This window comes from Pholcus phalangioides, unplaced genomic scaffold (genome assembly GCF_987345545.1).
Source record: "Pholcus phalangioides strain wild (caught in Gottingen) unplaced genomic scaffold, Ppha-v1.0 ptg000005l_1, whole genome shotgun sequence".
Lineage (NCBI taxonomy): Eukaryota > Metazoa > Arthropoda > Arachnida > Araneae > Pholcidae > Pholcus > Pholcus phalangioides.
In genome coordinates this window covers 6,845,037-6,897,858 of record NW_028301598.1, presented here as the reverse complement: position 1 = coordinate 6,897,858, position 52,822 = coordinate 6,845,037, and the positions used below count along the sequence as shown (strand labels likewise).

The 52,822-nt window shown below is 37.1% G+C and overlaps 3 protein-coding genes across 4 annotated transcripts; 2 read left to right on the top strand and 1 right to left on the bottom strand.

Annotated features, from left to right (window-relative positions):
- Positions 1-4,698: 4,698 nt before the first annotated feature.
- Positions 4,699-18,071, bottom strand: LOC149085808 (calcium release-activated calcium channel protein 1-like). The gene is made up of 2 exons (XM_089232227.1): positions 17,723-18,071; positions 4,699-9,148 (listed from the first exon to the last, which is right to left on the bottom strand). Exons 1-2 carry the CDS (start codon positions 17,828-17,830, stop codon positions 8,654-8,656), a joined length of 603 nt encoding a protein of 200 aa, XP_089088353.1. The 5' UTR covers positions 17,831-18,071; the 3' UTR covers positions 4,699-8,653.
- Positions 18,072-18,874: 803 nt separating this feature from the next.
- On the top strand, positions 18,875-20,959 carry LOC149085807 (uncharacterized). Its single transcript, XM_089232226.1, has 2 exons — positions 18,875-18,999; positions 20,417-20,959. The coding sequence occupies exons 1-2, from the start codon at positions 18,880-18,882 to the stop codon at positions 20,918-20,920; spliced, it is 624 nt and encodes a 207-aa protein (XP_089088352.1). The 5' UTR covers positions 18,875-18,879; the 3' UTR covers positions 20,921-20,959.
- Positions 20,960-23,623: 2,664 nt separating this feature from the next.
- LOC149085806 (uncharacterized) lies at positions 23,624-36,083 on the top strand. Of its 2 annotated transcripts, none has more exons than XM_089232224.1 (8): positions 23,624-23,810; positions 26,651-26,923; positions 27,221-27,320; positions 27,706-27,919; positions 27,996-28,188; positions 32,486-32,586; positions 35,106-35,146; positions 35,409-36,083. In XM_089232224.1, exons 1-8 carry the CDS (start codon positions 23,777-23,779, stop codon positions 35,551-35,553), a joined length of 1,101 nt encoding a protein of 366 aa, XP_089088350.1. In that variant the 5' UTR covers positions 23,624-23,776; the 3' UTR covers positions 35,554-36,083. The 2 variants fall into 2 exon arrangements, with proteins under 2 accessions (XP_089088350.1, XP_089088351.1); XM_089232225.1 differs by having other exon boundaries at positions 23,640-23,810; positions 27,224-27,320; positions 35,409-35,688.
- The last annotated feature ends 16,739 nt before the right edge of the window (positions 36,084-52,822 follow it).

Here is a 52,822-nt window from a genome sequence, read left to right as displayed (position 1 = left end):
TACAATTTGAGTAGAGTATAGCATAAAGGCCTCACAAAAAATTATGGAACTATTTGATATTCTTCAATTCGAGATGATTCTTGACCTTTCAAATTTTTTCAACTTTTTATATATGTGTATGGATATAAACATCTGCCGTATTCTTTTTATCACAGATAGTTGTTTGAAAATGATATATACAGCATTTTCAAATCTCGTCTTTTAATGTTGATTTCTGTTATTAAATTACCTATATAATCACTAATACTTGAAACAATACCCTTATTGTGCATAACATTTGAATATATCTAGCAATCAAAATACTTAATTGTAGGACTAAAATGAACCATAAAATTGTATATTATCTGTTTTAGATCCATTGTGTGTTTATAAATTCAAAATTGCAAATTACAATTGGTATTTTGTTTTAATTTTTTAATATATTGTTTAAAAATAAATCATTGTAATATGCAAAAAAGGTAAGTTCTTCATAATGTTATATACCTATTGTGTTCAAAAGCATTCATTTAGGTTTTTGATTGGTTAAACCAGTTTTTTTTTTTTTTTTAATGTGAAAAACCCAACCCTGCTTATAACGTTGATGAAAATACCACAAACTCTGATATGATGACACATTTTCCCTAAGAAATTCCCAGAATCACAGCTCGTCACATGAAGGTAACGTTTGTTTATTGCTCTGTCAATACCTAGTATTGGAAAGAAAAATTTATTACATTTTGCATTCCAAAGCACTTTTCATTGACGTGACCCATATAATACATTATCTAATTTTCCCGTTATTTTTTCATTTTCTTTCATAAAAATGTACCATTTTTCGGTTTCTTTAACAAAGCTCAGTTTTTGCTGGAATCTAGGAGGAAGGTAATTTGAATAATTTATAAATTGTGTTATAACAAATGATTGTGTAATTCATTGTGCATTTTGCCATGTGAATTTTTTTCCTCTGTGATATATTTTTTAAATCTCTGCAAACTTATTGTAACACATTATTTCTCACCAAGGGTTGTTATGAGCAATATTTGGCAATTTAGCCAATAATTGACAATATTTTTTGGTGAGAATCAACTAAATTTTGTATTTATGACTCCCCTATTTCCCGTATTTTTCTAGATCAAACATGATCTCCCCCCCCCCCCCCACAATCATAATGAAATAACTTCATGCACAGTATTTGCTTGTACATGATTACATTTTTCGAGAAATGTCTTGAAAATATCAACCTCAGTTGTGATGAAAAAAATTTGCGGAATCTTTGATGTGTCTTTACAACCAAGTCTGACTGCATATCTATTGTGTGAGTCAATAGACCTGATTTTTTTTTCGAGCCATTGAATAGAAATTCATCAATATATACATATAACATATAATCAATTGACTGTAGCACTTTTCGCAAAGTTGCATGTTAATTTAGATCGAGGAAATAAACCCATTATTCCTTGAAATCAGCAGTTGGCCACATGCCAACATCCTGTGCTTTGAAGCTCTGGTAGACACTTTGAGAACTATTTGTCATGGGTGAATACAGCTCACCCCTCTCAACATCAAAGATATGTGCAGGTGATCTAATATTATGTGTGTAAAAATTTATTACCATCATTTTTGTGACCCCCCTCCCCCTTGAAGTACCATAGTTTGTCTGTCTGTGTTCTCTATACAAATCTACAATTTTAGACTGATTGACGCCAAATTTTGCACATACAAACAAGGCCCGGATTGAACAATAGGCTACTTTAAAAGTTTGCCCAAAATAGGCAAAAAATTGTCGGGCAACAATGGTTTCTTAGCCTCAACAATGATTTTCAGAATGCTTACTTTGGTTACCATGGTTCCCAAACAATGGATTTCAGGCATGCTTTCACAATAATTCAGGCCCGTAGCCAGAAATTTCGTTCAGGGGCAAAGTGATAGAATAATAGATTTGGACATCTTTTTCCCTTTTTTCGGTCATTTTCTCACATTTTCGAGGGGGCCGCTATGGCCTCAATAGTTTGTCACTTCTTCAATGCTGCCAGTACATGGGGAAATCCCAGGCAGTGCCAGGTATTATAGCTAGTGCCCGAGTGGCATGGTGGTAAGATGCTCGTCTACCATCGTGAAGGTTGTTGTCAGGGTCCCGGGTTCAAACCCAAGGGAGGATATAAATAAGATATTTTCCCTAACAAACTCAAGGTGACCACCGGATAGACAGCGCCTTCACTTCCCACCCATCTCACTAATGGCAGTAAATTGCAACATAGCTATATGGCCAGAGTTGGTGTTTGGTGAAGTAGGTATTATAGCTAGTAGTGTATAAACTCTATCAGCGTCTCGCTGTAGCAGGGGATATCATGCATACTTGGTGAGAAAAAATCTTACATGTCATTCCCACATAATTCGACAAAAAAAAAAAATCCCAAGAAATTCTTTTAGGGACACTTCTTTATTTGCTGATGAATGAAATATAGTCAGAAGCAAAGTTTGTTCAAAATTCATGGTGAAAACTCTAGTGAAAGTTTAGCCATGTTACGAGAGAGGCAATTTGCCTATTTCAGACTAATATTTATACTTGACATTAGCCACATTCCATTTATTTACACATCTTAATTTTGGGCAGGCACTGGTATTCTGAACAGAATTTTTTCTTGTCAATTGAAATTTTATTTCTTTTTTTGTCAATTTCATGGGGACAACAGATTTCTAATTTGCCTTTGTTTTGCTAGAGCATGCAAGGTAATCTCAAAACAAAATTTTTAAATGAAATATTACTGCAGCTTGATGCTGCAACCAAGAAATCTGATTTTTTTTAATTTTTACCCTCCCCAACCTATGGTCGAACCTTCCTTCAGGTTACCTAATACCAGGGGAAAGACATTTTTACATGTTTTGCAACACTGATAAAAAACTATGCATGTTGAAAATATACTCTTCAGAAATGATCAGTCTCTACACTGAAACACATGGTAAAGTGAAAATAATTTCCAATTATATATTTCTCACAAAACATAGCCAGGACATTTGATATAAAAACACTCGCCTCTTTTTTTCCCTGAATAAATAAAATTCTCTAATTGACTTAAAAGCCAGCAAGTGAGATGGCTACATTCTTAATTTTTTCAACACAAAATTTTATAGGTGGCAACTGGTGTATGTAGGACTTGAACCAGTGTTTTCCAAATTTCACAAATGAAAAAAAAAAAGCTGGGGAAAATTTTCATTTGACTATAAGCTATAGATGAAAAAATATTCAAAATTTTATAAAAAAGAAATATGAAAAATATTCCAATCCTAAAAATATATATTATTAAAAAAAATACATTTTTGTTTTGAAATAGAAAGTTATTTTAAAATTTGAAAAATGGGCTGGAGAAAGACATTTTTCTAAGAAATAAATTTTTTTCAAACATATTTTAAAAATTCTAAATAGAGTGACGACTTGTCAAAGACAAGAATATAAATAAAAAGTGACAAAAAAAATTCTGCCAAAAATTGAGAAATATATTTAAACTGCTGGAGACGCAATTCAGGAGAAAGGCGCAAATATGTTTGTCTGGATGGGGGTACTATCACCCCTGCAAATTTTTCTACAGTTTATGTGTGAACACTTTGCATATTTAAATCACCTGTGCACATCTTTGGTGTTTGTGCCCTCTCCAAAGTATCTCCGCCCCAGCAGATGTAGACAAAACGGTTAATTGCGGTGTGCATATTGGACTATTGCTTAAACAGCCCTACAGGGATTTTTTTCACAATAACAAACAACTTTTAATATCTTATTGCTAGAAGGAAATCGATGATACACACAACATTGAATATACACCAGTAAACTGGAAAGCACATTAGACAGACATGAACACAACATTTAGAAAATATAAGGCACTTAAGAATTTGTGAGTCACACAAGTGACAAATACAATTGAACCAATAGTTATATGAATTCAAAAGAGTGATGCTTATTCGTTTTACATTATGTATAAACATTCAATAACTGGCCATTTGCATTCATCTAAAATCATCTGAAAGACTGATATTTTTAGTGGCGCTATTTTATGAATACAAGCTCTTCCTATTGACAAACAGTATGAAATAACACCTTAACATTTGCAATCAAACATGTACCATTCTTGAACTCTCTATTAGACTCTCCATAATCCAGCCATTCACTAGTCAGGCCTATCCAGTAATCAGGCATTTTTTTTACAGGTCTTCTTTGAACACAGAAGAGGAAAAAATGTTACTGGATATGTCTTTGCGCAGAAGTTTATAGCATTTAATTGGGCTTTTTCAATTGACTTCTACTCCAGCACACCCTGGTCTGATATGTGCCGGATTACTGAAATATATTTCAGTAATCCGGTCTACTGTAATATATTTTCTAGGGCGAAACCCAAAAACTTTGAGTTGCATTGATCAAAATCTCTCGAAAATGTTTATTTCCAAGACTGTCAGTCTAGTGAGTTGTGATATTATCTGATAGAAGGAGAGAGCTGATTATTCAAATACATTGAACGGAAAAGTGGTGACTGTACTACAGAAATATTTCATTTCACCAGAGAGATCATTATCTAACTGATACATATTATACATATTATTTTAATACTTATTATACATATTATTTTAATACTTATTATACATATTATTTTAATACTTATTATACATATTATTTTAATACATATTATACATATTATTTTAATACATATTATTTTAATACATATTATTTTAATACATATTATACTGATAAAATGTATTTAAAAAAAATTCAATGTGTAGAAAATTTACTTTGGTCTTGTTTCAGAACAGACCAAGTTGGTGGATGAAGGAAGATCTCAAGAATTTGTGTGCATTGTATCATTGAAATGCAAAATTTGTTTATACTCTGCTCACTGGAAAAATGATACTCTTCCATTATCACCATACTAAGCATTTTCAACACCAAGTTGGCTCATTTTAACTTGCTTCTTTCCGCATGCCTTGTTTAAAAATGACAAATTTATGGGCATTATTCTTTAGTGTATTTAAATACACTAAAGAAAATATTTAATACTAAACAGAAAAGCATAAAGTCAAAGAAAATTTGTCAAGACAAAAAAGTGCCAAGTTATAACGGACGAGAGCACTGGAAAATTAGACGTTTTTGGTCCTGTCTTTATGGTATGCTGAAGCATACTCGTACTGCAGCAGTGCTTTGGAATTCTAATTCAGAAATTCCTGGGGCACGTACATGTATAAAAATTCTTATTAATCTATTCCTATTGGGTTGTTTTTGGGTTCTTGTTGCTCATTCTAATTTCAATCCTCCATTTTTAAGAAATTTAAAATAAAAATATTATTCCCGGAAAATTGTGTGTGTATGTGTGTGATTGCTTGTATTTTCCCCAAAAAAATTACATCGCAAGCATTGTCATCATTGTGCTAAAGCACAAAGAACTGTTTGGCGAGGAAAAGTCGAAATTTTTCAAACAGCCAGAGTCAGATAGACCTCTTCTCAGACAAATCAGTGAGATGTCCTATATGATACAACCTCTGATCCACCAGATAGATACGGCCTGCCAATGGCTGTATATCAAGCATTCAACATGTGTTCAGGTAGAAAACATCAATAAACACAAGATATTGGGCTAAATTATTAGGCATAATTTGCCTGAAATATTAGGCTGATTATATTCCCATGATAAAAATGTAAATCTGGATTCCTATTGGAAAATTTTCAATTATCAAAAAAGTCGTCTAAGGTAAACAAAGTTCTGTCAAAGAAAAACAATCAATGGTCAAAAATGAAGTAAATACACGCAGGTCACCGTGGATTAAGATGAATAAAAATACAACTTTTATCATCTTTCATAATAATAGCCATGAGTATCACATATATTAAAGTATTGATTATCCAATTACTGATTAAGAGAAAGCATTCCAGTCGGCAAATTCATTGCCTTGAGACAGCTATGAAGTGGTTAGAACAAGAAGAATGATGCTATCTTTAAAACATTTGCGCAATTTAGTGGGAAAAAAAAGTGTCAGCTCTTGAAACAAAAGAAAATTTTGGACTTCTTTTCCTAAACTACAGGCCTACTTTAATGGCCATTTTAAATTCATCAAACTAGGTTAGTCAGTTCTGTTATTTGTAAGACGTGCAATATAAAATATATACAGTTTTGTGTTTAATATGGCAGTTTCTTTGTTTCATATTACTCCTATGACACTGGTACAATTTTTTTTCCATGAATGATTGGTTATTCGAAGAATCAGTTATCCAAACGCACTCTATTCCCAATTGTTTTGGATAATCGATTCTTTACTGTAATTAATATGGTTAGAAATAAAATCATTGATTTCTCAGTAAAGAATAAAATTTTGGTATTTCCCATAAAATATGGGTCACAGTCACCCTATATATAACACCCATTGGCTTGTGAGGGATAGCAATATTGCATACCTGACCAACAGTTTGAAAAATTGTGCACCCTTGTGTATGTCTTCCTGTCCCAATGACAATTTTTTGTTGGCATGATTTTAAATTGAGAGTAGTAATGACAGGTAAGTTGGATGATAATTGGTTTGCGTTGATAGGGATGGCCAGCATGATTTCATGTTTTGCAAAAAAGGAGGAAAATCTTTCATATCTGTTTTTGTACAGAGTTCGGATCCTGACGGAAATCTCCCTAATTCTCCAAAATTGGCAGCTACGATACTGACAATCGTCAAAACTACTAGATCAGATAACAACAGATGGTTGAAAACTTTGTTTTCCATTAAAAGTAACTAGATGGATTTGTGTGACAACTAATTCATCCACTTCCCATAGACTGATATGGAAAATACTGTCCTGAAGTTTGACATTGGTTCGTGAATAGGGGTGATTCTACCTCGCCTACCACCTAGGAACAAAACTTCATGTGCTGCCTCTAAAGAAACACAACCTCATATGCTGCCCTCTCCCTGGTAGGCTTTGGCCATGGACATCTGGGATAAACACGATTTTCTAAAATTCAAAACCACAAACCATTTTTTTAGCCTACAAAATGTACTTAACCATGTCCTGCTTTAAAAGGAATTGTCCCATTTTTTCAGTCCAGAATTATTTCAGCATTTTTAATTATGCCAGTAACTTTTTCCACATTATAGCTCTTATAATGATGAGCCATCATCATTTTCCTTCTATTTAGGATTGAATTTTTTAATTAATCTAATTTTTTTGATAGAGTTGAACCTTGTTAATGCCAAAACACCTATTTGAAGGTTCCTGGGGTGAAACGGGAAGAAAGAAGGGTTTCCTGGTGCTCCAAGCTCGGGACAAGTGCGAAAGAATTCTAATTCTTTCTTTGTATTTATTCGACCGTTCCTGCAAAATTATTTGAGTGGGGCAAGCAGGGGCGTAGCCAGAAATTTTGTTCGGGGGGGGGGACCACTTTCATTTTGGGGGGGGGGACCAAAGTGACAGAACAATGGATTTGGCCATCTTTTTCCCTTTTTTCGGTCATTTTCTCACATTTCGGGGGGGGGGACCAGACCCCCAAGTCTCCCCCCCCTCGCTACGCCCTTGGGGGCAAGTGGCATATTTTCATTCAGGTGAGGGTGCTTAGTGGCCTATAGCCCAGGGTGGCAAATTTGAGGAATGAGTAGTCAAGAAAATTACTAGAATGGGAGAAGGGCAGCTAAGTTTGTGATGCCACAGTTGTAAAACTACAAATCCACCTCTGCAGAGAGTGAGGGGACTAGGTCAGTGAGCAATGAAAAGAAAGACCTAGAGAGCATGGGAGTGATTGAAACAATATGTAAGCATGTGAGTGACCAGAAAAGTAACTTTTTGGGTGGGGGGGGGTTAATCGGGTTATAGAGCAGGGCAGGTAATTGGAGGAATGAGTGGGCAAAAAAAATTAGAATTTTTTTTTTGTTAGACTAGAAGGGTGGCATAACCATAAATCCACCTCTGGATGGGGGAACCAAAATACACACTAACCTTCGTGTGATGGAATCCATTCCTGTGTTTCTGGTATTACGATTCCAGGCCCTGCCTGTTCCCTGTAGTTATCTCAACATTTTCATCGTCAAGGTATAGCTCAAAAGAGTGGACAACTTGTGGTGTCATGACTTTTTATTGTTCAAAAATTTGTTTCTGAACAAAAGCTTAGGTTTCCACTCTGGTGCACCGCACCCCTTGCACAAGCCGCTCCTGTTCATGACATTTTAATGTTGAACTGCAAAGCACCACTGTTCAATAAAATGACTGTTTAATGATTTAAAAAAAGTAACATTTTGATTACTCTACCCTCAATCTTTTTTTGCTCAAGTCTTCAAGCTAATTTGATAAGATTTAAAACAAGAAAGGACTTTTGTGAAGAAAAAAATTTGATGCACGAAACACTGAATAACGTATAAAACAAATAACATTGGCATTAGGTGTGTGGATACATTTGTATATCTAAATACTGTTGAAACTCTTAAACAAAATATTTACAAGTGCCGAATAAAGTAAGATTTTTACCAAAGAGTAGAAATGAATAAAGGATCAAACGTGGGGGGAAAAATTTCGGTGACATAGGTCGAAAAAAATATTCCTGATAAAAAAATGCCAGCAAAGATGCTATGATAATACTTCAAAAGAGGTTAAAATGTAAAATTTAAAAAAAAACAACATTTTTTAATAGTAAAAAAATGATTGGGGTAAGGTATAGGACTTTCACACAATTTGAACAGATCCAGATTCGGGACCATTGTGTTGAAGTTGTGAAACCATCGATTCAAGCTCTTGCAGGCCACGGGTATATCTTTCATACTTGTGAGCAACAAGCTGTCTGTAGAAATGAATCGCAAAGGCTAAGAAGAGAATAACAACGGGTAAAAGTACAATCGTCGCATAAAGAGCTGCGTTGAAACTGTAGTCGTAGAATTTTATCCAGCACAGAATGGCTATTTCAAACAAGAAAAGTAGGATACCGAAAACGGTGGAGAATGCCCAAGCTGTCTCGATGTAGTAATGGAGTTTCTCATGCGGAGATTCACTTACTGCAGTCATGCCCGGGCCACTTGTTACTGCTTCTATGTTCGGTAGAATGCAAGTGGATATGAGAAGAGCCAACATATGGACGGCAACCAGTAATGTTGTACATATACTGAACGCTATGAGCAGGAATTTTGGTACATTGTGACTCAGCTGAACCTCAACCATCGCAACCTAAAAGTAACAAGGTAATGATTTAAAACAGGACGAAAATATATATATTTTAATGAGTTTTGAATCAACATTTGTCCATTTCTGTACATTTTAAATTACATCTTCAAAACAAATACAGTAGACTTTTGCTAATCTGTATACATATCAGACCAGGGTGTGCCAGATTATCAAAATCGCCAGATTACCGGAAGTCAATTGAAAGACCACATTTAAATAACATATACTTCTGTACACAGACATAGAGCGACATAATTTCCTCTTCTATGTTCGATGAAAATCCACCTAAAAACTGTGGATTACTGGATGCGAGCTGGTTTATCGAGAGTTTACTGTATATACACATGTATCAATAAAAACTTAAGAGTAGACTTAACCTATTCAGTAAGTGAAACGGTATAAAAAATGAAGTTTGGAAAGAAAAATCACATACCTCTGCAGAGAATCAAACTACCAATCTTTTGCTGTAACTCACAAGATTTCTCTGGAAAAAATATTCTGTGTCCCCCACCAAAAATTTATCCTGCATATGCCCCGATCACAATCTATACATACAGCACACTCGAGAGTAATCCAACTAGAGACAGTTGGCAATATGCAAAAGAGATGCATAAGCAGTTCCACAGCAATACAAGGAGTGCTGGTCACAGGAGCAGTTATAGTTGAACATATGCAAAAACAAAGGGTCTAAATGCATTAGATTGTAGACAAATTGCTGGGTCTGATGTATAAGTGACTATCTCTAGAGTCAAGCAGGCACTGAGGTTTTCAGGTACCATATTGTCATGGGCGTATTGTGAGTGCATCAACTTCAGAAAAAAAAATTGGTGCCAGGACCAATAGCATTTGGGTCAACATCGGCTAGCTTGAGAGCGAGAGAGATGAGCCACAATAAAACGAAACACTCAGACATTTAACACTGGTGCACTGAAATGTGTAAGCAGCCACAGCATCCAGAACCGTGTACTCTCTATGGTAGGCATCTTCAACCCGTGCCTCACGAGCACCACAGTGTTTTCTAAAGTGCTCGCGTGAGCACTTGACCAAAGTTCCAATTAAAACGCTTTGTAAATATTGCATTCGAGGATTGAAATCATCCTGATTTCACGCATTTGTATGTTAATTTGTATGTATTCAGTCATCAGCTTAATGTATTATGTGAGCGTCTTAGTGCAGTTGAGGAGTAACTTTTTCCCATAGAGGAACTCCAAAATCAAGTATATGATCTCTCCTCAAATCTGTCCGAACTACAATCCTCCCTCACCAACAAAATTACTGATTTGGAGGACCGTTCTGCCGGGACAACCTGATATTTCATAACATCCCGAAGAAGTTGATTTTGAGTCCCCCTGCACAATGGAATCCAAAATCATTAAATGCTGCTCCGACCTCCATGAATTAAACATTTTACCCAGCGATATAGATCGTTGTCACAGAATAGACCCTAAAAGGCCCTCACCAAAAGTTGAATAATCCCCACTTCTTTGCAGTTACAGGATCGGGTACAGACTCTCCATCATCAAATTTAACAAATTCAAAATTAAAAGTGACATTCTAAAAAATGCCTTTAAGTTTGAAAATAGTAACATATCAATCTCGGAAGACTTCACATTCAAAACACGCAAGCTTCGTGGGAAAATGTAGAATGCTTCTCAAAAATTTCGTGATAGGGGCCTGAAGGTTAAACTTTATCATAATTTTGCTCTTATCAATAACTGTAAATATGTTTGGGATCCCACTACTAACGATATTGTCCCTATCTTCCACACCCAATCTAGTAGTAACCCTCCTTCGCCTTCTCACTCCTCTCAAACCACAACCCCCCCCCCCCCCACTTTAGGCCACTCCTCTCCCAGAACACTCGAATCATTCACCCAACCCCTAAATTGAAAAATAAAGTCTTTAAGTTGGGAACCATCCCACTCCACCACAATAATCATTCGTCGATTCTGTCCATAACTCAAATCTGGTCCTTTTTACTAAAGAAGGTATTTTGAAGTTACTAAAATACTGAAACCCCATTCTGTAGGCCCGATGACATTCCAAACTCCATTCTCAAATATTGCGTGGAAGAATATAGACTATCTTCTAATCTTATTTAACATCTCACTAAATACCACTATACTCCCCACCGATTGGAAAATCAATAAAATTATTCCCATTCACAAAACCGGTCCCCTCTCTGACCCCCTTAACTTCAGATCACAATATCTATTACTTCATCTTGTAGTAAAATTTTCAAACATCTTATAGCAAAGGAAATCCAGGCACATTTAGACTCCATTACCTTTTTCTTTCCCAACCAACACGGCTTCAGACGATCCCTTCCTACTACATCCCAACTGTCCCTTTTCATCCATGACCTTACCCATGGCCCCCACATAGGGTGGGCTGACAGGGCTCTAGCCTTGGGGCCCGGGACGATTTTATCATTATTTTTTTACTTTTTCACGCAATAAATTAACTACAGAAGGGGCCCGTTAAAAGTCTGACCGAGAGGCCCGCAAAAGATCCCAGCCTAGGGACCCCCGCTACAGGATGTGGGGGCCATGACCTTACCACTTACCGAAGCCATTGACGGGAAGGTACAAACAGATATCTGTGGCGATGCTGTCGGCAAGAGTGTGTAGGTGTTGGTTTCGAATAGCATAAATCTGCCAACACCTCGTTATGTGCGCGCGCCTTTTCTTAGCCTCTCTTCCGCTTTTCGCATAGAAGGCTTTGGTTTCTTGCAGAGTAGAGATGTCTTTTGACTGTGTGTCCGTGTATTATTATTTCGTATATATGTGTTAACGTGCCGTGTGTTTCTTCTAATTAATAAACCGTATATTTAACCGTATCTAGAATTGAACAGTCTTAGTGGAGTCAAATAAAATTTAACTATGGATAAATAGCTACTTCAATTTAAATGTCATTATCACCTCCGGCAACTACATATGGTGTCCACAAACTGGTGACTCAGGACTATCGGATTCGTTACAACGAATCATGAATACCTCTCTGCAATGTGGATTTTAATTTCAGTTTCGTGGTGAGTGAATATTTCTCTCTTTCGTAGGACTATTGCCGTCTTCATTCTTTCGCTATGGCAAATCCGCAAGCAACTGCTAGTCAGACTGAACTTTCCCTTTCGGGAACCGAAGTCTCACGTGTTTCATTCCGTGCGCCTCCATTTTGGGAAGCCGACGTTGATTTATGGTTCCTTCAAGTGGAATCCCAGTTTATCACGGCAGGCATTACCGCGGATAAGACGAAGTTTCATTCGGTGATTTCCGTTCTCGACACAAAAATCTTGTCTTACGTGAGTGATTTAGTACGTAATCCTCCCTCACACGATTTATATGAGACTCTAAAGAAACGTATTCTTTCCCGATTTGCTCAATCTGAAACTGCTCGCTTGAAATCTCTTTTTCATGAGTGCGAGCTAGGCGACAAAAAACCGTCCCAGCTACTTTGTGAGATGCGAAACTTGTCGAATAACACAATCAGTGATGATGTTTTGAGCACATTATGGCAGCAAAGATTACCCGTCAGTGTTCAACAAATTTTGTCGATTTGTCGGGATCCTCTTGACTCTTTAGCTCAGATAGCTGATCGCATATTAGAAGCTTCGAGTTTCAACGCTGTCGTTTCTCAGGTGTCTCAACCTCCTCTGCCTTCTTCAGAGTTGCATGAGCTTAAAAAAGAAATTGCATCGCTCGCTACACGAGTCGAAGAGCTCTCTCGTTCTCGAAACCAATACAGAGGTCGGTCGCGAAACAATTCGAAAACTCGTGAGCGGAAAAAATCTTCAGATCGCTCCGATCGACGCAAATTGTGCTGGTATCATGCTCGATATGGTGAAAAAGCACATCGTTGCATTTCACCTTGCCAACACTCGGAAAACTAGTGGGCAATCCTGTTACAGCGGCGGCCGGAGATTGCCACTTTCAAAGTCGCTTATTCATTTGTGATAGAAAATCAAAAATTCGTTTTCTTGTTGACAGTGGTGCAGCTGTGAGCTGTTTTCCTAAATCACTTGCCAAAGTTTCCAAGCCTGACGACCTTTCGTTATATGCGGCTAATGGCACTAAAATTCACACATATGGAACTAAGCATTTTGAACTTGATCTCGGACTGAGGAGAATATTCTCATTCAATTTCTTAGTGGCCGACGTCACAAGTCCTATTTTGGGTGCCGATTTCTTGGAGAGATTCGGTTTACTTGTTGATGTCAAGAATCGCCGGTTGGTTGATAATTTGACAACTCTATACTCTCTTGGTGTCGTTACCACTGGTCCTTCTCTCGGTCTAACTACAGTTTCTGGTGCCACTACATACCATAAAATTTTGACCAAGTTCCCAAATCTCACTGGCTCGGTCTTAAATTCTCAACCCAAACCACATGCCATTATCCACTTCATCGAAACATCAGGGCCTCCCGTCTTCGCAAAGGCTAGACGTCTTTCTCCTGAAAAACTTTTTGCCGTCAAGAAAGAATTTAACTTGCTTTTGAAGCAAGGCATCATTCGTCCTAGCAAAAGCCCTTGGGCTAGTCCTATCCACCTAGTCCCAAAAAAGACAGGTGGTTGGCGCATATGTGGTGATTTTCGTCGGTTGAATGCCGTAACTACTCCTGATCGTTATCCTATTCCCAATATTCAAGACTTTTCTTTCGGTCTGGTTGGAAAAAGAATATTTTCTAAACTCGATCTTGTAAAGGCATACCACCAGATTCCTGTGGTATCCCAAACGCAATAATTAACTACAGAAGGGGCCCGTTAAAAGTCTGACCGAGAGGCCCGCAAAAGATCCCAGCCTAGGGACACCCGCTACAGGATGTGGGGGCCATGACCTTACCACTTACCGAAGCCATTGACGGGAAGGTACAAACAGATATCATCTTCTTGGATTTCTCTAAAGCCTACGATAAAGTTCTGCACAATAGACTCCTCCTTAAACTTTCAAATCTTGGTCTTAATGTACAATTGCTCAAATGGTTAGAAGCTTTCCTAAAAATCGTAAACAATTCATTCATTTTAAAGATCACGATTCACCTTTTTCCACTGTAAATTCAGGTACTCCTCAAGGAGCGGTTCTCTTGCCTTAACTGTTTTTAATTTATATAAACGACCTCCCTGAAACCCATCTCAGAATGGTGCTCGTGTTGGCACATGCCTATTAACCTATCTAAAACAGTTTTCATGAGAGCTACACGTAAAATTCTTCCCCTTGAATTCTCATACTCGATCAATAACGTAACCATATCCCAAGTTTCTCAATTTAAATATCTGGGAGTCATTATCTTGGCTGATCTCCGTTGGAATAATCATATCAATTATGTCTACCAGAAATGCCTCAACAAACTTTTTTTCCTTCGCCACAACCTCAAACATTTTACTTGTGATGTCCGACTTCTCTGCTACCAAACTTATATTTCTCCCGTTCTTTCTTATGCAGCTGAGGTCTGGGACCCCCATACCTCTAGTAACATAGACAAACTTGAATCTATCCAAAATAAATTTGCCCACTTTATTCACAACTGCTGGTCATCTTTTAGTTCAGTTTCCGATCTCGAACTTAATCTCCACCCACTCGCTACTCACCAACTTATCTCCTGCTTAGCCATGCTTTACGAAATTATTCATGGTAATTTAAATTTTGATACGTCCAGTATTTTGTCTAGACCTTCCTGCATTTCCAATAGACTTGACCACCCCAAAAAATTAAAACGTATTTTTGCCTCTACAGATTGTTTTAAATAGTTTCTTTCCCAATACCATAGTTGAATGGAACAAGCTTCCCTCTACTATTGTTAACTTCCTCACAATCTCCGATTTCTTGTCTAATGTTTCAAAGCATATGTTAAATCTACCACATCCTCTTGTATAGATCTTGGGCCAACAATATTGTATAAATAAACTTTACGTAAGGATGCTCTTCTTTTGATGATGGGTACAGGTAGAGTTTGTGACTGGAAAAAGGTAGAAGACCTCTGCTCTATGACATACAGAAGTCATCGTCTCACGAGAGTACCTCTGCTGAATACAAATAAATCCAGATAGCAACCACCCTCACCAATGGACTAAAAAACTCTTACATCCAATTGACATTCCTATGGTGGCACCTCTGGAGTAACACCAACGGTGGCGTAGTATCTGTGAGATCCACAACCAAAAATTTATCATATAATCACAAATACATATATTTTGGGAAAAAGCGATAAAATTAAATCAGATGCATTAATGTAAAACTGGTGGTAGCTTCCCCCACTCTTAATTTTTCAGTGCAGTCATAACAAAGTGAGAGCGTGGATCTCTTACAGCCAGAGCCATCATTGAAGTGTTAAGGGATTTATGCAGTGTCGTAACTAGGCAGGTGTAACAGATGCACCTGCACTCAGGCCACTTAGAAAAGGCCCATTCTGGGCCCAAGAATGAACCAAAAGGGACCTAAATACAAATTCTTGCACGCAGCATAGGAATGGCTAGTTACAGCACTGGATTTGTCTTTAATTAATAATGGAATAAATAAATTAAATTAAATACAAGGCTGTGTTAAGCTGTGAACAGCATCGTGGGTACTAGGGGCATCTTAACAGCACCATAAGCTCTCAGATAAAAGTGATAGGTAAATTCACAATATATGGTATGCTGCTGTTTAGCGACTGTTTTTTAATTGCCAGACCTGATTTGGTGCTATTTACTCAGATTACAGGTTTCCGCTTGTAGGAACAACCAAAACATCTATGTTTCAGAGCATCCTGAAGGATGACATTGGCAACATATCGCTATTATGACATGATTAAAAACTTGGCAAAAAAGGTATTGGGAATTAATCAAGGTTGATATCCAGGGGCCCCTACCAATTCACATACTTACCCTAGAAAACATAGATCAAATCTCCTTAACACGAAGGCACCTATGCAATTGAGGTCTCTCAACTTTGCCCAGACTGATCTTGATGGCACCCAGGTCAGAGATACTCTAGGCTCCCCTATTAGACTGATTGTTCTAGAGCTACTTCAATTTATAATCAGCAATATATTTTTTTAAATTTTCCTCTCATCAATTTCCTTTCACAGTAAAATTCAAGAAATTTATCGCCAAGGCAAGTTATTTTCTAAATGTTGTTTTTATATATTTATTTTTTACCATGTCTTTCTTCAAATTAATAAACGTTATATTTCGTCAATTTATTGAGTTCGCTGGAGTCAGATCCGGATTCTTCATCCACTCCGTCTCACTCTTTGCGACTTTTCGTAGAGAAAATTTTCATTCAGAAATCTTTCTTGGCAAAGAAAAAATTGCCAACAGGGAGGATATAGCTGTCCTGAATTTGACATGCTGTGAGATGGCACAGCCCAAGAACCGCCTCAAACACCTTGCAAAGGGCCCCTAAGTTAGGATCTTGGCAATGCTCCTCAACAGTGAATTTATAGTGTGAAAAAAAGATAAAAAAGTCATCTTTGGGACCCCAGGCTCGAAGCCTGGTACCCATGCAAACGTGTACTTTAAGGGGGCCCCAGGTTGAAAGTCATATATTATATGGATGGGGGACAAAATTCCTGTAACTTACCTTTCACCAATTTCCAATATACGGTATACCATTTTGTCAGCAAATTTTTGTATGAGCCAAAACAGTGACATTATGTCACCAACAGGTTCTTCTTCCAGGTTCTAAAACATAGATGTTGCCACTGCACCCGATTTTCTTTTCCACCTTATCGCCCTTTCGTTTTGCTTTTTACGTGCTGTTTTTTCAAGCTATTTCCTGTTTTTTAAGGATTAATGTATCTCCACCAGCTGCAATTTCAAGGGCCGAGAAGTGTTAGACTTCTGTATGAAGATGGGCCTGATAGCCAACAAATACGAATGCCCAACCTGCTATTTACTAATGAAGTTGATGGTGTAAAAAGATGTGAGCGACAGTTTCTGTTGGTCCACCCAAGTTAAATCTCCAAGTTGATCTCCCCGTTAAAAAGTCTCGCCACAGAGAGCAACAGTCCTACAAACAGTACAAATATTCAGTCACTACACATCACTCACTTCACTTCTGAGATATAGATGGCAGCACTAAAAAATCATACACAACACTAGATACAAAAAAAAAGGTCCACCCAAGTCAAAGGCTATCTAGAATTTGTGGTGCTTTTCCAACAGATACCCTTTACGTTAGAGGTCCCGTAAGGAATATTAACATGGGTATCTGTCTGGTAGTTCAAGTTCAAGCATTTGTGGTGGTCAGAGGCCAATATTTTCAGGGGCGGGGGACCTCTTATTGGCGCGAGGAACGAAGCCGTTTGCATGCCGCAGGTGTTTATTGATTAAATAACAATAATTATATTAATATATTGAACTTTTTTTTTTATTTCCGATGTTTTTGGGGTATTTGGGCAGTAATCGTAGCACCAAAGAGGGTTTGGTGCAGGAACGTCATTTCAACTTTTTTCAGGGGGGGAGCAAAGAACATGTGCTCAATGCATATATATATATATATACCAGATCCTGCACAGGGGACTGGGACTTTGCACTTTATGGGAGGTCCATGTTGGAGGAGATATATATAATATGCACGAGTGCAAGTCCTGCAACTTACCATCGCGAATCCAGCCAATAAGGCAGATGTCCTGCCGGAAGCTTTGAGCTTTGCTCGACTCAAATGAAGGCGGCGCCACGATAGGGCATCCGCATCGTACTCTTCCATCTTTAAGCATTCAGTTTTACTTTACCCACCATAAAACCAAACTTTGTGTGTCTTGTTATTTAAATATAAGCACAACGCATTTCGACTCCATGTAAACAAAAGTGCATTTAAACTTTTGCCTTTATAACGTTTAGCCAACAAATTACAATCCCTCCATAAATTACATTAAGGCGCGTATACACTAGCGCGCGGATCGTGTAATGCAAGCGTTCGCAATCGGTTGTTCAGTAATTTGTACGGTGTTGCGAACGATTAACGAATCATTCTTGATCTGTTTGAACCGGTCCACTGGGAGTCGGTTTTTTCGACGAACACAAAGGGATTCTTCCTTCTAGATTGGACGGTGTCATTATCGGTGTGCGTGTTTGTACGTGCTTCTGAGCCTATCTAGAGCCTCAATTTTTTTTCCTCGTCTTATTTCGCGAAAGCCATTTATAGTCCTAATAAATTTGTCATTTTTAATAGTCATTTATCGTCATTTTAATAGTCATTTATCGTCATTTTAATAGTCATTTATCGTCATTTTAATAGTCATTAAATTCGTTTATCATATGGCATGGACCGAAGAAGATTGTTTTCAGCTGATTGAAATGTATAAATCCCAAACATTATTATGGGATCCTCGCCATGTACATCATTTCCGCAAGAATTTGAAGGAGGATGCGTGGCGAGAGATTAGCTGCACCATGGGCCGACCAGCAGATGAGTGCAAGTCGAAAATAATTAGCCTGCTGGCATCCTACCGTAGAGAAAAAGCCAGAGAAAAAAATAGTAAAGGAACAGGAAAAGGTAGGTGGTTTTTTTGTATTGAGAATTTCTATATATTTATCTATAGTTCTAACTTGAAGTAAAACATGATCTCTCGATAATATTTCTTAACGTTTACCCCTAATTATTTTGTTATCTCGATTAATGTGTGTTGATTGAACAGAATTGATTGCAAAAAACATTGAAATGATGTAATATTAAACCTGTTGATTGTTAAACCGATCAGCACACATTAATGATTATACACCCAAATATATTTTTTTACATAAACTGGCATTGAAATGTTGCATGAATATATTTTTTTTCTAGGAACCACGGACGTTTTTGTCAGCAGATGGTTTGCTTATGAAGCGTTCCGATTTTTACAGGATAGGGATACTCCGAGGAGTAGAATAGATACAGTGAGTAAAATAAAGCTTTACTTATATGTTCCAAACTTCATTAAAATACAAGTAGGGACAATAACATAGGTTGATTAAATACTCCCCTACTGTACCGAAGAGTGTTCAAAGACATGATTCCCTACCCTGCCTCGGGCCCATTTTATACTGATTTGTGTTTATTTTTAAAAATATTTTTTTCAAACTTACTTGGTTTTTATTTTCCTTGAGTGGCCGAGGGGTCCCTGGGAGTCAACACAGAGCCCCAAGGGATCCACCGAACACCATTTGGGAACCGCTGGTGTAATGACATACAATTGCATCAAAATAATTCCTTCACATTCGTTTAATAATTTTTATTACCATATTCGTCAAGATTTGACCATGTTCATGAATATAAATTCTGCCAGGACAGAGCCCCTTCTTTCATGCAATAGTCAGCTAATTCATATCTTATTTTGTGGAAGTTGGCTGAAGATCTTCTAGGTGTATTTTTCAGCGGTACCATAGAGGTCATGTCTTCGGTGTTCCTCCACGACCCTATAGTTAAAACACCATTCTCTTCATGATCTAGTGAGCCAGGTGGTGTGTATAAATTCTTTGAATTGGCCCTTAAATAATTATGTAACATGATGATGCACATTATTATCAACTCTGCCTTCTCCGGCTCCAGAAGCATTGGTTTTCTCAGTACCCGAAATACTGAGCTTGATATTCCGAAAGCATTTTCCACAACTCGGCGAGCTCTACTCAGTCTGTAGTTGAAAATCCTCTTGACTGAACCTTTTGGATGCTCTCCCGAATAGGGCTTCATGATGTTTTCACTTAGAGGAAATGCACTGTCACCTACAACGAAGTATGGAACTTTCATACTGCGTCCAGGAAGTTCTTCTGCTAATGGCAATCCCATTGTATTTTCTGTGAGCATATTGTACAGTTTACATGTTTTGAAACCCCCCCCCCCCATCCGATATTCTGCCTTGACACCCTGCGTCAGCAAAAATGAAATTGTACTCTGCATCCACCAATGCTAACAGGACCACACTGAAGAAAGATTTGTAATTGAAATAGTCACTGCCAGATTTTATGGGGGCTTGTAGAGTTACATGTTTGCCATCGAGGGCACCTACACAGTGAGGCAGATTTCAAATTTTTTCAAAGGCTGTAGCGATTTCCTTCCAATCAGTGGGTGTGCTGGGACGCTGAAATAAAATAAAACAATATAATTTCCTAAAGCAAAAATCATTGACTAATCATTGAACATATTAAATTTTATTAAATGAAATAAATCATTTTTAATCTTCATAAGTAGAGAAATTTCTTTCTAACACAAAAAAAATACATGCTGTGGTTAAGAATGGTTTTTCTCTGCTTCAAGAACATGAAATAATTTGTTCATTGTATTGAACTCATGGTTTCTCACTATATGTATTTTCAGGAAAATTTGGATGCTGTTGGAGAAGAAGAACTGCAGGTGGAATATATTGTGGCAGGAGATGAAGATGCTCCACCAGAGGAAATCGGCACTCCTCAGAGACCTCTTAAACGGAAAAGTAAAGACAAAGATTCCAACGCAGAAATGTTTTCAAGCGCATTTTCTATTCTGAAGAGTGCTTCTTCGAACCTGAAGAAAATGCCAGCAGAGAATGATGAGATTTCATCTTTCTTCAATTACGCCGCTGCGAAAACAAAAAACTTTTCTCCAGATGCACAGAGAGCGGTTCAATGCGCAGTATTTGAAATTTTGATGAAAGCCGATCAAGGGTTGTACGATTGGCCCCGTGAAAGTGCCTTGACAACATATAGGCCATCTAGGCCACACATCTCTCATCTTTCTGCGGTAAGTTCATCACCGCGCCCTTCAAGGCCTGTCTCGATGGAGTCACCATCGACTTCAACAATGAGCCAACAGTCACATGATGATTTCGATGATTATGTGTAATTTTTTTTTCTTTTGTCAATAAATATATTTAAACTGAAATTTTTGAGAAAACATTTTTGAGTAATTTTTTCAAACTGTCCATACTGCAATTTACTACCATTTCCTATGGAAGAGGCGAGTTATGTGTGTAGTGTAGTCAACCACATCATAATGTGTTCAACTTTGCCACGAAGCTGGGCTGAAAGATATCTCCGCAATGTGATAAATCCAGTGGCGAGATTATCCGTATTTGCGTGTAATGAAGTTATATATATGTTGTGGGTCTGATGCTTACTGTTTTTCAAATGGGAAGTCGGGAGCCACAAGAAACCAATAAAAAATATCGAACAAGCTAAATTTTTTTTAATTACCTTAACGTATCCTTTCAATTCTTGGATAAGTGCTGCACAAACCTCTGGAATTATTCGCCCAATTGATTGCTTTGAAATTCTGAAGAGATACTGCAGACTGGTATACGAATCTCCGGTTGCGAGGTATCGCAGCGTTAAAGCCAACCTGTATAAATTTATACTCGCATTATGCATTGGCTGACTTCGTATTGCTTATTTTCTATTAAGCAACTACAATTACTATCAAATTCACGCCAAAACTTGTCTAAATCGCTCTATAAGAACTACACATTTATCGCAGCACATTTTTTAAAATGTGCTGCTTATAGCTGATAAGATATGCACAATTATAAGCAAATAATTTGACTAATAAATGTAACAAAAGAATTAAACATGACAATTATAAAACTCCAAAAGGAATTTGTGTCTGCAATGATTTGATTTTCTTTTTAAAATTGAAAAAGAAGGGAAGGGGGGAATCCAAGCAAAACGTATGAACAATATGAGCTTACCTGTCTTGAGCGGAGATAGGAGAACGCATACGAGTTTCCGTCTTCGAAATTAAAGGTCCTATTCTCTTGAGAAGATCCTCGAAATCGGAAGGAGACATCCTTGAGAAATTTTTGTATTGCCCACTCATACTCTGAGCCTTTAAGTCCAACATTAATTCCGCGCCAGACCGTTTTTTATACAGCTCCGTCCTCCACCAACGTCGAGGTTTTCTCTCTTTTTTATTTAGCCCAGCCATTAATATGACCGCACTACTCATTACAACCAAAGCCAAGTTTTCCTCACGAGACATTTTTTTTTATGACAAAAACTACTCACTAGTTCCTCAATAGTTGTTACCGCCGCTCACAACCTACAGATGGCGTTAAAACAGCTCTCGGATGGAGCCATCGTTGATGATGATGATTCGTTTCGGAAATCGTACCCACTGAATGCATTGCGAGCGCTTGCGAATGCTTGCATTGCACGATCCGCGCGCTAGTCTATACGCGGCTTTAAAAAAATGAGATGAAAAAATTTGAAGACAAAAAATTTTAGGCAACAAAAGTTAATACAAGATATACGGAAGACTGGATGTTGTGAAGATATTTATTATTTCAGATGTTTATTTTTTAAGGAAGGAAAAAACTCATCTCTGCCTCCACCGGGAGTCGAACCCGGGTCCCTCGATTGCCGGACGAGTGCTCTGACCACTAAGCTACAGAGGAGATAGAGATTTTTTTTCGCTAGAGCGTATATATGCCGAACGGAACCGTGCAATGGACGGTGAAACCGATCAGCTAATAGCTCATTGACGACGAGCCACCAGAGGGCTATATATATGACATGAATGTCGCTCTCCACTTGTTAATACAAGATATACGGAAGACTGGATGTTGTGAAGATATTTATTATTTCAGATGTTTATTTTTTAAGGAAGGAAAAAACTCATCTCAAATTAGCGAAGGAAAATCTCTATCTCCTCTGTAGCTTAGTGGTCAGAGCACTCGTCCGGCAATCGAGGGACCCGGGTTCGACTCCCGGTGGAGGCAGAGATGAGTTTTTTCCTTCCTTAAAAAATAAACATCTGAAATAATAAATATCTTCACAACATCCAGTCTTCCGTATATCTTGTATTAACAAGTGGAGAGCGACATTCATGTCATATATATAGCCCTCTGGTGGCTCGTCGTCAATGAGCTATTAGCTGATCGGTTTCACCGTCCATTGCACGGTTCCGTTCGGCATATATACGCTCTAGCGAAGGAAAATCTCTATCTCCTCTGTAGCTTAGTGGTCAGAGCACTCGTCCGGCAATCGAGGGACCCGGGTTCGACTCCCGGTGGAGGCAGAGATGAGTTTTTTCCTTCCTTAAAAAATAAACATCTGAAATAATAAATATCTTCACAACATCCAGTCTTCCGTATATCTTGTATTAACAAGTGGAGAGCGACATTCATGTCATATATATAGCCCTCTGGTGGCTCGTCGTCAATGAGCTATTAGCTGATCGGTTTCACCGTCCATTGCACGGTTCCGTTCGGCATATATACGCTCTAGCGAAGGAAAATCTCTATCTCCTCTGTAGCTTAGTGATCAGAGCACTCGTCCGGCAATCGAGGGACCCGGGTTCGACTCCCGGTGGAGGCAGAGATGAGTTTTTTCCTTCCTTAAAAAATAAACATCTGAAATAATAAATATCTTCACAACATCCAGTCTTCCGTATATCTTGTATTAACAAGTGGAGAGCGACATTCATGTCATAAACAAAAGTTAAAGTGAAAGAATAGTTTTATGATGTTTTTTCGATTGGAATGAACTCGTTGAACGTAATTTCATACAACCGTTATAATTTCTCGGAATTTCGTTGAATTCAAGTGGCAACACTCTGGTTCTCTCGTCTGCTTTTTCTACAAGTTTCTGTTCGCGTGAAGCGCCAGTTGAAATATTTTAGCGCCATTCATAAAGGAATTCACGCTTCTTCAGGAACGTTGTGATAATTTTTACTCCTCGTGAAATAATTATCAAATAAATTATCATGAATAATTTCAGGATAATTAAGCATTACGAAGGTAAAATAGAATTTTATATTCTTTCCGAAAATAAACAATCGTCACTTGAATTTAAACGATTTTGTGTACGTTTTTTAGCATTTGATAATCGAGAAATTCTTGTTTCCATAAAATCGAAAATTTTCGATTTTAATAATTAATATGTGAATTTATCCATGGCCCCACATTCTAACATTCTGTTTAGCCAAGATCGTTGGGGGGGGGGGGCAGGCAGAGGCCAGTATTTTTCACCTGCCCATGGAAATTGTTAAATTGTTTTAAAATGTGGAAATAGGAAAGTGTGAGGTTCATCTCTTTTGCGTGGGCTTAAGCTCTGCTAAACCTTTCCCCATGTGCGGAGTCATCTCTTAAAAGCATCATAGTCCCCCCCCCCCCCTCCTACCAGGCAAAGCAATTTTTTTGAGACCCCCCTTCCTGGTGCCAACCATATACCTGCCTATCAATTTATGTATTTACTTACCCTTGAAAATTATAACTCAATCTCATCATTACGAGGGCCCCTTCTTGAGGCACTGCCTACATGGGAGCTGCGCTTATCTCTTAAAGCTTGATCGATTGTGCAGGTGAAATACTTAACAAAAATTCATGTTTTCAAAAATTTCCCGGACTTAAAGGAATAAAACATGGAAAATTAATTCAATATTTATTTCAAAACCACTTTTAATTTGCTCTTAAAACTGATGCGTACACCCGCTCAGGTTAACCAATAGAATGCCCTCTAGGGCAGTCTTCAACCTTTTTATACTCACAGACTGGTGAAAATAGTATGAGCGATTTGCAGACTTGCTGATGGCTAAGGTAAATTAAAATCAATATAGAGACAGTATTTAATTTATTAAATTTAAAAGTACAGTATTAAAAAAAGTGTCCTAGGGCAGTCTTCAATCATTTTGCATCCGCAGACCGGTGAAAATAGTTTAACAATGTCAAGAACCGGAAAAAATAAATATAAGTAATTTGCAGACCTGCTGATGGCTAATGTAAATAATAACCAATATAGAAACAGTATTTTATTTATTAAATTAAAAAGTACAGTATTTAAAAAGTTACAGCTAAATGTTTCATGGACTGGCAGGAAATCCCAGCAGTTAAAGACCACTGCCTTAAGGTTCCAAGCTTCAAACAGCCCACAGGCAAGCTAATTAGATTTCAGAAACGATTAATACCTGTGAAGAGGTGCCGATAAGTTGAAAACACTGTAGTGGGAGGCAGGGTTCAGGGGATGCTAGGTTAGTACATGTGAGAGAATTGTGAGCTCTTTCTTGAAATAATGAACAATATTATTGTATAAAAAATCTTGTACTTACGTAAATTATTTTCATATTTATAAATTGGACTTGAGGGTACTTCAAGGATGTTAGCTCGAAACAATTTTTTCATCCACAATGTAGGCTAAATGAAAATCAAGGAGAACAATTTATAAACAAGGTTTAATTTGGAAAATGAAAAAATAGGTCTTAACAGATGGTTTTGAAATAGTAAGGCTGTTATTTCTGAACAGTGTGTCATGGCACAGGGTATGATGTCAAGGTAACTACTAAACCATAAAGAACTACTAAACCGTATCTGCACCTATATGAACATTCTCTATGGAATTTTTCATGAAATGGTATATGCCAGAATATGTGTTCTGAGTGTGTGTAGTCCTAACATATTTATGTTGTCAGATTTATGAGTGCTGAATGTTCTATTGATGCTGTCATCTGCCTTCCACATTTGAAATAAAAATGACAATTGCCTGAATTTTTATGTTATGTAAGTATTGTGTTGAAGGCCTGCATGCTCTTTGTGACAAAAGCCTTTTCTAATGGGAGACCAGCTTCTATTGGTTTCTTAACTGCACCTTATGAACGTTCCTGTGGGGAATTTCTAATGCATCAGTATATGTTGGAACAAATGTTCTCAGTATATGTGTAGCCCTAATGTATGTAATTTGTCAGAGTTATAGATGTTTTGTGTGTTCTAGTGATGCTGCCATCCAGCTTCCATGTTTTTGTGCTTATGTGATTATCGTATTGAAGGTCTGCCTGCTTTCAGTGGAGAGACTTTTTCAAAGGAAAAACTAACTCATGCTTGCGTCTCAAAGTTAGAAAATCGTATAAAACCAACTTCAACTGACCACCACTGTGCCACCAATAGGGTTGAACCTGGATGATGTGGTAATAATAATGACTCTCACTGCGAGGATGCAATGAATCCAGCACTATTCCCATACAGCAGCAAATACACTAGGGTACTGCAAAATATTTTGGAGGTAAAATCATATATTAAAAAAACATAGGGATGCAAGTTTATGTAGATTCTGAAAAATAATTAATTAATGATCAATAAAATTTATTTAGAAACACTCATGCTTACTTTTGAATAGAATGTGTCAAAAATTCAGCATATTTATACAATAATATTTTCTGAGACCTATGCAAAAGAATGTGGGAGAGAGAATCTTGATACAATTTTTGTTCAAATTAATATAATCACTTATTGATTATTTCACCATTTGGAACAATTAAATGCAATGAAGTAATAAAAAAATGACATTCTGTGTTCATGACAAAGAAATTTTAAATGTTAAATATATAAGATCTCTCGCATATGTTTTTACTTAAAATCAGGGGTGCACAACCTCCAGCCCCTGTAGGCCAAATAGGGCCTTCAAAAAGTGTACATAAAAAATATCAATGCATGGAACATAAGCACATCAGTATGCGGCCAGTGAGCAATAGACATCTGACATACTCAGCCAACCGACTGGAAAAATTGTACCCATTGCTTTAGATGGTCTCAACATTATTATTTCATAATGAATTCAGTTTTAATATTTATTGAACCATTTTTCCCAGGCAAATTTTCTCAAGGCAAGATGCAAAGATTCCCAGCATCTAATAAGCGAAACAGTGCTCGGCAGCAGACAATTGAGGAATACTATTCTTCTCCTGGTAGTTCTTCTAGTGCTAGAGGATCTGGTATGCATCACTTAAGCGACAGAAATGCTCATTCTCACATCCAGTCCATCTATAAGCCTCGTTCTCTCAGACCAGGCGGTATAGGAAATATTCAAGAAGAGTTACCCAGAAGTGGGCCAGCCAACATTGCTATAGATGAAGATTTGTGGTGTGAGTATTAGAATAAACACATATATACCATCACTTTATAATGAAAACCTCGTACATCTTTTTTTTTTTTCAAAAATGACTTTTTGACAGTTTTAGATTGAGACCATCTCACCTATTACAGCTTTTGAAAAAAAGATATCTGTAATGATCTGCTCCCTATAGAAAAAATAAATGTACACCATCTAACAAACCAATCAGTGTTCTAAAAGTAAAGTTTTATTTCTTCAATAAACCTTACTTTTTATAAATTTTAATATTTTTTAATGCCTCTTTATAAATGCACATATTTCTTTGTAGCAGCTGCTGTAAATGATTTCAATGAAAACTGGTCAACTCAACCTGTCAGGAACATTGGACCACCTCACAAGAATTTGATGAGTCGTCCTCATTCAAAAACGTATGTTCTATCATATCATTAAAAAGCAAACTTTAATGGATTTACCAAAAACTTATAAACTTTTAGAAAGTTTTCAAATTATTTCTGTGTTGGGAATTATAAACAAATTATCAATAAATAAAATCATAAATATTTATATTTATTTTAAAGAAAAACAAAACGAAGCTTAAAAAAATAAAGCCTAATTATTCACTAACACTGTGAATCTATTTCCTTGGATATTTATGTCTATTGAACTCAATACAGACTTAAATGTGATCAACTGTTCTGTATAAATACTCGAAACATAAGCCAAAAAGTTGCAGTAATATTCCTTGTGAAAATGTTTCCTAGATTAGCTGGCTTATCAAAACATTTTGAGACAGAATTTCATTTTTATTTCTAGGTTTACTCGTGGACGTGAAAATAACTTTGGAGGAAGTGGAATCGCTGGTCCTGTTTACAGCTACCAACAAAATACATCTTACAAAGCCGTCCATCCTTTCAACAATTCAATTGATATGCACCACTATGATGATGAGGGGAAATTTCCTGATTTTGGTGATTTTTTTCAAGATGAGAAAGAAGAGTTTTATCAGCAGCCTCCTTCAAAAAAGAAGGTAAGGTAATTTATTTTTGGTTCACAGAGTTTTGATATATCAAGATTTCATGGTATAATTTTTTCTCTATTTTTAGTCATTGCAGCAGCCTGTTTCATCAAAACCCTTCAAACCTGCTACAGTGCACAGAGAAGTTGAAAATGGTGCTCCTCTACTGAAGTCATTGGATGAGAATTTCCCTCGTATGTTCACAGTTAGTGTTGCCAAGCTTCAAACATGGATGGAAAATGGTTCTTCAGTTAATGGAGAGATACTCTTTGAAATGTTTGGTAACCATTTCAGAATATTTAAAAAAAAAATCACTGAGACTTATACAAGAGAATAGACATATAAAATATAAAGTATTTACACATCTGAAAATAATAAAATGTAAACCTTTTATTTCATGATTAGCTTTTACAAAGATAACAATATAATAAATATAATATTTTTGATGCTTTGTGTTTTGAAAAAATTCATGATTCAATAGATTCTTGATTTAATGAACACACACTTCCTTAGCTCCTATTAGTCTGCTGAATCAAGGGTTTAATGTAGGGATTCTCAAACTTTTGTCGACCACAGCTCACTTGCCCAATTCATGGTTGATCTGTAACTCTCCAGGATAGTTTTGTAGATATTTTCAGTTATAAAAGAACCACTGCAAAGTATAAATAAGCACATAAAACAATATCTCTAGGTTGTCGCAATGCTCCTGACAAAGGTTGGCGATGCCCCTAGGAGTCGCGATGCACATTTTGAGAAACACTGGTAATATATAGGGTGATTACTTATATAATTTCTTGGCGAATTCCGCATTTTACTGGCAAATCGTTGATCCTAGAGAGAGAGGGGCATACTTCCAGTTGGAAAAATTACCCCAATAATGTGTAGAACTCAAATACGTAATTCATGTTTCAAGTGGTTGTATAGTTATTAAAATTAAAAAATTAACTTTTTATACAGGCACCTATCCTCAAAAACTCAATTAGAATGTTGTTGCTGAGATCAACAAGAAAAATGTTCGTGGAGATACAGTAAAACCTGTCTTCAACGAAATTGCAAGGGACCAAGATTTTTTTCTACTGAACACGGGTTTCTGCTTAACAAAGATTCAATTGATATAATATGTAAAATTATGAAATGATCTTGTGTTTGATGAAAATAAAATAAAAATAAATGAGTTTAAAAAAAAGATAAAGTAAATAATTTAAAATGAAGATAAAGTAAGTAAAAAATAATTAGTCTATAATTGATAAATACTGTATTCAGGTTTTGACAGCAGCTATAGAAAATTCCAGCTTACACTGTCTTTATTCTAAAATAGCATCTGTATACCTCCTTTTTAACTACCTCAAAAAATTTTCCAATTAGGATGTCAATATCTGTTGTGTCAGATTCAGTTTGTACATTATTGTCCATGTTTATGTAATCCACAGCATCAGGGCCATAAGTAAGAATTTTGTGAGGGGAAGAAAGAGAGCAACATGATTTCGTCGCCTCTACCACTGTGAAATGATTTTATGAGTGTTTTTGTTCCTATCTAAATTTTGCCGCAGGGCAGTTGCCTCCTTTGCCTCTCTGATTAATTCCAGCCCTGGTCAGCCTTGCGATCAGGGAATCCACGCAGCTTGCATACATTTTTGTGTCTTGCATATCACTTGGAAATTCAACCCTTACACTGATTTCTACCGTGGAGAGGCCTGTTTTTCCGAAACATTTTGTTAGTTTCAGAAAGCAACTGCTTTACTACACATGTCTTATCAAAACCACAGTATCAAATACAGAAACAGATTTTAACTAATTTAAGGGTGGATGATGGAGAACTCATAGATTGCATAAAAAGTTTGAGTGGAGCACACTTTAACATTTTGTATGACCCTTTGGTCTGTTGGTCACCAAATACTCAGTGTTTGTGTGAAATTTTCTGTTAAGACCATACAATTTTACTTTCCATTTCCTTGTTAGACAGGTTTTATTTAATCCAGATTTTTAAAGTGTATCTTGGCATCGAAATCACGGGGTCACAATTTTTTATTGTTGAAGACAGGTTTCTGCTTCATAGGCATATGCAGAATTTTCTCAAGTGGGTTTCACGTTTTTTCCTGCAAAATAACACTATAATCTCGGCTTGAGGGGGTTAGAATCCCAAAACCCCCCTTTGCGTACGCCAATGTTCCTTAATACAGGGTTTGTTAAAGAGAGGTTTTACTGTATCAGAATTCAAAAATTGAAGGAAAGCTTGGAAAGAACAACATAAATAAGAGAAGTATTGTCCATTAATTTTTTTGTTCCTTCCCAACTTTCCTCTGATTTTTGAAATCAAATATCTCAGTGAATATTGCACTTAGAAATGTGGGGGTTTTGTGGAGGTTTGTTGCCCATCAGGAAAGATAGGGAATCAACTTTTTTTAATAACTTTTGAGGACAGGGTGTTTATGTAAGAAGCTAATTCTTTCATTTTAATAACTATACAAACCCTTGCAACATGAATGACGTATCTAAGTTCTACCTATTATTTCGAAAACTTTTCTAATTGGAAGTATGCCTCTAGGATCAACGGTTTCCCCAGTAAAATGCAGCAAGGGGAATTACGTGTAATCACCCTGTACATATTAACATAATTAAGATAATGCTATTTAAATGTTTGAAACATATTTTAAGGTTCATCAAAACTCTGGTTACTTATGCCTGCTGTGGAAAAACAAATATTTTCTATAAAAACAGATCTTATAATTACTGTTTAAGTAAAATGGGTCATTTTGTAATCTTGTGGTAACATTTTTGAAAAAAAAAGTGTTTCCAATACACTGTGTATTATCCCAGTGGCAGGTATTTTGCGATTTCAAAACTAGTTTCTAAACACAGTGAATTTTTCTATATATTTTTTTCGAACTTATCTATGAGGTTAACTGTATATTAAAATAAAAAATGAAATAATTGCCAAAAAGGTTTTGAGAAGTCAGCATGTTCATTTTTTTTAAAATCAAACCAAAGGATATTCCAAATTTTATGCAGTAGGAAAGTATTTCAGTAAAATTCAGAATAATAAGCGAAATACTCGCTTATTATTCTGAATTTACAGGTTCTTAGCTTCACAAAGTGGTATTCTAAAAAGCAGTTTCCCAAACTTTTCTCTTCTACTGTCTGCTTTCTTTTCTCACAGGAAAGTTTTCTCATCACCCTTTTTCCCTGAGCGATCCCATAGAATCCTACTTTGTATCCATAGCTATGATCGCTTCCCTGGTATGTTCAATCACCCTCTTTGGAAAATACTAACCTAAAGTAGTAGGTGTATAAATGTTTTTGCTAGTGGTCTGTATTTCACCCAGGCTTTTACCCTTGCAAGCTGTATGAGAGCTTTACATGGCAAATATGAATGAAGGGTTCAGCTGAATGATGGTCTATGTGGTTTTTTAAACTTTAGAGGAGACACATTAAAAGTCATCGCTGAATTAGAGAAACACATTTTTTTTCCTGGATTGCAGCTGTGTAAAGTGGAATAGCAATGAAATTTCTTTGTTTCTGCAGGAACTGACTTAACCCTTTAATCAGCAATGATGAGATATCTCGTCCCCATAAAAGTCTCTTATTTTAGCATTGACAAGCCCAGATATTTTTTTAAAAATAATTTCTTAATGGAAAACGTTTCCCTATACCCATTAGTTTGCACTTACTGAAAATCGGAAGAAAACCTATTCAATTAAAAAAGATAAAGCATTTTGAAGGGGGATTTAGTGATTTCTAATTACCGCTTAAACGGTTAAGGAACATGTAACAGAAGCTACATATAACTTTATTGAGTTAAAAACCAAATTTTGCTAGAAATGTTATATAGACAGAATTTTTCAAATGGAAAACACTGATAGTGTGCTTATCATTGTGCCAAAATCAGTAATGCATTTATATAATTCTATTTTATATACACATCAAATTAAAACACAGCCCTTGTTATAGCATATTTCAAAATAATGATATGGCTTTGCAGAATTAAACTTTCCAATAAATCTGGTTGTGCTGCAAATTACACATACTTTTCAACTACTTCTGCTGATGAAGAAACAAAATGTTTTCATTTTCATTCTAATTTGACCCTTCATATTTAGAGGACAACAATTTTGTGCACAGGTGGCAAAATGTTATGTCACGTTTTCAAAATTTTACGTGGCAGTGATTTCAAGATTTAAGATGCCACAAAAAATCGCTAAGTTGTTTTACATGAGCAAACACATTACCATTCTTTTCTCATAAACTGAAAGAAAGACTCCCTCTTATTTTGCCACCTTCTAAGTATTAACAAATGAGACTCCAGAATGGGAAAAACTCAATTTTTTGAAAAAAGTGACTACATTTTGCCAACTAAGTAGAGAATTATACTAAAATATTAAATTTTGTTTATAGAATGGAATTTAATGGAATATTTGCCAGATTCTAAAACATGGTGCATACTAAAACATTCCATTTCAATGTTCTTGAATTAGAATACACCAGTTTTTAATCTGACAATAATTCATTAATTACATGTGGAAAAGACAATGACCTGTTGCGATAAATAACATCATACATGTATAATAAATCTTGATACAGGTATCTTGGATTCGGTCAGCAAGAATTCCCAGCTCCAAGCCAAGCATTTTGTTATCAAAGGCCAGCAAAAAGGAAAAGTGGATTGCTCTTTCTATGAAATGGTGAGTGAATATAGATATCTGAAATTTATGCTGATTGTGTTATAAGTTCGAAAAAATAAGAGTATATGATTAGAATAAAATAATACCATATATTTGATGATGGTTTTCTTTTTAAAATGATAAACATTTAGGAGATTACATAGTATATCCTGACCTAAATGCAATCGATAGCTTAGAAAACATGTTAGAGAGGAAACTAAGTAGTCATTTGACCATCAGATTTTGGTGTAACAATCATTGTGCTTATAGCTTTCACATGAAGGGAAGGGGCTTCAGCCGGGAGGGGAGTGGCAGGGGGGGGGCATGATGAATCTCTTATTACTTCTTTTTTACACTATAAATGAACTATGTCTGCGGAAGATGCCAGCTTTTGGGCACAGTTGTAAGATGTGAGAGTTATGGGTGTAGCAGTTAAGAAAGTTACACAATAGGATTTAATTTGAAGTTAACAAAAGAGATAATATTGTATAAAAAAATGGCTATTTTTAGTTAAGTACTTTAGCATAAATCTAACGGAATCATCTTGTAATTCATTTGCAATATTTCTTTCGTCACTGACCTTGCTTTCACTAGCTTAATCTTTGCGTATATTTTAATATATACATGTTTAAAATAATTTTGGTTGTTACTGGGTGTGGGAGGTTTTACTGTACAGTCTTTTAATTTGTGGCAAACTTTATTAAATCCCTAAGAAAATGTTATACAACAGCCTAGCTACTTTTTTCATAAAATGGAAGTGTAAAATTTCTGAAGTTTTGCATCACTACAAATTGATTGATTTATTCAATACTTATTGATATTGATTTTTTCACTTGTATTTCCTGCTTAATACAAATGCCACAAAATGCCCAATGAAGTGGCTGAAAAAATATGGCCATAAAAAATATGAATGCCAAATATACAGGGGGCTGGACAAAATGAAATGAACACCTGTGAAATTAGACAAAATCTTTATTAATAGTCTGTTGGCCCTCCTTTTGCATTAATTACAGCTTGTATCTGTCGTGGGATGGTCAAGTACAAGTCATTCACAAGAGTCGCAGGGATACGTGGCCACTCCTCCTGCAAAAAGGTCACTAATTAAGAACGTGTCTTTGGAGGTGGAAACGTACTACGCAGTTTGGCCTCCAAAATAACCCACAAAGGTTCAATTATATTAAGATCAGGGGACTGAGCGGGCCACACGAAGTGTTTCAGTTCATCATCGTGTTCATCAAGCCAGTCTCCGACAATTCCAGCAGTGTGAACGGGCGAATTATCGTCTTAGAACACGGGTCGAGAATCAGGAAACAAATATTGCACCATTTGAAGATGGTCCGCCAGAATACTGACATAAATCGCTGCATTAACCCGCCCATCCAGGACAACAAGTGGGCTGAGACCACGGTGAGATATCACGTCCCACAGCATCACTGATCCCCATCCATGCTTAACAGTAGGAAGGAGACAATCAACATCATAGGCTTGTGCTGGCATTCTACAAACGTAAACACGTCCGTTAGTCTGGAATAATGTGAAGGACGATTCGTCTGACCAGATAACATTCTCCCATTGTTGTTGTGTCCAATTCTTATGTTCATGACACCATGTTCGTCGTTTCAAGGCATTGCATGGTGTCACCAATGCTTTTGGAATAGTCACTCTACCTTGTATGTTTGCTGCATGCAGTTCACGTTGGATAGTTTTTGTTGATACATCTTCCTGTAGATGCGTGTTCATCTCAGATGTTATCTGGGATGCTGTTATCTTGTGCTTTCTGGCCACAATCCGCTTCAAAACCCTTCTGGGTCTATCAGCCATCTTCGACTTCCGGTCACTGTTATGCTTGGTGGATGATGTCTTTTTCCTATTTGCTATAGGCTGTCATTACCATAGACAAAATACTTCTCCCAACACCAACAAGGGTGGTCGTTTTCATTACTGTGGCCCCGGCAAGACGGGTTCCAACAATCATGCCTCTTTCGAAATCTGTGAGGTCAGCCGTAACGAAGTTTTAACACCGCAATATACATCACATCTGAATGCTATCACTGCTACGACTGGACTGATGTGTGCATATTATCCTCCACTAAGTGGAACTCTTCCCTGGCAGGCGTATACGACAGGTTCCCTCGAGTGTTGTTTTTTGCACAGGTGTTCATGTTATTTTGTCCAACCCTTGTATATCTAAACTATATCAAAAATACAGTAACCCAATAAGAGCAATAAAAAACTGATAATTATGAAAAAAATATAAATATACAACCTATTAAAAATTATGGTTGTCTCATCTAAATATGGATAGCTTCTCGATTTATCCCAATATGTTTATTGTATTTCTTTTTATTGTGTCAGTTGTGTTATAATTCAAGACCCCCAGGGGTAAACTATTCCATTTATTAAAAAAATGGTAATTGAAGTAAAAAGTTTAAGGCACAGAAAAAAAATAAATAAATAAATAAAATGCATATACATTTATTTTCATCTTAAGGTCTTTAAGTTAGATATCACAATTGATGTATTTTATTCAAATTTCAAAGGATCGGACCTTGTCTCTGGACAACACTGGAAAGTGGCAAAGGTAAGAAAAAGTTTCTAAACAATGCTTTGTTACAATACTTCTGAAATTATAATTAATTTCCAATGCATATTTAGAATTTCTGATTTAATTTCAATAATGTACAGTAGAAAAATCATTTTTAGTTTATGAATGCGCATGAATAAAATATACGTCATAACTCATATCATTAACTGGCATGTATCACTTAAAACCTAAAAATAAAACATTTACAAAAAGTATAAATAGAGAATTAATATTATTTGCTTCTAAATTTTCTACTTAGATGTATTGGATTACTGAGGAAGGGGACCAGCTCATTTCAGTGCCTTAGTATTCGCTCTGCAACTGCTGATGAGCTGCGTGTACTGGATAGAATCCTTAGTGCTAACAGCCGTGCAATGGCTATCTTCCTACGCTCAAAGATTTAAGGACTAAAACATTCAACCAGGTTGTCAGCAATTCACAATTGTATTTAATTTTTATTCAAATATTCACTGCTGCTGTACACCTTAAAATTTCATGAAAAGAAGGTAAAGTTTTCTCCAACAATATATTTATATATATTGTATATAACTTACCCAATTTTTTTTTCTTAAATTGTTTGATAACAGTTTTGTGACCTAGGCTATAAATTTATCTTAGAATATTTGTGGTTTCCTGTGTAACGAAATATGCATCTAAACTAGTCAGAATTGACTAGAAAATTGATATAAAATTATGGGTATATCCGACATTGAAAATGATTTGTTGTAGATTATTTGTTATATTTATCGATTAGTATGTACGCTTCGTATTCCATTCAATTAATAAAGTGCCTTAGTGTTTAAACCTAATTAGTTTGTAATGCGCAATTCAAACAAATGGTCCTGGTCGGGAGTATGTTACATTTATGTATAAGTATAATATAAAAAATTTTCAAACATATTAAAATGTTGTAAGTCATTAAAAAGAATCAGACAAAAACAATTTTTCTCACACAGCCTGGTACAGTTGATGCTTGATTTTATGAACCTGCAATGTATGAACACACTCTTTTTTTTTGCTAGCTGTGTCCCAACAGCATGCCATAGAACTAATGTTAAAATCTGCCCTAGTTTACGAATTCTTATTTTTATTCTCTCGTGTCTTAGGGGCATAGGCGGAGATAGACTTGGAAGTCTGAGGGGGGGGGGGCAAGGTCATTATTGCTGGGGGGGCACGATGATGATGTCAATTCATATATACACATACACATTAGATCTGCCCACTCCACATTTGATGGTGGGGGGGGGGGCAATTCCCCATGCCCCCGTATCTTCGCCCATGCTTAGGGGCCATTCAAGTATTACATAAGCAGATTTTTAGCCATTTTTGACCCCCGCCCCCTTTTCAGCAGCTTAGAATATTCCACATCTTCAGAAAGGGAGATTGATGACATAAGCAATCTTCAAACCCTTCCCCTTGTCATCAAAAGTCAGCAAATCCCAAACCCCCTTCCCCCTTCGATACTGGCGTAATACTTGAATGATCCCTTAAGAGAAAACAAGGATAAAGGTGGGGAGGTAAAATGGTCACCATTTTGTCATCACCAACATGAAAATCCATATTTGATAGTTTGTGGGGTTGATGATGAAGTGAAGATGCATTGGCAATGTAATTCACCTTTTGTGTATTATGATTGGATAAACCGGTGGTTTGAGAAATAGTATGATATATTCGTTTATTTTGTAATACAGTTTCTGAGTCAGGAGTTCATTGAAATAACTGCTGTTTGTCTACTTTCCTCTTTGCAATTTCAACAAAACTGAAAAGATTGTGCTTGACAGTGAATGAAAAAAAAAGACTTCGAAATAAACTCTTGTGTGAACTCCTACTAAAGCCGGAATTACACTATAAAAGTTCATTTATAAAACTTTCAAAAATTCAACGAATAAGCACATTGGTTACATTCGAGCAAAAAGGAACCAACAGGGGGTTACTGGTTGTTTTTTTTAGTTTTATAAAAGATCGTTTATCAAACTTTAATAGTGTAATCCGTGCCTAAGGCCAGTATTACACTATAAAAGTTTGATAAAAGTCCTATTATAAAACTTGAAAAATGCAGCCAATAAGGTCAATGGCTCCATTTTCTAGAATGTAACCAATAACCTTATTGGTTAGATTTTTCAAGTTTTATAAAAGGGGTTTTATCAAACTTTTATAGTGTAATACCGGCCTAAGACAGAAATTGTCATACATAAGGTACAAAGTCTGAAAAGTAGATCAGGGGGTCTATTACGCTCACGTCGTTATACAGCGAGGTCGTTAGTGACGTCACGCCCTTAACGCAAATTCTCAACGAGCCTCATAACGCAAATCTCAGCGACCATCGTCAAAAACTTGATTTTTCTCAGCAACCAGCGGTATGTCGTTATCTATTTTACGAAAAACTCCCTGGTCCGAGAGTTGCGTTAGCTCCGAAAGGGATGGACCAATCGGATAATTTTCTCCGCTGCTGATAATCATCATCACTATCAACGAGTGCTGCAGCACGTGCGTTATTATTATTTTATTTATTTGTACGTGTTAGTGTGTGTTGGTTGTCCCTAATTTTCTAAGCTGCATTTTTTTTAATTCATCCGGATTTTTTTTATTTTCATCAAATATTTGAGAAAAAGGTAGGCTATGCACGCACATGATACTGGCGCGGGGAAATTTTCTAAATTATTACGTTTAAAAAATGATTTTCTATTGAAGTTCAATGATGTTATGAATTTCCAAAACGACTATCAAAAATATATCTTACCATGTTTTTAACACATTTATCTACCGTCTTGATATTAAGTCAAAATCAAGAACAAGTAACCTTTTATTTACATCATTAATTAGAAAATTGGTTTTCTTGTTTCACACATGAAAATGAAGTACCACCAAATTTACACTGTTGTTGACATCTTTTTTATACTCCGATCAGAAAATGCACTCAAGGATTAGAAAAAATTTATTTGTTGATTAATAAAATTTACTTTGATTTTTTATAGTGTACAGAGTATAGTGTGTGTGTAATGGTGTTTACTGCATTACGCTTCTGTGTACTGCACAGAAAGTAGCAACACTTAATTCATATTACAAAATATCAATGTTATTAAACGAATTAAGAAGGGGAAAATCTGGAGACGTTTAAATATATATTGACGTCGATTTTGAACGAGATGTAAAAAAAATATTGAGCAAATTTCAAAATGTCTTGAAAACATCGCGATAGAGAGATTTACCAGTTAAATAATATTCTTATATTGAGATGAGTTTAAGATTAGAATAAAGACATTTCCATACAAGATTAAAAAAAATAATAACGTTGTGTAGAGTGATTTATCTTTGTACCGAGTATAATAATTTATAACGATTTACCACTATGAATAATTTTTTCCAATCAGTATGTGTACAGATAACATTTTAAACGATAATGCTGTCTCTAAATCATGTTACTAAATTAAGTAATGTAATTCAGAGAATTATTATTCATTATAATGAACAACTTGATAAATTAATAATGAATGAATAATTTCCAATTCTAACTAATTTGTCTCCGTTGCTCTCACCATCGAAAAATGTACGCGCGAGCGGCCATGTTTATTTCCGTAACGCGAACATAACGAGTGGTCTCCGGTTCTCGTTAGTTAACGTTTCACGTAGCGATGTCTATAGCGAAAATCGCTAGTAACGATGTGAGAAAAATCAACCTTTAGCGATGGTGACGTAAATCTATCCCACAATGCACCGCAAACCCCAAACACGTTTGAAACGCGGGCATAACGACATGAGCGTAATAGACCCCCAGGAGTATCTTATCAAAGATCGGCAAAAGTTTGTTTCTGCGGCAAGTGGATCCAATGGTATTCCCCCAAATATATATAGTCATTCTATAGAATGCCTAAACACAATCCAGGCAAAGTATGAAATATCTTCTTCCAACAAATCACTTTAGGGGCGGTATAAAATATTACATAAAATTAAAATTTCGCAGAATTTTCGTCATTTTTTCCCGGAAACGTTTCCCCTTTCGCTCTCGTGAAAAAGGATCTGTTGAGGGGCGGTATAAAATAATACAATTTCGTGGAATTAAAATTTCGCAGAATTTTCGTCATTTTTTCCTGGAAACGTCTCCGTTTCGCTCTCGTGAAAAAGGATCTGTTGAGGGGCGGTATAAAATATTACAATTTCGTGGAATTAAAATTTCGCAGAATTTTCATCATTTTTTCCCGGAAACGTTTCCGTTTCGCTCTCGTGAAGGGGCGTTGAGGGGCGGTATAAAATATTACAATTTCATCAAATTAAAATTTCGCAGAATTTTCGTCATTTTTTCCCGGAAACGTGTCCCTTTCGCTCTCGTGAAAAAGGATCTGTTGAGGGGCGGTATAAAATATTACAATTTCGTGGAATTAAAATTTCGCAGAATTTTCGTCATTTTTTCCCGGAAACGTGTCCCTTTCGCTCTCGTGAAAAAGGATCTGTTGAGGGGCGGTATAAAATATTACAATTTCGTCGAATTAAAATTTCGCAGAATTTTCGTCATTTTCTCCCGGAAACGTTTCCCTTTTGCTCTTGTGAAAAAGGATCTGTTGAGGGGCGGTATGAAATATTACAATTTCATCGAATTAAAATTTCGCAGAATTTTCGTCATTTTTTCCCGGAAACATTTCCGTTTCTCTTGAGAAGGGATCCCTTGAAGGTCGGTGTCGTCAAATTAAAATTTCGCACAGTTTTCAATTTCAAACGTTTTCCTTTAGCTCTCTTGACAAGGAATCCCTTGAGGGACGGTGTCGTCAAATTAAATTTTCAGACAGTTTTCTTCGATTTTTCCGGGAAACGTCTGGCTCTCTGGAAAAGGTATCTGTTTATAGGGGTGGTATAAAATATTCAATTTATACGATTACAATTTAATATAATTTTTCTTAATTTTTTTTCCTGTAAACTTTTCCTTTGGCTTTCTTGACAAGGGATGTGTGGATGGACGATATAAAATGTCACATTTTCGTCAAATTAAAATTCATTCGTCAAAATACATCACAACTGAATTTAAGCGGGTAATTTCTTTTTGGAATTTCAAATCGGATACGGACAACAACATTTTATCGCTTTCGGACGTTTTTCGTAGAATATGTTACTGTAAACAAATCGGCATAAATCTGTAATTACGCATAATCGCCGGATTTATATCGATTACTATGCATAATCACTGATCAAAACGGATGAAATTATTGTGCATAATAACCGGCGATTATGCATAATCACCAGATTTATCATAATTACTGTATTTTATACATGGCACCAACCTGTAAATGCTGTCAAAATTAGGGCTCAATGATAACAATTCTGAAAAGTGCCCCGCGACGTAAAAAATTTTGGAACCAGTTTTCTATCACTTTGGTCCCTCCCCACGAAATGAAAGTGATTCCCCCCTTGGCCTTGGAATGAAATTTCTGGCTAGGGGCCTGATGAGACACATAACGTCAATTATTTCACCACTGACGTAAGCTCCCAAAGCTGAGGTAAATGATTTCATTGCTATCCAAAGAATTCACGTAATTTTGGTAGATTGTAAAAACCGTGTCACTAAGTTTTATTGCACATTTAGGCTAACCAAATTTCTTCGAGAAAAATACCGGAACTCGGGATTTCAAATACGGGTAAAATACGGAACATCGCCATAACTGCCGCCGAATGTAAACAACGTTGCCAACTTTTGCAGAAATCACTAAAAAACACCAATGGCAGGAAACAAAGCATTACTCTGAGAGAATTGCAGTGAACAAAACTGGATTCCACGAAGTACATTGTAAAATAACGAAATAAAACGTTTGAAGGGGCAAACAATTAAATCAACGTTTAGTATTTGCCGTCTTGCAGTGGAGTAGTTTGGGAGCTAGCGTTTTACTGTGGAAGTGTTGGTTCGAACCCTGATTCTCTCGGGCATGGATGTTTATTAACATTAACAAATTCCCTGGACAGATCATACAGGATCTCTTGAACATATTTGAGGATCACTTTATCAAGAAAGTAAAAAAGCCATGACGTATGTGAGGTGAATATTCTTATTCATAGTTGTAATTATAGTGATATAATTTATGCGTCGAAATATAATTTCAATAGTTGATTTTAATAAAGTATAAAACTATAAGCATCTAAAAGTAGGCTTTGTAGATTCTTCAATGTAGAACATTCGCAACAAACCACGGCATTCTTGCAAAAAAGTCGGGACAGCCAAAATAAAGGGAAAATGTCCCGGGAAATGCGTGACATATGTGTCATATGCATAAGGTCACCACAAAACGTTTGCTGAAAAGGCCTATATTTTGCTATTTATCTTTTATTTTCACTGTCCCGAATTTGTTTTTCAAAATGTCCCGTATTTTCGACTAAACTCACTTGACTCACTGAAACTTGACTGAAAACGTGAAGGAAGATAGTTTTAATTTCTTACAAATCACGGTACGATTAATTATGATTGTAAACATAAACGTTCATGTCGTATATTTGTGGCGTGTTTCTTTTTTACATAACAAAAACAAGACATTTTAAAAAAAATATCAATAACATAACATTTATTTCGTGAAATACATTTTTATTTACTGCAATTTATTGTAGTCCTTCTTCGTACCCATCAGCATTTCTTTCCCATCAATTTTAACCATAATTAGCAATTTTTCAACATTTGACAATTTTTTGAGAGATAGAATAGCAATAAGCAGGGTGACCATACATCCCGTATTTCTCGGGACAGTCCCGGTTTTTTCTGTTTTTTTGCTGTCCCGACTTTTTTGCAGAAATGTCCCGAGTTTTCAAATATTTTCAACGAAGTCAACTTGACTTTTTATTCTTCAAATCAACGATTAAAATTATCTTTCCAGCTTAGAAATTATATCACGATAATGAGGCTTTTGGAATAGACATCATAATCATCATCAGCATTGGCGTAATCAAAGGGGGGGAGTCTAACCACCCCCCCTCCCCGAGCCAAGATTATAGTGTTATTTTACAGGAAAAAAGGTAAAACTCCCTCAGAGGGTAAACAAATTTCGAATCCCCCCTCGAGAAAATTCTGCGTACTCCTATGATCATCAGTATCACTTGGAGGGACAAGCACAGCATATTTTTCCCATGGAAATCAATGTTAAAATTGCCAAATTTACCGTAGAAATGTGGAAATTTAGTAGGGTTTTCCGTCTCATCAATAATTTTAAAAATTGAACTGAATTCTCGATTTTCGAAAAATTGAGTTCGCTTAGAAATATGAAGCACAGGAAATTAAATATAAAATAATTAGCCGGACCTGCTTTTGAGTTAGATATTCATGCAATAACATTGATTTATATCTTCTCAAGCACAAAAATGAGAATTAATATGTATGGGCCCATAAATTACACTGAAGAAATTCCGCAGCTTTAATCAAGCATTTTTTGAAGCAAAAGCAGGCAAATCGATAACTTGAGCTTCAAGAAAAATTTTCGAAATATCTAGCACCCATCAAAAAGAAAAAAAAACAATTCATTTCTACGTTTCTTTAATTTTGATTTATGTCTTTCATGAGTTGCGCAGGAAGTCGCCATATTGGTTACCATGTATGTCTCTCCAGAAAAAGGGAAATATCACGTGATTCAAAAAGCCTCATTAAGAGACTAAAAACAAGAATATTCATCTCACACATTTGTCATGTTTTTTTTTAATTCACTATAATTTGAAGTGGCACTTTATTTCTCGCGATTGGCGAATTTTCTGGATTTTAGCACGAGTTAACGACTTCGTTTACTTTTGGCATCATTTAGCGATAATTGACATTGTCCCGCATTTTCCCGTATTTCGAATCCCAATTTCACGTATTTTTCTCGAGCAAATATGGTCGGCCTAACAATAAGCAATTCTTTACTTAGGATCTCTATCTCCCGTATTTCCACCGATAAAATATGGTAAACCTACGTATACCAATTTGTTTTCCGTGACCGACATACCACGGTCACTTTCCCTCGAATAGATGAGTTAACGGGCGCTTTATACATTATATTTTTTGTTCATAAATCCGTAGATGAAAATTTCGGTTACCTCAAGACAAAATGATATCGCATAATCCGCATTTGCAAGTTCCATTTATCAATGATGAAATATTAACAGTAGAAAGACGAAACGGGGGTCTTTTTGACCTTGCACGCTGTTTAAGCTTACATATCTCTGCTAAGAATAAACCGAACCACCTGGAATTTCTGGACTTTTCCTGAATTAGCATGTTCTTATTGTATACTAATCTTCCTTTCGTTATCTTTTTTAACTACGAAGCTACGAGCGGATATACCTAGAAAGACCGAAGGGGGGTCATAGTGACCCTTCCTTATATTCTAGCACATTATGCGGTAAATACTACTATCGTCGTCACAATTGATTTCTAAGTAGGTTAAATCCTTCTGAAAGTCTTTTTTGCATTTGACCTTGTGTGTGCCCTTTCTTTTCCTCTCATTCTTATCTGCAAGTGTCGTCAGCAGGTGTGTCATTTTTGGTTTTTGTCAAGCATTCTTGCCATATTATCCGTTAAATTGTTTATTCTGGGACGTAGAAAATTTGAGTGCATGTGATCTTTTCAAACAGTTAGTTTAGAACATAGTTTCCCAAACTTTTTGTTCCACCGCCCCCTTTTTCAGATAAATTTTTCCCATCATTCCCCCCCCCCAACTCAAGCGAACCCATAGGATCCTCTGTTATACCCGTGGCTTCTATCGCCCCCTTGGCCCTTTCTATCGCCCACCAGGAGGCGAGCGATATTGCCCACTTTGGGAAACATTGGTTTAAAATGACGAGAAAACGTATATTTACTGAAGAAATACTCCAGGAGATGCAAAGATTAGATGAGAGAAACTCTGGAAGCAGTTATGATGAAAGTGCAGAAGAGCATAGATCTACCTTATGTCGAACTGTAGTGAAGAAAGTAGCGGTTCTGATGACGAAGATTTAAATCAATATAAAATTATTTCTCGGGCGCGGTAGCCCAGGTCGATAAGATTCTCGCCTAAAGTACCAAAGGATGTTTAGAGGTGTCGCGAGTTCGATACCCGGTTCGTCTTTGTCAGAAAACTTTCCTGACACAGGGGTACAACAGACACGGCGACTTGACCGCAGAAAAAATTGCTACCGCAGGAAGTCCCCCATTGAGGAGTTAGTGCACCAACTTCTCGATGATGAGCATAGAAACAAGCTTGCCGTTCGGAATCGGCAATAAATTGTAGGTCCCGGTCTAATTAGATCTCGTGTGTGCAGAAAATGGTCGTGGTGTGACTCATTATAACTCGTTGAAGCCACAGAAATGATCTAAGAAATTGCAGCAGATGGGAGCATATGGAAAATCATAGAACCTTCCTCAACTTTAGGATGTCGAGGATCGCAAAATATATTGAGAGAAAATCAAGGCCCCACATTTTATGCGTTCAAAAAACATAAATGAAAGTGTTCTGGGTTCGTGACGCCTTATTTTCTGCGACAAAATGATTCGACATATACAGAAGCTGAAGCCCATCGTCGTCTGAATGAAACTTCTTGGTCAGTTTCTTTGCTTGAACTGGATGCAACGATATCCATTATGTATGCAAGAGGTGCAAAAAACTTCTTACTGAATTCATTGTGGTGGTCGTCGAGATTTGGGGGCCCCTATTTTTACCCCAAACAATGACAAGACATCGTTTCAAAGAAATTTTGAAATTCATGCGATTCGATCTGAAATCTGAAAGGTCTGAAATATTAAAAACTGACTAATTTTCTCTTGCATGTTCACTATGGATTTCGTTCATAGAATACAGTACGACTTGCTACAAACCAGGGCCCAATCTAACTGTGGACGAACAACTTCTACCCTCAAAAGCAAGATGTCCATTTACACAGTATATCCCAAGTAAGCCAGATAAATTTGGGATAAAATTCTGGCTTCTTGCCTGCGTTGATTCCAAATATATTCTGAATGGACAGAAAATCAGTTTCGATTACACTGGGGCAGATCAACACCAGACCAGCAAATCAACTTGTCTATGAACATGTAATTCGATTAGTCGAACCTTATCTAGGAGAACGTTGAAACAAAACAACAGATGATTATTTTACATCACTGAGATTATGTGCATTTTTTAAAAGGACAAGCTTGGTTGGGACCCTTCAAAAAGACCGTCGTGAGGTACCTCCAACTGCAAAAACAGGAACTGATATCACACTGACATCTTATCAGAGAAAAAAGATTAAAAATGTTCTAGTTCTGAGTTCATTTCATACTGATGTAACCAGGGCCTGTCTTAGGCCCAGTGGCGCCCGGTGCAAAAAAAAGTAGTCAGCGCCCCCCCCCCCCCCGGCGTAAATGTATGACGATGTATAGTGATGTGCCAGAGGAGGCAATTTTTGCTAGTCATACGGGACAGATTCATTCTACCATATTATCAGACACTCTTTGTGTGGTGACCTCCCCCCCCCATCCCCGGCACACCGCTATTTAACTTGTAAACAAGCATAAAAACCCAACTTGTTTGATTTAATTAAGAGATTTAAAAACATTAAAGAAGCAAAACGTCACACATTTGTGCAGGATACTCATCACGGAGGATCAATCTTCTTCATACTTATGTTAATTGAGTTTTATGGTAAAATTCGTGTAGTGCACGCATCACGTACGGGCTAAGATGATAATAAAAGTGGTTAAATTAGTGATATTTCCGTATGATTTCTTTTCATATTTATAAAACTCATGAACTTCATTTGAAATTACCCCTTTCAGAACCAGTACCAAGAAACGGAAGGGACAGGCTCACACCAGCTATGGAGGGGGGGGGGGGGCGATTGTAACTCTTCCTTATCCTGAGCATAACCATTTCAAGGAGACTCCAAGAAAAGACTGCCCCCGAGAAAGTACGCTACGGCCCTGGGGAAGGGGCCATATTATGCACTGCCCAACTGTCCATCGATTATTTTCGTTTCGAAAAATAACTAATATTATATACACTCAAATCTTTATTTTTTTTAAATTCATCTCGGTCATTTTTTTCATATATATTTTACAGTTTTTTTATAAATACGTATCTTAAAGATATTTTTCTAGTAATATATGTATATTTAACGCGTTTCGGCGCCCCTTCTCATTTGGCGCCCGGTGCAGTTGCACCGGTCGCACTGCCCTAAGACCGCCCCTGGATTCAACTATCAACGAAAACGTGAAAAAGACCCCAGAAACAGTTGCCTACAATAACGAAATACATAAGGAGTCGACATCGTGGATCAAATGGTGCGATTATACACCAATAAGAATGGAAGTCGTCACTGGCTAAAGCATGTTTTCGGAAAAAATTACGAACCTTAACAAATCCTTTTTCACGAGAGCGAAGCAGAAATGTTTCCGGGAAAAAATGGCGAAAATTCTGTGAAATTTTAATTCGATCAAATTATAATATTTTACACCGACCCTCAACAAATCCTTTTTCACGAGAGCGAAAGGCAAACATCCGGGAAAAAATGACGAAAATTCTGTGAAATTTTAATTCGATCAAATTATAATATTTTACACCGACCCTCAACAAATCCTTTTTCACGAGAGCGAAAGGGAAACGTTTCCGGGAATAAATGACGAAAATTCTGTGAAATTTTAATGCGACGAAATTGTAATATTTTATACCGCCCCTCAACAGATCCTTTTTCACGAGAGCGAAAGGGAAACGTTTCAGGGAATAAATGACGAAAATTCTGTGAAATTTTAACGCGACGAAATTGTAATATTTTATACCGCCCCTCAACAGGTCCTTTTCCACGAGAGCGAAAGGGAAACGTTTCAGGGAAAAAATAACGAAAATTCTGTGAAATTTTAATGCGACGAAATTGTAACATTTTATACCGCCCCTCAACAGATCATTTTTCACGAGAGCGAAAGGCAAACATCCGGGAAAAAATGACGAAAATTCTGTGAAATTTTAATTCGATCAAATTATAATATTTTACACCGACCCTCAACAAATCCTTTTTCACGAGAGCGAAAGGGAAACGTTTCCGGGAATAAATGACGAAAATTCTGTGAAATTTTAATGCGACGAAATTGTAATATTTTATACCGCCCCTCAACAGATCCTTTTTCACGAGAGCGAAAGGGAAACGTTTCAGGGAATAAATGACGAAAATTCTGTGAAATTTTAACGCGACGAAATTGTAATATTTTATACCGCCCCTCAACAGGTCCTTTTCCACGAGAGCGAAAGAGAAACGTTTCAGGGAAAAAATAACGAAAATTCTGTGAAATTTTAATGCGCGACGAAATTGTAATATTTTATACCGCCCCTCAACAGATCCTTTTTCACGAGAGCGAAAGGGAAACGTTTCAGGGAATAAATGACGAAAATTCTGTGAAATTTTAACGCGACGAAATTGTAATATTTTATATGGCCCCTCAACAGGTCCTTTTCCACGAGAGCGAAAGGGAAACGTTTCAGGGAAAAAATAACGAAAATTCTGTGAAATTTTAATGCGACAAAATTGTAATATTTTATACCGCCCCTCATCAGATCCTTTACCGGTTTTGAGGAAAAAGAAAGTGTTTCACTTTTTCTGACGGATTTTTTTGCCTCACAAAATTTCACTCTTATGTCACTAAAGATTTTAATTTCAAAAATTCTACGTTTCTATGTTCAAGGAGACATTTGAATTCAAAAACCGGAGGAAAGTTGAGGAAAAACAGAATTACATTCTGTCGAAAATCATAACACCCAGATCTCAAATGTATCCTTCCCGTATTTCGACCCAAAGCCGCCCTTAGGGTGTGCGACAGATGCGGTAGTACCGAGCCCCGCGTTTTTGCGGCGCTGCACTCATGGTAATGATAATTTCTTTCGTAAATTCTGAATTTCCATCAATTATGGAACTCTGAATTTTTATAAATTTTGTAAGTACTTCTTCCATTTATTCTATTTTCAAATTTAAATTCATTTATTCAACTTTAATGGTGTCTATATTTTTGTATGGAAATTCTTCAGCATTTTTTCCTATATATTTTGTGAAACACATGAATTTTTGGATATATCGATTCCTCCTTTCCTACAGAATACATGAATAAGGTGGGGGCCGAAATTATTTTTTAATTATTGTTTTTTTTAAATATTATTTCTGCTCAACTCGGGTGTTGTTTTTTTTTGTTGGCCTCGGGAGAGATAGCACACCAACTTTCTTATTGGAAGTTAGGGCACAGGAGGACCGTATCAAAATTTAGATTTTCTATTTTGTGACACACTGTATTTTCACTCTCAAAACTGGTATAGGGCAATTTTTGAATGCCTTCCGAACATTTTTTAAACTGGAATTACCTTTACGACGGACGGTTGATGAGATAAAGGCCACATTAGCATTTACACGACACCTTGTATAAGCCTCATCAATTAATTACTTTTAATTAACGATTTTTTTCATTATGGCATAACTATAATTAATGATTAGTATCAACAATAACTAATTGTCGCAAAAACTCCGTTGAATTCAGTAAATCGTTAACTAATTAATGGTTAATAAACGATGTCATTTTTATTATGCCATAATTAAGCGGTTCTCGACCGGCGCTCCGCGGAGCCCTTGGGGCTCCGCAACCACCCGAGGAAAATAAAAAACAGTAAAATTAAAAAAAGTAGTTATAAATACTTTTAAATAGTAAAAATAAATCAGTAACTTTGATGGATAATTTAAAAATGGGTCATAGAATTTTTTTAACAAAGAGCGAGTCAAAGAAGGTTGAGAACCGCTGCCATAATTAATCAACGATAAGTAATAACGACGATTTATCATGACAAAAACTCCGGTGGATTTAATGTAAAACGAATGTAGCTGAATGTCCCTCTTCTGTTTTAAAATAAATATGGTCAACCGTAAGTTCCTGTATTTAGTGATTTCGGATAAAGTTCAAGAAGTGAAGTGTCAATTAACTGGTCAAAACGGTGATTGGTTAGTTCAATTGGCAAGTCTTTTAAATAATGATATTGACGAGGGTAAGGTTTCCTTTTTTTAACGCCCGTCGGTTTAATCAGCAGCGCTACCTAACGGTCTTAATTGCTTTCGGTTGAATTGCTTTTCTTCCGCGCGAAAGCTGTCGTCTGAGCTCGTTAATTAAAACGAAGAATTCTCCAGAATCGCCATAAGAAAGATGATGGCGGATGACTCGGAAAAGACTCACAAGTAAGCGCTAAAATTGATGCTAAAAAACTATTCAATTGATTGCGTAGAAATGTGCGAAAATAACAATGCTATCTTTTATAACGGATTAAAATATTGTCTAACCTCGCTATAGCGAACCCAGCAGCTCTAAAACAAGTGCTCAACCTTTGTGAGAGTGCGGGCCACTTCACTGGTTTGAAAACGTGTCGCGGGACACTTAATTAAGTGACTCGGAACTGTGTCGCGGGTCATTCAAGTAATCTGCAAATGTGCGCCGGCCTCTAGTGATCACGAACAGTGCCGCTGGTCATCCAAGTAATCTGCAAATGTGCCGCGGGCATGGCCCCCACAAGGGGTGGGCTGACAAGGCTCCAGCCCTGGGGCCCGGATTGATTTTAATAATTTTTTTTTGTTTTTCACGCTATAAATTCATCATAAAGGGGCCTCGTGAAAGTTTGGTCGTGGGGCCCGTGAAAGATCCCAGCCTAGGGGCCCTGCTTCAGGATGTGGGGGCCATGGCCGCGGGGGCCTCTTGAGTGATCTGTAACTGTATGACGGGTCGTTTAAATGATCTGGGAATGTGCCGCTTGAGCGATTCGGAAGTTTGCTGAGGATCACTCAAGTCTTAGGTGATCTTGGGATCCACTCACTTAAATGGTGTTGAATTGCACCGCATGTCACTTGAGTACTCGGCAACTGTGCCACGTGTTACTCAAGTTATATGTAACTGTGCCACACGTTACTCAAGTTATATGTAACTGTGCCACACGTTACTCAAGCTATATGTAAATGTGACGAGGGTCACATTAAGTGATGTGAAAATGTACAGCAAGGGGTAATTCAAGTATTACGTCAGCATCGAGGGGGGGGGGTTCGGATTTGCTGACTTTTGATGACAAGTGGGGAGAGGAGGTTGAAGGTTGCTCACGTCATCAACCACTCCTTTTTGAAGATATGAAATATTCTAAGTTGCTGACAAGGGGGGTCAAAAATTACTGAACATCTGCTTACGTAATACTTGAATGGCCCCCAAGCCACTTGCTCTGAAACTGCACCGCACGTTTCTTAAGTGATATGTAAATGTGCCACGGGTGACGAGAGATCCCTGAATATGTCGCGGGCCACTCACTAGATACCTTCTCCCCCCCCCCCACCTCCTCCCTAAGACCTAGACCTCCCAAAAACACTTTGTCCCTGGCTCTCAACAGAACTCTTTCGATCACTCACGTGCTTAGAGTTCAGATGCATGTGAGTGATCGAAAGAGTTCGGTTGAGAGCGAGGGACAAGGTCCATGAGCGACCAAAAGAGTGATTTAGATAGTTTGTAAACATGTGAATGATCAAAAGAATCACCTAGAGAGTGAGGGACCAGGTTGATTGGTGACTGACCAGTGTGCAAGCATGCGAATGACCACCAGAATAGTGACTTAGGAAGTTTGCAAGCATGTGAGTGACCTACTTGGTAAGGGGACCAGGTCCATGAGTGACCAAAAGAGTGACCTGGAGAATTAAAAAGAGAATTTAATTGAGAAGAGCATAATGAGTGAAAAGAAGAGCGACCCACAGAGTTTGCAAGCATGTGAGTGATCAAAAGAGTGGCCTAGAGCGTGTGCACAAGCATGTGAATAACCAAAAGCGTAACTAGGTCAGTGAGCGACCTAGACAGTTTGCAAGCATGCGAGTGACCAAAAGAGTGACCTACAGTGTGTGCAAGTATGTGAGTGACCAGGTTAGAGAGCGACCTAAAGAGTGACCAAGAAAACGTGCAAGCATGACCAGAAGAGCTACTTTAAGACGGGGCCAAGTTGGCTATATCCCAGGGCGGAAAATTTCAGGGATTAGTGGTCCAGAAAATTAGACTAGAGGGGGGGACGTGATGCAAAATTTGTGTAACCCATGAGCGGAAAAACTCCCATAACCACCCGTCTCCCCCATCGTTCAGTCAAAATCAGACGTAATATCGGGTAGTCGTTGTGTCGGACGGAAAACGTATAGAATATCGTTATACGAGAACTTCCGGGACTTGTCCTACGGGTCGTTGTTATGGAATGGTCACCGAGACCGCAACTAGAAATGAAAATTTATTCCGTCACCCGAGAGTCAGAACAAATTTTCCGTTATTTTTCCGGTTTTTATTCATTTTTAAACTTTCTGCGGACTTTTTGCCCACCCTGTATATAGGCTACGCAGACTCTAATAATTCCAAAGAGCCGAAAGGTGTTATATGGGATGGTCAGGTTCATATTGTGCCATTGAACAAGCCTTTAATGACTAAATTGCCCGTTTTCACTATATTATTTACGGCGGAAACAAATCTGCGAATTTTCTGGGTCATTTTGCTGGTGCGGCTTATACGCCGAAGTTTTGGCCAGCGGACCGTCATGTTGGCACTTGAACAGTGAGAAGTTGGCCATCTGTGCTTTGGACTTCCTTTGAAAAATGATAGCACAGTAAAACCTTCTGGTTCCCTTATTTACACATTGGACCTTGTAATTTAAAAATTTTTGCACTGTGCTTTTGAAAGTCGTCTCGAAAGAGTGTCATTCTTAAAACGTCTTGATAATTTGCTGTGCATTGTCGAAGAGAATCGATAGACTGGACTTCGGAAGGATGTAATATATATTTTGAGGAGAGTCCCAAAAGTACTAGCAACCACGTTGTTTTTGCCAAAATTGTTTTTCCTCACCAAGGCTAGAGTCAATCTTATATTGATCTACTACTGAAATATTGCTATGATTTTTTGTTTAAATATAATTAAAATTTTTTTTTTTGTGTTTTTTTATATATTGTGGTATGATTATGTTGTCTGAGGGGGGGGGCGGTACCCCTCCTAATTTTTCTAGTTTTTTCATTGGGAGCCCTGCATCTTGTATACTGAAGAGCCAAAAAAACTGGTAACCTGCCTAATATCGTGTAGGGCCCCCGCGAGCCCGCAGAAGTGCCGCAACACGACGTGGCATGGACTCGACTAATGTCTGAAGTAGTGCTGGAGGTAATTGCCACCATGAATCCTGCAGGGTTGTCCATAAATCAGTAGGAGTAAGAGTGGGTGGAGATCTCTTCTGAACAGCACGTTGCAAGGCATCCCAGATATGTTCAATAATGTTCATGTCTGGGGATTTAGGTGGCCAGCGGAAGTGTCTAAAGTCGGAAGAGTGTTCCTGGAGCCACTTTGTAGCTATTCTGGATGTGTGGTGTGTCGCATTGTCCTGCTGAAATTGTCCAAGTCCGTCGGAATACACAATGGACATGAATGGGTGCAGGTGATCAGACAGGATGCTTACGTACCTGTCACCTGTCAGAGTCGTATCTAGACGTATCACGGGTTCCATATCACGTCAACTGCACACGCCCCATACCATCACAGAGCCTCCACCAGCTTGAATAGTCCCCTGTTGACATGTAGGGTCCATGGATTCATGAGGTTGTCTCCATACCCGTACACGTCCATCAGCTCGAAGCAATTGGAACCGAGACTCGTCAGACCAGGCAACGTGTTTCCAGTCCTCAATAGTCCAATGTCGGTGTTGTCGGGCCCAG

Coding starts and splice junctions, on each gene's coding strand:
- LOC149085808 (XM_089232227.1), bottom strand. CDS start 17,830: ATGGAAGAGTACGATGCGGATGCCCTATCGTGGCGCCGCCTTCATTTG. Junction 9,149..17,722: donor TATTGGCTGGATTCGCGATG/GTAAGTTGCAGG, acceptor TGTTACTTTTAG/GTTGCGATGGTTGAGGTTCA.
- LOC149085806 (XM_089232224.1), top strand. CDS start 23,777: ATGAATAATTTCAGGATAATTAAGCATTACGAAG. Junction 23,811..26,650: donor GATAATTAAGCATTACGAAG/GTAAAATAGAAT, acceptor CATTTTTCCCAG/GCAAATTTTCTCAAGGCAAG. Junction 32,587..35,105: donor ATTGCTCTTTCTATGAAATG/GTGAGTGAATAT, acceptor CAAATTTCAAAG/GATCGGACCTTGTCTCTGGA.
- LOC149085807 (XM_089232226.1), top strand. CDS start 18,880: ATGTTGCATGAATATATTTTTTTTCTAGGAACCACGGACGTTTTTGTC. Junction 19,000..20,416: donor CGAGGAGTAGAATAGATACA/GTGAGTAAAATA, acceptor ATGTATTTTCAG/GAAAATTTGGATGCTGTTGG.